The 71,165-nt window shown below is 53.5% G+C and overlaps 1 protein-coding gene across 1 annotated transcript; it reads right to left on the bottom strand.

Annotated features, from left to right (window-relative positions):
* Positions 1–21,907: 21,907 nt before the first annotated feature.
* On the bottom strand, positions 21,908–52,172 carry Tpcn2 (two pore segment channel 2). Its single transcript, XM_052712329.1, has 25 exons — positions 52,061–52,172; positions 48,384–48,448; positions 47,510–47,586; positions 46,978–47,155; positions 46,065–46,181; positions 42,838–42,944; positions 42,111–42,186; positions 38,605–38,704; positions 37,759–37,824; positions 36,826–36,890; positions 36,405–36,487; positions 35,830–35,911; positions 35,610–35,696; positions 30,527–30,646; positions 30,323–30,382; positions 29,303–29,431; positions 28,492–28,541; positions 26,945–27,044; positions 26,296–26,367; positions 25,661–25,734; positions 25,221–25,302; positions 25,007–25,089; positions 24,352–24,433; positions 23,523–23,617; positions 21,908–22,754 (listed from the first exon to the last, which is right to left on the bottom strand). Exons 1-25 carry the CDS (start codon positions 52,119–52,121, stop codon positions 22,676–22,678), a joined length of 2,190 nt encoding a protein of 729 aa, XP_052568289.1. The 5' UTR covers positions 52,122–52,172; the 3' UTR covers positions 21,908–22,675.
* Between the last annotated feature and the right edge of the window lie 18,993 nt (positions 52,173–71,165).

The following is a 71,165-nucleotide window of genomic DNA, read 5'->3' as shown; positions in this document are numbered from 1 at the left end:
GAAGGGCCTGCCCGCCCTCCCCGGGACACACCTTTGATTCGGAGGAATGCGTGTGTGTGCTTTTTATTTCTTGAAGGGGAAAAAGCTCTCTCTCGGCAGAATTCCTCCAGGGTCCCTGGCTGCAGGCTGGTGATGAGGAGTCCTAAGAAGGTCAAGCCTCCACAGGAACCCCAGCCCACCTTCCCACGGCGCTCCCTGAACCCACAAGTGCCCCTGCTCTGCTCCCTTGCTAGGGAAGGCTATGAGGGAGCGCCTTTTATGTCCACTACGGAGACTTCAGGTCCAGGAAACCAAGCAGCCCTCTCCCTAATGACCTTGAGCAAATCCAGGCCTTGCCTGAGCACTGAGCGGCAGTGCACTCTCCTCGACTTCTGGTGTGTGTGCGTGCCAGGGATGATGTGAAATTGACCGGCATCACCATGGGCTTTGTGACCGAGGGACAGAGTGAGGCGCTTGGCCAATTAGGCGAGAGCCGAGCACTAACTTGCACAGTGCCAGCTCTCGTCGAGGAGGTCTAATAAACACCCATGCCTGATGGATGCTGTTTTCTCACACATGGGGCAATGTTAACAGGGGCCTGTCACCTGCTGCTGCAACTTGGTAGCTGATCCAAGCTCCTCTCCCAGCACCCCTCAAAGGCCACACTTCATGGCACGGGAGCTTTTCTCACTGGTGGGAGACCTTCCCTATCTGAGGGCCAGTGTGGATCTCTCCTTCACCTTTTTGTTTCTGGTATTTTCTTTCCTAATCACACTGTGTGCACACAGGACTCTGGAAAAAGGCCAGTTTCTGGGCAGTGTAGGACCCAAGGTCCCCAGGAGCCAGAGGTCATGCACATTTCTTTAAGATTCTGAAGTAGCTACAGGAGGTTTGGTATCACTGCACACAACCCCTTGGGGATGCCAAGAATGTGAAGGCCCCAGACCCAGCCCTGTCCCCAGCCCTCCCACCTGCAAGCAAATCTGGACTTGAACCCGGATCCTGCTTGTCCTTCATGAGAGAGAGGCACTTTCTTTCTGACCCCCCAGCACAGGTCACCTTCCCACAACACTTCAGGATCTCCTCCTGCCTGAGCACCCTAAAGCAGCCAGAAACCTTCTCCCTCCTCTCAACCTGACCCCGATAACATTCAGAATCCATCCATGATGAAGTCCCATGCTCAAGATGGGGCCCAGGCTCCCTGATCCCCTTCCAAGTGCTCCCAGACAACCTGCATTATTGGGTGAAGAAAGCCAGGATCAGAGAGGTTAGAAAGCTTGTTGAAGGCCACACAGCAGCTGGGCTGGAGTCTACCCCAGGTCTGTCTGGCCCCCTTCACCCTTTCCCATCAGCTGAGCAGTAAAACCAGGGCAGATCCCCACGTGCCTCCCTACCCACTCACACACATGCGTACCCTTCCACCCATCAGCAATAGGAAGTGGGGCTGACTCTTCACAGTGCAAAAGGGACCCTGGGCACCCCCACAGGACACAGTGCCATCAGAATAGGCTTTCTAGCAGGTGAGGGGGCAGAAGAGGGAACAGTGAGACCATGACTAAGGAGCCATGAGATGCTTTCCAAGCCATCTGGGTCCAGAAGGGAGGGGAGGGCTGGCTGAGCAGGGCCTTTTAGGACCAAGCCAGGAAAGAGGTCTTTTATGTAGTATCTAGTGATGCCATAGAAGTTCTGAGCCCAGGAAAAGTGATACAACATGCCTATTATTATTTTGAAACAGGGTTTCATGTAGCTCAGGCTAGCTTCAAACTCCCTATGTAGCTGAGGATGACCTTGAACTTCTGATCCTCCTAACACCACATCCCAAGTACTGAGATTACAGGTAGCACCACCACATCTGGCTCATGTGGTGCCGGGGGTTGAAACCTGGAGCTTTATGCACACGAAGCAAGTGCTCTACCAGCTGAGCTCCAGCCCCAGCCTGAAAGCTACCATTTAGAAGTGCTCACTAGGAGACACCTGCCCCAGGAGAGCAGACAGTACAGGAGGAACTGATGGGAGGCAAGGTGGGTGCTTGGGGTAGGAGCAGGACGCCAGGGAAAGACTTTGTACTCAGGGCTGTTAGCAGGACTGAGGAGGGACTAGAAGTCTGTGTATCACAGGTGTACGTGTATTGTTTTATTGCTTTATGATTTTATCAAAAAATGTTTCTGGAAGCCTGACAGAAAAATAGATAAATATAAAAATAAGAGCCTACTTGTATGGGGTGTAGTGGGTTGTGTCTCTAGTCTCAGCTACTTAAAGGGTCTAAGGCAGAAAGATGGCTTGAGCCTATGAGTTCTAGACCAGCCTGGACAATACAGTCACACACACACACACACACACACACACACACACACACACACACACACACAGAGCTCCCGTGGCAGCTGACCCACCTGGCTCTGTGTCTAAGAAGCCAGTGTGGCAGGCTTCAGGCTGGCCAATAACCCTACTCCAATAGGAATCTTTAGTAGCTGAAAATCACAGGAGGTGCTTGTGATGGTCAGACTACATCATGAACTTGACTGGATTTGAAATCACCTAGGAGATACACCTCCTCTTCATGTCTGTGAGAGTGTTTCCAGAGAAGAGGGAAGGGGGAAGACTTATTCTGAATGTTGGCAGCAACATCCCATGTCCTAGATTGATTAAGGAGGCAGTCATCTCCCTGCTTCCTGATCTGCTGAGGTGTGAGCAAGCAGCCATGTGCTCCCGCCACCTCAGAGCCTCCCTGCTGCCATACTTTCCCCACCATGATGGACTGTAACACACACTCCAAACTGTGAACCAAAAGTAAGCCTCTCTTAACTGAAGTTGCTTGTCAGGCATTTGATGACAGCAGTAAGAAACACAACTAAGCAAGTTCCCGGGCCAGGCCCCCAGAACACCAAACCCCCAGGGCCCCTGGCCCCCAGGCCCCCAGACCCCCTGGCCCTCTGGCCCCCAGGTCCCCTGGCCCCCTGGCCTCCAGACCCCCAGGCCCCCTGGCCCCCAGGCCTCCAGGCCCAGTGAGGGTGTGAGGACCCCAGCCCCCCAGACCCTCAGGCCCCCTGGCTCTCTGGCCCCCAGGTACCCCAGGTCCCCAGACCCCAGACCCCCAGACCCCCAGGCCCAGCGAGGGTGTGAGGACCCTAGCCCCAGAGGGATGCTCAGACACCAATGCCTGTGTCATTACCAGGGACCATGCAGACATGAGGCTAGCAAGAATGTAGCTGCCACCCCATCAGGGGTAGGCCCTGGAGGGGTGAAAAGAGGACAGCAGTCCAGGGTCACAGGCAGGCCAGACTTCCAAAAGGTAGAGGTAAGCATATACAGCAGAGCCCGAGGGAGCCCGTGGGCCACCACAAGAGCCCTGTCTCTGGCATCAGGGGAATTTGCACCACCCCTATGGCTCAGCCATGGCCCAATGGGTAGACGGAATCAAGATGCTGGACTGAGCTATCTTGAGCTAGAATTTGAAATGCCACACGTAGCAAACAGTTAATGATCAACTGGTCACCCCTGTCCAGAAGTCCTGGAAGTCACAAGGCTATAAAATGTGTAAAATGCCTGCCCCTGACCATGCCAGACATGACAACTTAGGGTGACGATTATTCCTTGGTTTCTCCTTTGCATAACTTTGCACTCAAAAGCAGGCCATGAGATTTGCTGTGGGAAGATCTTCCCACCACGAGCCACTGCACTGGAGGAGTTTCCCACGTACTCTGCTCCTCCCTGGCCAAGACCTGCTCTCCCCGTGGCCATCATCAAGAGGACATGTACCCTTCTCCAAGCTGCTAGTCTGGGAAAGGAGCAGAGTGTGTATCTTGGAAGCAACAGAAGAGTGTGGGGACCGGACAGGGTTCATCCCACGGCTGCCCCGCCTGACGGCACCAGCTACTGTAAGAGCTGCTGACTTCTGCCAATTTATATGCTAATTCCATAAATGATTCTTCCCACATTCAATCAAAGCTAAGGAATGTTCCAAAGGTCCGAACAGACTGTACCCATGAACGGACAGGGAAAGATGTGCAAAAGCTGCCATGGGAGTTCTAGGGGGTGTTCACACCTGCCTAATTTTAGGCCCACATGTTCCTTCAGCTGACTTGGCCAGAGCCAAGTGCTTGGCATTGAGAGCCTGGAGGTGCCCATCTTGATCGTGAGATCCCATTTCCCTGTAACCTCTGAGAAAACGGAGTGCAGAACAGAATTGGGGTCAGCAAGGGAGAGATGGGGAGGGAGGATGCTTGGAGAGAGGGATGGAAGAGAAAGAAAGGGGAAGAACTAATTTGGTTGATGAGTAGGTGGATGGGTAGATAGAGGAAGCAGGAAGAAGGGAGGAAGGAGGAGAGAAAAAAACTACTTTGGCTGGTAAGTAGTGGGTGAATGGCTGGCTGGCTGGAGGGATAAATGTTGATGGAGAGTTGGTTGTTGGGGACACAGGATGAGTGTTGGAGAGATGAATGTTGGAGAGATGGAGGAGTGGACAAACAAGTGTTGGATAGATGAATGTTGGAGAGATGGAGGAGTGGACAAACAAGTGTTGGATAGATGAATGTTGGGGAGATGGAGGAGTGGACAAACAAGTGTTGGATAGATGAATGTTGGAGAGATGGAGGAGTGGACAAACAAGTGTTGGATAGATGAATGTTGGGGAGATGGAGGAGTGGACAAACAAGTGTTGGATAGATGAATGTTGGAGAGATGGAGGAGTGGACAAACAAGTGTTGGATAGATGAATGTTGGGGAGATGGAGGAGTGGACAAACAAGTGTTGGATAGATGAATGTTGGGGAGATGGATGGATGTTGGATAGATGGATGGGGGAGAGGGGTGGAGGATAGCTGGGAGACAGGCAGGTGGACAGGTAGGTAGAGAAAACTAGTAATCCTCCAGAAAGCTCATTGTCTCCTTAGAACTGGACAAGGATCTCAATCAAGGGACAAGGCCAGGTCTCCCCTCAGCCTTGTGTTTGTCCCCTGGGCACTGTGCACAGAGTTTTCTCCCAGGACACCTGTCCCTCCACATCCTGCATCCAAGCTTCACCTCCAGCTCATGCCCTCTGGCCCTGGTTTCAGACCTATCCACAGATAGGTAGCCATGTGCCTCATACTCTCCTCCATGCAAGGACAGTGCAGAGGACAAATGTACCAAGCAGGTGACAGCACCATCCTGAGTAGTCTGGAGCTGCTCCTGCATGATCAGAAGTGGGTAGAGACCATGACAAAAGCAGAAGGGTGAATTATGTTGAGGCTCTCCAAGGGGCAGGAGTGATCCAGACAGGCACTAGGAAGTGGGTATCAGCTGAGACATCCAAAATGCGCAAGAAAGGCACATCAGGTCCAAAGAGAACATATGAGTTCCCAGTGGCAGCCATGACAAATGATTTCATGCCCAATGGTCAGAAAGCAACTAATTCTTCCATATTCCCAGAGGTAACCAGTCTGAAAACAAGCCACAGCAGAACCATGCTCCCTCCAGATGAAGGATCCCACCACCTGCCTCTTCAGCCTCTGATGGCTGCCTGTGCTCCTTGGCTTGTGATCACATCCCCAGTCTCCACCTGTGTCCTTCTCTTGCCCATGTCTTTTCTTCTGTGTCTTAGAGGACACTTGTCATTGGATCTCAGGCCAACAAGGATGACGCAGAATGTTGGCTTGAAATTCCTGTGTTTTCTGCTTTCTGTTATCAATAAGTAGCACAGGCTGGGTGAGTTGCAAAGACAGGTTTATTTGGGCTCATGGTTCTGATAAACGGCTAGGGGCTGAACCTGGCATTAACACTCTTGTTGGTGGTGTCCCCAGATGGCCCAGGGCATCCTATAAAGAGACGTGTGTGTGTGTGTGTGTGTGTGTGTGTGTGTGTGTGTGTGTGTGTGTCTGTCTGTCTGTCTGTCTGTCTGTCTTTGATAAAGCCATCAAAATTCTCTCTCAGGCCCCTACTCTGGCCTCATCTGACCCTAACCACTCCCTGGAGGTTCCATAAAGCACCAGAAAGGATTAACTCCAGCTCTTGACACCACACAAAGGGAACCATGATCTCAGGGGATGGGCAAAACCCCAACATTGTGTTACCTTCATCACATGATGAAAGAGGGTCATGATCATGGGTCTTGATCTCTTCTATTGGAGACAGGGTCTCAATAGGTACCCCAGATTGGCCTTAACTCTCAATCCTTTGCCTCCACCTCCTGAGTGCTGGGATTATAGGGGTGTGTGACTTCAGGGTCATATCTTTTTTAGACCCCCATCTGGCACAATATAAATGTCCAAGACACTGGCCCTGAGGCAGGGAGGCATACTACAGGACAGTGGTAAGGCAGGACCACAGATGAAGGCATGTGGATGGTGAGTGATACATCCTCATGGTACCTAGGGCTACTGCTGGCAGAAGTCCATGACCGGGTCTGAACTGGAGAGGGACATGATCCACTGGCATAGAAAACTAGAGAGGGCAGGAGAGGAGAGGAATCAGTGTTGGAGGGGGAGGGGTGTGACTGAGGGGTGTCTCAGACCAAGGGGCTCAGGTAGGGAAGGGAGAGGTCTAGCTGCAACAAGTCCTACAGGCTAGGGCATGGAAGGGAGCTGTAGCATTGACACTGGGGTCTGCATGGAAGGCCCTTCTCCTGAAATGAGGGAGTAGGCATGGCCAAGCATGATAGCCCTAACATCCCTGGGTTCCACAGTGCTCTCATCTCCTGGGGCCAGAGCCAAGAGACAGAAGCCAGGGCAAGGAAGGCCCTTCCTCCTTCAGACTTCTCCAACCCTGTAAAGCAGAGCCTTGGCCATTTGGAGAACATACTTGCTTGCCAGAGGTCACAGTGGTCACAGCTCACCAAAGAGGGAGCGCCACCTGGGTGGCCTACCCTTCCCAGGAATCAGGACAATTGCCACAGCTCAGATGTACACAGTCCACCATAGATGTTCCTCCCCAGCCATGGTCCCGGACCTCAAGTGCTCCCTCTTCCCTCCCCATGGTTCCCTGTAGTCAGGAGCTGGGGTCACCAACAACCCTTACACTGCCCCTTGCTGCCCCACCCTGTTCTCTGGGCCTTCCTTAGAGACAGATAGTTCAGCTCTCATCTGCCTGGGACCACACAGTAGGGGAGAGCTGAACCCTGGCGGCACCTAGGCCTGTCCTCACCAGGCCAGTTCATAGAGGACAGGGAGTTGGGACCTGCTCTTTTCTTGGTGCCCACAGGCTCAGAGAATGGCCCAGAGGCATCTTCCCACGGAGGCCTGGGAGACAGGGCCAGCAGGGCTCTGGGCCTGGATGATGTGGTTTTGCACTGTGGATCTGGATAAACTGGAAATGCAAAGGTCTGCACTGGGCACGCGGAGCCGGGCACAGGAAGGGCTTCGGAGAGCTGAGAGCAGGCCCAGGCCAAGTCCTAGCATGGTCACTGGAGCCAATTGTGTGCACCAGCCGCTTCCCACCCACCCCCCTGCGCACAGAGCCCCTCCACAGCAGGATGCTAGGGGGGCTAGCCAAGCACGGCCTGCGTCCACGTGGTAGATTAATCAAACGCACCCTGATCGTGATCAATGAGAGCCCTTGGCAGCGCCCTCCTGGCCGGGCTCCAGACTCACCTTCCAGCTTTGGGAAGGCCGAGGGTGGCAAATGTGATCTTTGGCAAGGGATGGGGCATTGTCTCCTGGCTGTGGGAAAATCATACCGTACAAACATTTCCTTAAAATGAACTTACGAGGAAATGTCCATGGTGGCCTCATTAAAGATAACCACCCTGACTGAACATGACAGAAATAAAGTACCCATCCAGACTCAGATCCGGCTAAGTGGCCTCAGGGGACCACTCTTAAACCATTGAGGGCACAGAAGGGGTGGGGGGAGACACCTTGTTTGGTTGGACCACTCATGGATGTTTCCAGAGGGAAATCCAGAAGCCTTTGTACCCTCCCATCCCAAAGCTCCAAGACAGGGTGAGTTCATGAGGTCCCCCGGCTGGCAGAGACAGGGTGGGTTACATGTGGGAGGCACTTGGGCCTCCAGGGCCCTCACACAGGAATGTCAGGGTCTGGCTTAATTTCTGAACCTGCCATATGGCCCTGCGTCCTGGGACCCAGGCTAGTAGCCAAGGAAGAGCCGAGGGCGAGGTCTGCCGCCCCACAGCTCACTGCCTAGAGCCATTTTTCAAAGGTGTTTCCCAGGAGCTCTGGAAGGAAGCAGGGCTTGGGACGGGGCCAGGCAGTGGTGTCTGGGGCTCTTGGCAAAAGTGCCACCCTCCTAAGATCAAAAGTCCTTCTCTGGGCTCCCACTGGCTTGAGAGCCAGGTGTGTGTGTAGAGGGGTGGGGGTGGCACTCTGCAGGCTGGGCAACACCGGGGTTGTCTTTCTGGGCTATAGGGGGGCTGACCACAGGTGTGCCCCTCTGATCCATGGGAACCCTGGCCCAAGGGGATGTGGCTCATATTACAAAGACCCACCGTGGGGCCCCTTCAAATGGGCACTCACTCCCTGAGGACACTGCCTGACTTGTTTGGGGATCACTAGCTGTGTGACAGAGGGGCCCGGACCTAGGAAATGGGAAAGCTGCAGAGTTCACAGCCCTGCCAGCTGACATGGTACTGTCCATGAAGGCCCAAGGAGACCCAAGGAGAGTGATGGGAACCCGACATACCCCACAGGCAGAAGAGGCCTAGCACAAGGAAATGCCTGCTGTGAGTGCCATAGCCTAAGGGCTGGCTATCATGGTCTTACACTCATTCAGGGTGGTCTCCCCACCACAGACAAACTGGTAGCGACCTCTTGGAATTAACACTGTTGGGTCCCTTGGCCTGCTGGCTAAGAGCAGGGAGAATGGCCCTGGGTGTTGTTGGCATAGGGACCCTACATCTTTTATTGCCAGTTTCATATGCACTGCAGCCAGGACCAGCCTCAAGTACATGATGTAGCAGGAAACCGAGGCAGTGGCCAGCTTCATCTTGGGTACTGATAGGGCATCCCGGAGTGGACCAGGTCTCCAGAGAAAAGAAGGTTGCTTTCAGAAGACCCGGCCTGACGTTCAAAGGAGGGGCAGCCACCATTTGCCATCTACAGATGAAGCATGTGAGCCGCTTGGCAGAGGAACCCCAACATCCACCCTTGGCTACCTCTGAATCAAGCCACTCTTGGCCCCCAGAAGCCGTCCCTGCTATCTCCATCTACTTCATGAACCGGCAACTGGCCGGGGTGGTAGAGAGATCTGTCTGCGCCATCCATGATAGAGGCCAAACATCTGTGAAGCCACAGGCAGGGCTGGGGCTGAGAAGGGATGCCACAGCTACCCTGCCCTGTTTTCTCTTCTCCTATCTGTCCTCTCCACGTCTGCTATATCTAGCACATGTCCGTTCATAACAGTGCCAGGGGCAGGAGTCCTCGTGTGAGGCCAGAGGATGCGCCAGCAGGTAGACGCTGCTGCTTGTCAGGAGAAAATACCTAAGCTGAGCCAAGCATGTCTGCAGATTCCTGGCCGACCTCAATAACACGGTTTTGTTAATCAGGGGTTTGCCCGTGTGGACCAGCCAAGCTGGGGTCAGCCTGGAATGAGATGTGTGCTAAGCCCAGCACTGGCATCCTCGTTAGCGGAGGCGTGCCGGGCAGAGGAGGAGGCCAGGTAACGACACAGAGAGAGGCAGGACTGGCCAGCTGCGTGTCTAATGGGAAGACTCATCCGCCATCATCAATCTGCCTGCGTTCACACTCACCCGGGAGACACACCTCTGGGAGTCTGTGAAGGGGTTTCCAGAGAAGTTTAACTGAGGGGAGACCCACCCTGAATGTGGGGGGCACCACCCCATGGGTGAGGGTCCTAGAGTAAATGAAAAGGAGGAAGCGAACCGGTCACCAGCACTCATCTCTCTGCTTCCTGAGCCAGAGTTGTAAGCAACTGCTCCCACAGTTCCAGAGCTTCCACGCCATCACGCCTTCCCTGCCCTGGGGGGCTGTGGCCCTTCAAACCATGAACCACAGTGACTTCCTCATCTCTTAAGCTGTTCTTGTTGGGTCAGAGCAACAGGGCGAATGATACACCAAGGGACACCAGCAACATCCTAAGCTAGGAAGCCTCTCCCTGGACCGCCAGAGGCCGCAGGCACCACCCCACCTTGACCTTGAACTTCAGGCTTCCAGAATGTGAAGGTGAGTTTCTGTGGTGTCAAGCCACATAGCCTGCTTGGCTTCCAAGGGGCTACCCCAGGAGGTCAGGACAACACCTTATGGGTCAGCTGCTGCCCACCATGTGGACTCCATCCCCGTCACTTTCCTGACCGCTTGGGGATGAGGGAAATAGAAGCAGGTGGTCCACCACGGTGCCCTCGGGGGAGGGTTTCCTTCCCCCACCCCTCGTCAGCTTCACCTCCCCCGCTCCCGCCTGGCCTGGAGTTCCCCTCCATTGGCCACCAGCCACCATCACTGGCAGGAGCAGAGATCACCGCTCTGCATGCCGTGGTCACGAGGAGTCCCTGCCCTTTAGTTATGTGGTAGAATGGCTTGCCAGGGGAAAGCAAGGCCATCCGGTCCCTGGTGCCCCCAAACACATTCCTGGCATCTCACAAAAATGCTGAACGTACCTGACCACAGCAATGCTTTGGACTCTAGGGGCCATGAACCCTGAACCTGAGGAAGGCAGTGACTTCACACCTCCACTACCCCCGCCTCCCCTCCCTCACCCCCCACCCCCCCTCGCCAAGTGTGAGCTGCCTGTCACATCAACACCAGTTCAGTCTCTCTGTTCATGCTCACAGCCAGCGCCAGGCTGATTTCTGGAAGCATCAGATGTGTACAGAAGGGGAGTGGGTGTTAATGTGGGAGAGGTGTCTAGAAAGGCCTTGAGCCCCAGTTCCTTCCTGTCAAACAGAAAGGAGGATATCCATGTGTGCATGTTAAATTGCACGTGACAAGTCACTCCAACACTGGACTAGCCCAAGGTCAACCATTTCCCCTTTCAGGCTCCGGTGCCTTCTGCCTTCTTCGGTGTCCATAGAGAACAGAGGGTATGTCAGAACATGGCCAGATTGGTACCCCAAACTGGACCCCTTTACCCTCTGGCAGCTCAGAGGCACAGTGGAACCCATGTGGCTGGCCCGGCAGCAGACACCTACTCATTTCTCTGTCAATCTGCCCACTGGCTTGGTCAATAGATACTTACTGGGCATCTTTCTATATGCTAGGACCTCACTGGGCATCAGGGACTTGACCAGAAGCAAAACATAGCCCTATCCTGGTGGGGTTCACATTCTAGCCAAAGAAAGCCCATGATAGAGAACCCCCAAATACATACCCCATCAACCAAGAGGAACATGGAGGCACAAGCCAGGCCAGGAGGGGAGGAAGGAAGGCCTGTATATTCACTGAGGCCAGCTGCAGGACACTCAGAAAATGCTGACTGTGGCCCCAGGACAGCCCTGGAGACACACTCCTGCCTCCACACAGGTCCTGGCGGGGTGGGGGGTGGGGGGGTGTCTCTTAGGCAAGAAGATGGACAAGTATATGCAAATGGGGAAGAAGGACAGCAGAGAGGACAATGTACATGGGCCTTGGGGTCAAGGAAAGCTGCCCAGAGGAGAAGGCCTTTATGAAAACTGTAAGGAAGACCACGTGGGTAATCACCAGCCTAGCATGGGACGGGATCCATCATTGCCACTGGAGCTCTGCTGCCCTCTGCTGGCCAGACCAGGGATTTCAGGTGCCCTGATCTGGGCCTCTTTATACCTTGGCCCATCTCCTGGACAACCCGGGGCCTGCCACAGGCCCTCACCTGTATGCAAATCACCTCTGGGCACCAGTTCATACTGCCAGCCGGACCCTATGAAGGGCACATATCCCATTACCCAAGCCAATGCTGGACATCTTGTGTATTTACAAGGTACTGGTGATGCCAGCCCACCCCAGGCCCCACTGGGATGAACTCAGACACCAAGGGCCTCTAGGTCTGCACACAGGTGCCTGCTACCCCAGTGGACACTTCATCTGGGGGAGGGACATCGCTCAGAACACTCACGGGGACAGCTGAACACAAGACCAAGCACCGGCGTACAGACCCAGAGGGGAAGGAGGTGCTGCCAGAAGCCCCAAACTGCTGTGACAAGCAGAGAGCCAGGTCTCCACTGGCCAAGAGCCCACGAGAAATGAAGTCCCTTCCCTGTTCCACTGCCACACCAGACTTCTGACAGCCATTCCCCAGTGATGCTACACACCATACAAAAGCTTTCTTAAGAGCTGTAGTCTCCAGAGTGCTTACAGCCCCAGAGACCATGCCCATCCTAACATGTACACTAGGAAACAGAGGCAGTAGGAGAAGGTCTCAGAACAGAGCCCTAGTCTGGAGAAACCCCCAGCTTTTCTCTCCCAAGAGCCACTGGTAAATAGACCCAGCTTCTGAGGTCCACTGATAGAGCCATGTCCGGAGGTGACTGACCGACCCATGGTGGCCAGAGCAATCCCCACCTGGGAAGGCAGTGGTGAGTACCAGCCAGCACATGCCTGCTTGGGGACCACTCCAGCTCAGGACAACATGCTTTCCCTATGACACAGCCTCATGACAAGTCACCGCAGAGCAGACCTCTGTCCCACGGGTGGTCCTGCTCAGACAGCTTCCAATGCTACCACCTCAGAACAAAGTGACGAGCCAATGTGGACAGAACCTGTTTCCCTGGATCACTACGCAGAGACACAGCCAGAAGACAGCACTTAAGCCACTCCGTCCCCGCTGGCTTCCAACTCCAGTCCAACTCTAGGAGTCTCGGTGGCCTGGGGTCCATCAGCAGCAGGAAATGCTGGTGAGGGGCACTCGAAGAGAGCTGTGCTGCCTCAAGCCTCTGTGACAGGCCACTACAAACTGGAGACTCAGACCAGAGACTGTGTCCCTTCACAGCTCACAAGGCCAGGCATCCAAGCTTGCTAGTATCTGGGCCCTGTCCTTCCCAAGGGCCCGAGGGAGGAGCCTTCTCTGGCTCTGGCTTCTAGACTCCCAAACCTTCCTTGAGATAGTTACATCACTTGATGTCCACCTCCATTTCCACAGGACTCTTCTGTCTCCCTCACAAGGACAGCGGTCGTTCTATGAGGCAGACCCTACACCCACTGTGACTCCATCTCAAGATCTTTAATTACTTCTGCAGATTCTATCCCCAGGTAAGGTCACACAGTGCTTAGGGATTAGGACTTGGCCACTTTTGGAGGTCACTGGGGGTGGGGAGGAGAGACATGGCCGTTCTGAGTGCATCGGCCAGGCTTGTGCACCATGGGGAGCAGTTTAGCATGGGATTCCCTGCCCAGGCTTATGAGCCAGATATTGGGGGTAGGGCCTAGCAAACTGTCCAGCAAGTTATCCAGGGGTTCTGATGGATACTAAAGCTTAGGGAACCAAGACAACTCCCATGTTCCCAGCTGCCACAGGGGGAGTGGCAGTGGGGTGAGTGCCTTAGACCATGGGTTTCTTTCCTGGGGCTGAAGCACCTGGGACAGGTGGCATACTTGACCATGCCTGCCACCCCCAGCTGTGCTAGAAGGAGAAAGCGGCTGCCCAGGAGGCGTCTAAGTGTTACTAGTGTGGGGCTCCTGCAGTGGCTGGGTCACCTCCCCTCAAGTCCACTACTAAGCAAGGAGGCTAAGGCCTAGCTAAGAACTGGACAGGAGCTCATCCAACACCACAGTCCAGCAGACAGGCCAGAACCCTGCTGGCACATTCTTGTAGTCCCTGGAACCCTGGACAAAAAAAAAAATGGTATCACCAACACCCCTCAATCACACAGCAGTCCCAGCCCCAGCTGTGGCCTTGGGCCCACTGAGATACCATATAACCACCATTGCCAGCTCTTAAAACATTATCCTTACTTTTATTTAATGATAATGACAATTATTCATCATTATTATTATTGAGTCAGGGTCTCATGTTGCCCAGACTGGCTTGGAACTCACCCTTGAAATCCCACCCTCATGTTTCCACCTTCCAAGTCTGGGGTGACAGATGTGACCACACCTGGCTACGACTTGGAAATCACACATATGCCAGTGTATCAGGCTGCCAGGTACTCCCATCATTCAGAACCCTCTCTAGTACACACACTCCTCATCTCTATCCTATCCAGAATGTTCTATCTAAAGCAGCTCGTAAATAGTCACAGTTGGGATAGGATTTGGGGGAGGTGATTATTTCTTCAAACACCTTTGTTTTCCAGGTACTTGGAGTGTGCTGTGGAATGGATTAGAACACTGAGAAGCACAAGTCCAGGCCCAGGGGCCTGCAGATCCACCCTCAGGGGAAGCCTGCAGATCCACCCTCAGGGGAAGCCTGCAGATCCACCCTCAGGGGAAGCCTGGCAGATTCACCTGAGCAGACGCCTCGGTGGGTAAAAGTACTTGCCACCTAACCTGATGATCTGAGTTCCATCCTGGAACCCACGCTAAAAACAATAAAGAAAAAAAAAAAAAGCAAGCCAGATGTGGCAGTGGACATCTGTGATACCAGACTCCTACTGAGAGATGGGTGGCCAAGAGAGGAGAATCAGCAAGAAGTTGGTGGGCTGGCCAGCCTAGAGTGTGCTTCCAGATGCTCCAAACAAGAGACCTGGCCTCAATGAAGTAGAGGCTGAGAACTGACTCCCCAAGTTGTCTCTGATCTCCACACACATGCTGTGGCAAGCACATGCTCCCACCTTACTCCACTACACACACACACACACACACACACACACACACACACACACACACACACACACACACACACCTCAATAAAACACATTTAAAATAGAGCATTTCCATCAGAACATGAGATGTGGCTCTTCCAGGCAGGGGCCTTCTGACATCTAAAGATCTGGGCCTGGAGAGATGGCTCAGCAGTTAAGAGCGCTGGTTTAAATCCAGTGAGCCTAGGTTAGATCCTCAGCACCAAATGGTGGCTAACAACTGTCTGTAACTCCAGTTCCAGGGAATCCAATGTCCTCTTCTGGTCTCCAAGGACACTGTATGCAAATGGTATAGATATATTCAGGCAAAACACCTATACACACAAAATACAAATTTAAAGAGAGAGAGAGAGAGAGAGAGAGAGAGAGAGAGAGAGAGAGAGAGAGAGAGAGGAGAGGGAGAGAGAGAGAGAGAGAGAGAGAGAGAGAGAGAGAGAGAGAGGAGAGAGATTGAACAGGATAAATGGACCAACACCAGATCCCTGATTCTCCTGTCCCTTGTCACCAGAGAATGCTAAGGGAGGGGGAGGTGTGTCCTCCAGCACTAAGCCCAAGGACAACAGGGATGCCACAGTGGCAGCAGAGTGGGGTGTGGGCTGGGCTAGGGGAGGGGGTGCTGCCAGCCAATGTGGCGAGGGCAGATTTGGGGAGGTGAGAGCAAGGATGCAGAGGTGAATTATCCTAAGAACTGACAAAGGTACCAGGAGAGAACACGGGTGTCCAGTAGGTCTGGAGACAGACAGATTCTATGTCAGCGTCCAGTCAGGCATGATGAGAAGCCCAGGGTCCCAAAGGCAGCTGTCAACACCTGCCATCTTCTTCCCCAGGGAAGCAAAGCCTCTGACCCAGACCACCTTCCACCAGTTCCACTGCCGCTGCCCTAGAGGATGCCCTGAGGGGGTGGTGGTTCCAGGAGGTTCGAGGGAAAAGGCAAAGGCCTCAGGTCCTGCTAAGAGCCTTGCAGGGCTGAGGAGACAGCTTAGGCAGCACAGTGCTCACCCACATTAAAATAAGTAAATAATAAGGCACGGTAGCATGCACTTGTAATCCCAGTGCCATTGTGTGTGTGTGTGTGTGTGTGTGTGTGTGTGTGTGTGTGTGCGCGTGCGTGCGTGTGGTGGCGGGAAGCCACTTGTTGAGTTCCAGGCTAGTGAGAGATCCTGTCTTAAAAACAAGGTGGAGGGGCTGGAGAGATGGCTCAGCGGTTAAGATCTCTGACTGCTCTTCCAAAGGTCCTGAGTTCAATTCCCAGCAACCACATGGTGGCTCGCAACCATCTATAATGAGATCTGGTGCCCTCTTCTGGCCTGCAGGCAGAACACTGTATACATAATAGATAAATAAATCTTTAAAACAACAACAAAAAATAAAACAAAACAAGGTAGATTAAGTCCTGAGGAATGGACATCTGACGTCATCTTCTGGCCCCCACATGCATGTACACACACGTACATGTACACACATGCACCCGCACACATGAGCCACACAAATCCTTTCCAGGACTGATATCAAGACACTGGAGTCCCATTCTTTTAGTAACCAGAAATGGCTAGAGTCCACACTGACCATGTCCTTGGGTATGTATGAAGCCCTGGGTTTAATCCCAAGCATTGAAGAATATGATAAAAATAATGTGATAGGATTAAAAACTGGTATTTCACACAGAGCTGAGGCCCTCAGAGGCAGGTTGACCACCATCACAAGCCACCATGCTTGTCTCCAGGGGAGGAGGGAAGGGAAGGGGAGCTTCTCCCATTCTGCATCCAGCATGAGTCTAGTGAGGCCATCATGAACCAGCCCCTACAAGAGCGAGGGCCCACCTGCTCTGGGCTACACAGCATCAGCAGCCCCTCTTCTCTCTGGCCTCAGTTTCCCTATCTGGAAAACAAGGGTCCTGACCTTGGTTTCCTGGGTGCCTCCATACAAAAGGATGCTCTAGGTCTGAGGAAGCTGTTGGTCCAGATTACCATCCCTAAGTACACCAGTCCCCTCCCCCAGCCCTGTACAGGATTGGCCCTTGTTCTCTTCAATGGGAAGCAGAGCTCATACAAGACCACCAGGCGGAGTGGGGTAACCCCTGCTGCAGAGTCCATGAGTCTGGCCGGTCCTGGGCTCTAAGCACACGTGAACAGTTGGGCACTGATGGCGCCCAGCCCAGGGTAGGAGGTGGGAAGACAGTGGACCCCAGAAGAGAGTGTAGTCATTCCAGAGCCTTCTCACCCATCCCCTACCAACATCAGGGAAGGTGAAAGTCTACTCATCCATTACCAAGGCCTGGAAACCCAGTGTGCCCTGCAGGAAGTCCCTGGTTGAGGTTGGGCTTCCTCACCACCTCATCCAGAAGAGGGACAGATGGAAGACATGCTTCGCATATCTAGGACCAAGCAAGGCAGGAAGCAAGTGGGCCCAGACCCTGACCACCTCACGCACACAGCTTCAGGTAGCGGCTAAGCTGTGGGATTCAATCTCTGCCCAGAAACTCTAAGTCCCTCTCTGCCCCTGCACAGGACATGCTCCAACCAGGTTCTCCATCACCAACCAAGAGGCTTGAACACAGATCCTCAGGCAAAGTGATGGAGAGGAGGGTTTCCTGCTAGGACCCCACTGGCCAAGGCACACATCCCAACCTCAGTGAGGAGGGGACCACGGCAGCACCAAGCCAGAGCTCTTCCCTGAATCCACTGCCCACGGGGACCACTGCATCATGTGACCCTGGAGAAGGGCCTGGGTTAACTGTGCCTCTCCAAGGCTGCCTTGAGAATAAAACCAACAGCAACTGTGGATGTTCCTCCTGTTTGCTGGAAATAAGAAAGAGGCAAGGGAGGAGGAGGAGGAGGAGGAGGGAGGCCAGTCACGCTCCAGGAATGGTCCCTTGGCCACCACCTCAGTCAGAAGTTCTGTGGCAGGGCCCTAAACTGTGCCCACACAGTCCTCCTCTTGGTGAGTGCCAGGGCTTGGACCTGGGTTCAGCTAGATAGTGTCCTGGGCCTATCCGCTGTGGAAGGCAATGCATCTGTCAGCTGTGCTCCAACAGCAGGGGCCACAGCTGGGGCTGGGGCTCAACCGGTGGACTGCTTGTCTAGCGCACATGAAGCTCCGGATTTGATCCCGGCACTACATAAGCTGGGCCTGGTGGTACAGGACTGTAATACCCACATTAGGGAGGCAAAGAAAGGAGGGCCAGAAGTTCAAGGTGAGTACAAGCCCGGCCCAGGCTATATGAGAACCCCACTTCCCGTTACAGGCCAAAGGCTCAGGCCAAGGAGGGGAGAAGGAAGGCCCGGATCACTCAGAGACAGGTGCTGCTGGGGCCCCAGTCCCTGCATGGATTAGCCAACTGCTGTAGGGCAGGTGCCCCACAGGTGTGTGCCCCTCTCCTGCCTGGTGAGGCTTTGACTGAATGACCCAGAAGAAAAGCTCAGGCCCCAAAGTGTGATTAGAGGGCAGGGTGATGCCCGCCTGCTGCCCCCGGCGTCTGCTGGCCACTTTGATGTGAGGCGCGTCACCCGAGCCCCACGCCTCCTCTAACTTTTAAGAGCAGTGGTGTGCCCAAGACCCACAGGCTTTCTTTCTGAAGCAAGGTGCTGTTCTAACCTGTGAATAAAAACCACCAATTATCTCCAAGGCTGGAAACTCAATCTGCGCTGTTCTAGGGAGAAGAGGCTGCGTCTAGGAGGAGCGGACCAAGACCACATCAAACGCCCTGCTCCGGGGGCCCAGCAACAGATCAGGCATCAGTCCTGGATCCCAGCCAGCCACCGAGAGGAGGCTATCAGGAGGCAACGGGAAGATGCCCGCTGGCCACCATCTGCTCCCACAGGTGATACTGATGGAGAGGACGGCAGGATTCCTGCTCCAACTAACACTGCTCTGACCCCCAGGTGCAGTGGATTACATACCTACCCCACCCCACCAGGCCACCCTGACCCCGTGCAGCTGCTGCCCCAACCCTTTCTCCTGCTATCACCTCCGTCCCACAGCCCTGTTCAACCACACACCACCACCCCTCCCCAGGGTGACCAGGTCACCCCCTCTGCCTCAGCAGTGAGCTCAGTAGCATGCACATGGTCTGTCCACACAGCAATCCCATGTGGAAAACAGAGAACTTCCTCCCACCTCTGAAGCAAAAACTGCCTGAGGACCCAACCTCGACCCCTGCCCAGCACCTCTCTTGTTCCCCTTCCTTCACATGTTAATGTTCAGCACGGCACAACACGTGTAAGAAAGCCAAACACATGACTGTGCACCAGGCCCCGAACCCGAGGCCCCCACACCCCTTCTCTCCAGTCCCGTCTCCCCAAGAGATGAGTACATCCTTTGGTCACCTCCTATGGTACCTGGACCCAGAAATACTGGCATCTCAGTAGCCTCAGGGAATGGCTCCGGTTTGGCCCTGGCCCCACCCAAGGATACCAACATCCACGTGAAGTGATTTGGTGTTCTCATCCTGCACACTTTAAACCACACCTAGAAGACACTGCATCTCACTATGGTGCTACTCAGTGTCTACCATACATCACTGAGCAGCAGCAAGCCCCGGGCACATTCACAGTCTTCAAATACTTTTGACTGTGATTCAACACCGTGGCCGAGCGCCGAGTCACAGAGGCCAACAGCACCGTTAACACAGTCAGGCTGAACTTCTACCAAGAGCTCTTTGAAAACTCAGACCAGGGCCGGTGGCTCACAGTATCTCAGCAAGTGGGGTGCTGAGTTCTACACTGAGTAATGATAATGAGGAAATGATAAAACATGTAAGTCTAGTCTTCTCCAAACGTGGAGTTGGCCTTGTTTTGTTTCACACAGAGTTGCAATATGCAGCCCTGGCTGTCCTAGAACTTACTATGTAGACCAAGATGGCAACTCACAGGGATCCACCTGCCTCTGCCTCCTGGATGTTGGGATTAAAGGTGTGAGCCACCACACCCATCTGGCCAGAGTTTAGAAAAGCAAGTGATTTGCATGCAATCTCACAGCAACAAAGCAGCTGAAACCTCACTGCAGTAAGCAGTGGTGGTGTTTCTAGCCAGACAATAAAGCCCTGGAGCAGCGGTTCCCAACCTTCCGAACGCTGCCACCCTTTAACGCAGTTCCTCGTGCTGTGCTGACCCCAACCATAAAATTACTTCGTTGTTACTTCATGACTGTAATTCTGCTACTGTTAGGAATCATATAGGCTGGAGGGATAGCTCAGCCGTTAAAGGCTAGGCTCACAACCAAAAATATAAGAATCCTAACGTAAATATCTGATGTGCGGGATATCTGACACTCAACCCGCAAAGGGGTCACGAACCACACGTTGAGAACTACTTATCTAGACAAATAAAGGTTCCCAAGGCCACTTTTAGAGACTAATAGAGCCCTGGGGATGAGACTTGAGCTCTACAAGTGGGGTGGTAACTGTCCTGGAAATGGTTCAAAGGCACCCATTAAGGAGACTGGCAATCTGGAGAAAAAAGACACCAGAAGGTTCCCTGTGTAGGGCTGAACCCGGAAGTGCTAGGCTGGAGAGGTGGCTCAGCAGTAAAGAGCACTGCCCGCTCTTCCAAGGACCTAGGCAGGTCCCAGGTCTGGCCTGGAGGGCTCACAAAAACCAGGGAGGCAGAGCCACATAGCCACTCAAGTGCGGGCAATGCTCACAATATGACCCGGGATTGAGTGTCCGGGACTTACAGGAGCCCCTGGTGACAGCTGCTGCCCAAGGCGTCCATTGTAGAAAGTGAAAATGTCTCAGTGTTCAGGGCAGGCTAAGACCTCCAGGTGGATGTGGTTGGTCTCCATGCATCCTCAGGTCCCTCATCGATTCCCAGTGTGCACTGGACGTGTCTAAAATCTCAAACACAGTGCTCTGCTGAAGTGTGGGCAGCCCAAGCTCAGGGTTGAGGCTAAGGGTGCCCACCCCACCCCACCATGAGCTCACTGTTGCTCTGACAGGCTCAGCCTCCCATGCCACCAGAGCCAGGTGTCTTCTTCAAACATGCCTCCTGCTGACCCCAGAACTCCCTGGGCCATAGGGACCAAAGGCCCCCTCATGGGACCCAGACCCTGGCACCAGGATCTTCAGCCTCGGCCACCTCTCACCCCCACCTTCTCTTCAGACAGCTCTGTCCCACGCTGCGTGTTTCAGGCTCCAGCCTTTGTACCCAGTACCAAGAGGTGACGACAGGAAACAGGGAAGCCCGCAGAGCAACCATGAAGGCCCCCTGAGAAGCGCAAGCCCACACTCCTCCAAGAGGTTGTCCCCACGGCAGTCCCACGGCCACCTGTGCCGCACAAAGCCCCCACCAGGGCCACTGGGGACTCACAGCATTTGAAATGGACAGGACAGTGAGCTGAGGAAGCCCCCAGAATACCGCTGTGGTTCCTCTGGTCCCTCCACACACACTCCGGTGGTTATCATCTCAGGTACCCTCGCTGAGGGCAGCACAAACTGAGTGGAAATCATCTCGCCGCACCCAGAGCTGCCTGATTAAAATGCCCTGCAGGGTAGATTTCTACACAAAAGCTAGGGTGGGTGATACTGGGAGGGCTGGGCAACACTGCTTCAGCAGAGGCAGAACCAGGGCTGACATCCACCCAACAGGCACCGGATCAGGCTCCCTATGAGGGGAGAACAGGGGACCTGAGATTTGTGAACTGGCCTGGAAAACCAAGGAGCAGCTTCTGGGGAGTCCTAGAGGCCACCAGGCCTCAGTAGTAGCCGCAGAGCCCATCCTACCAGTAGGTGGCAGTCAAGGCTTAGCATCGGGATCGGGGAACAGAGACAATAATGCTACTGCAGCCAGTCTGGTCCAGCCACGGGTCCAGAGACCAGCCCAGCTCCGGACAACTGGGTGTGTCCTCCAATCCAGCCTCCAGGGAGGCAGCTTGCAGAAGGGCAGGTCTCAGACTGTCTTCAGGAGTCTCAAAGGCCCCACAATGAGGATGTCAGGGAAATGACCGGGATTCCCAGGCCACTCCTGAGCTTGGGTGTCCTGTGCCTCCTGTGGGGAGTCGGTACCTCCCCAGCACCCGCAGCCTGAGCACTGTGCTTTCCTGGCTTTCTTGAAGATTCCTCGATGACACTTCCCTCAGATTCCTCTCCCAAACCGTGGGAAAGTCCAAGAGCTTGCAGCCCCAAGACAGCGTTACCCAAGCCCCCATTCCTTGTCAATGCCCACGGCAAACATCACTTGGAGCCAGCCCACAGCCTAGAAGACCCCAAGAAACTCTAGCACCAACCCCCAGAGTTGGCATCTGAAACGAGAAAAGCAAAGGCCAGTCTAGTGCCTGGAGTCAATGGATTCTCCTACTTTCTTGCCCTAGCTCCCACTGCCACAAACCTTGAGGACACACAAAACAGCCACCTCTGGCTTAGCCTTTGTGGTCCACAACCGACACAACCCTACCCAACAACCCTGGGGCAGAGAGAGAGAAGCAAGGGCAGGGTAAGAACAAGCTCATTCTTTACAAAACAGAAAAATGATTGGCACTGTGACCCCCAGGCATACCTGATCACATTCAACGACACTGTGAAACAAAAAGGTGACATTCTCGACACGTGAAACCAACCCTGATGCCCCAGAAACCTGCCGGCTACCCTCCACAGACCCTGTGCAGGCTTGGGTTCCCAAAGGCCACCAACGCTGAAGGCACAGATAAGCTGTGGGTCACCAGGGGAGCTGGAGCTGAGGCCTTCTCACTTCCTGGGCTCTGAGGGCCCTGCAAAAATCACTCTTTCTCCTTCCAAAGTCTCACCCAAGCAGCTTGGAAGAGCAGCAAATGGAGGGATGCAGCCCTGCAGTGTCGACCACCGGTCTGCCGAGGCCACAGAGACTGCATGGTGGCCACTGCTGAGCAGCCACGGTCCTTGTCCCAGCCTCTGTCTGTCCCTGAGTGGTCTGTCCCACGGTCCTTGTCCCAGCCTCTGTCTGTCCCTGAGTGGTCTGTCCCGGGCACCGTCTCTTCTTGCTTGGTCTCTACCAGCTGCTGCCTCCACAGCATGGGCCGCAGGTCAGCATCTCTGTCCTGCCAGCCCGGCTGGGAGGCCACTCTGACGTCACCTACACAGCTTCAAGTACGGGTGCTTATGCAGCTTCTCCATCAGCTCCTCCTCCTTGGGCTCTTCTAGGATATCCCTGCAGGGTAGGGACAGTCACACAAACGCTTCAGAGAGAGATAGGCCTGGGTCTCTCAGAGACAGCAAGCAAAGCCAGCAGGCAAGGTCTGCAAGTGCCCAGACTCAGTGCCCAACCAGGAGGTGCTTTCAAAACAGGCTGTGACAGGGCATGGGGACGTGGGCATGGAGGTCCTGCCTGAGGAAGATACAGATGCGGTTGTGGGCAATGATGAGCACACTACAGGGGGCTAAGGAGGGGGTCCACGTAGAGCATAGCATGCACACAGCCTGGCCTCCACCCCCGCACCAAAAGGAATTAAGTGAAAAGCCTGGAAGCCTAGAGAGCCTTCTCACACCAACTGGCATGACTGTAGCTGGCTGGTCACAGCACACAGCCAACACTGGTGAAAGGAAATGGGGCCCATGACAGATGGCCCTGGGATGACAGTCACTCTTCTATACAAGCGGAGGACAATCTCCATGATGCCACAAGAGGAGAAGGTGTGGCTCCTTCAGGCCACCTGGCTGTGTCCCACGGCATCAACCAGATGCTACAAGACACTGGAGGGTAGATGGTCCCTTCCATATGCTGGACCACAAGTGGAGAAGAGTCTCTGTCCCTGGTGGAAGCAGAAGTGTCCACTATTGTGCGGTGAGCATCTCTGGCCAGCTCAGTGGCAGCACAGATGACTGGGTGGAAGAGGAACCCTGCCAGAAGGCCTTCCTCACTCTCCCTCCCCTCAGCTCTCAGCTCCATGCCCCAGAGACACACTCTCAAGGCCCACACCTGAACATGAGCTCCACAGACATCTGATAGGTGATCTGGCGGGTACCAACAAGGAGCTGCTTATGATTTTGGGGGTCCCATCTGTGGAGAAAGTTCTGGAACAAGAGGAAGGGTGTAAGTACCCATGTGGCACCAGCTTCAGAGCTCGCCCCCATCGCTCAGTCTGCAGTCACAGTAGTCACTGCGGGGAGCAGCTCACCCTGGACTACTGGATGCAGAGCCTGTGAGATACACACCCATGGAACAGCAAGATGCCCGACTCCAACCTCAAGTCAGCTTGGGGTCCTAAGAACCCCACAGACCCTACACTAGCTGGTTTTGTGTGTCAACTTGACACAAGGTAGAGTCATCAGAGAGGAAGGAGCCTCAGTGGAGGAAACGCCTTCACAAAATCCAGCTGGAAGGCATTTTCTCAATTAGTGATCAATGGGGGAGGGCCCAGCCCATGGTGGGTGGTGCCATCCCTAGGCTGGCAGTCCTGGGTTCTATAAGAAAGCAGGCTGAGCAAGCCAGTAAGCAGCACCCCTCCATGGCCTCTGCATCAGCTCCTGCCTCCAGGGTCCTTACCCTGTTTGAGTTCCTGTCCTGATGTGATGAACAATGATTTGGAAGCATAAACCAAATAAACCCTCTCCTCCCCAACTTGCTTTTTGGTGTTTCATTGCAACAATAGAAACCCTAACTAAGACAGACTAGCCAGGGCAAGCATCTCAGGGGCCCCCAGCCAGGCTCCCTTCAGCCTATAGCCTTGGTGTTTAGCAGGGATCACCCACCAAAACTCTAGACAGCTCAGGAGGCAATCTCAGGCCCAGACAGGGATATCTGATACCTCCAGAAGCACAGCCAGAGACAGGTTGATCCAGATGACAGAGGACACCAACCACCATAGCACAAAATACACCACTGACCACCTGTGAAGGACAAGGAGGCCAGGACCCATTGTGAGTGGGATGAGATCATTCCAGAAAGTCAAAACAGCTCCCAAAGCACATCTGTGAGGGCCTCAGCAGACCCTGCTGCTAACTCCACAGTGTATACTGTAGTAATGTCCCCATAATACCAGGACTTGGAGGTGCCAGAGACACCAGAGGAAGCCTAGCATGAGGTGCAAGTTGGATTTGAACCCAGGCCCCTCTGCTGAGCTGGTCAAAGCTATCCAAGCTTTGGGCTAACTAAATGAGCCACCTGACTGTTCCCCTAGGACTCCACGCCATGGAAACCCCCAGAAGCCCCAGGCAATCATATACACCACTTATTTCTCCCACACTGGCACCCCCAGAGTGCATAAGCCCAGGGCCCTGGCTATCTCCCAGTGTAGTGTAGTGTGGATGAAGGTTGAAGCCTGCCAGGACACAGCTTGGTCAGTATTCCAAGGTCAGGGATTAATTCCCTTCTCAGTCCAGGTCCTGCTTCTCTGATGTCCAACTGAGAGCCGGGGGGGGGGGGGGGGGGGGGGGGGGGGGGGGACGGACAAACAGACTTACGGGCCTGAGTAGCGCTGATAGGCGTCCAGGATCACCTGCCAATTGTTCACCACCATCACGTTCCACAGCGTGATCAGAGCAGCCTGTGGGGCAGCAGAGGTAGAGTCCAGGAGGGCCCAGGACAAGGCAGAGGAGGAACCCAGGGAACAGGGAACAGGGGCAAGGCAGAGGCAGGGTGGGGGTCCCAGGTGAGAGGACAAGGCAGAGGACTCACAGCAAAGTCATCAAAGTTGTTGGACCAGTAATCTAGCTGCTCGAAGCTTCCACACGGTGCTGAGCTGTTATTGGGCACCAGGCTGGAGACACAATGTCCCTTGGTTAGTAGCTGTAGCCAGGGGCCTGAGCAGTTGAACACTGCCCAACTCCTCAGCCCAGCCTGGACTCTTAGGCCCCAGGAGAAAGGGCAAAGGAAGATGCCACTTCCCGGCCACACAGGGAGAGTATATGACATGACCCAAGAGGCCCCCCATCCCCAGAATCCTCCAGGTTCTGAGGACAGCACTCTACCCCCAATCCCACCCCAGCACTGCCATAGCCTAGACCCCGTGGGGGTGGGGGTGTTGTGCTCAGGAGACCCAAGTCAGGACACCTACAAGAGACGTTTAGGGGAAGGGCCCACTGAGGTTTCGCCCCCGGGCACGGACAGCTCCTCACCTGCTGTTTCCAGGAGGTACAATGATGCCTCTGAATAGGTTGATCCCGATGATGGCAAACACGTAGTACACCACCTGGGGGAGGAGCCACTGTCAGTGCAGCCACAGGGCCAGGCTGAGGCCAAAGGAGGGGAGTCAGGGGGGCACAGAGACGACCCCGCCCTAAAGATGGCAGCTGGAGAGATCGGAAGCACCAGGCTAGCTCTCCAGGAGGTCTGTGCGCTTCTCAGGTTCCACAGAGGACGACCAGGCCATCTGGCCCCAGCGGAGGCCCAGGCATATCTCAGCTTCTGTCTAGAACACATGGCTACAAGAGCATCTTCCAGAACCTCAAGCTTGGGCCCACGGGGGCAGTGGGGACCCTGGAAAGGCCGTCCGTGATTTCCTCACTATTTCTCACTGTGGTACATGACCCAGGGGTCAGGAGGGACTGGACAGTTTACTACAAGGACCCTGGCATAGAGTGGGGATAGTAACCCCAGGTCCTCTCTGGAAGGAAGGAAGGGACCAACCAAGTCTGGCATCTGACACTGCTGTGGGCCTCCTCACCAAAGCAGAACCAGGCCAGCCACATGTGACTTGGACTCCACAGAGCCAGCCCACCCAGGCCACCACCAGAGGAGCCCCAAGACTTACCAGCAGGATCCCACCAAATGCCCTCAAGTTCTGGATCAGGCCCAGGATGGTGCTGGCTACCACAGCCATTGGCTGTGGGTAAGAAGAAGGTTTAGCCTGACTTTTCCTGCCCCAGGGACAACAGCGTACCCCTCAACACACACCCTTACCCTGACAGGAGAGCAGGATGGATCAGCAAGCCATTCCATAGCCATCCACACACATCTACACACACTTGGACACCCACCTCAAGGCCATCTACACACCTACATACATCACACTCCCATAGCCACCCATACACTACATACATCCTGTACACATCCACCATATATAGAAACCCTACACACCCACACACATGCTCACATACTCCCCAAATAGCCCGGCCTCCTGTGGGTGCTGAGTCACAGGTCCCTTTGAGATCCTGGCATCCAGACCCTGTGGCCACCCTCTACCTGCCAGTCCACTAAGACCTGATTTGCATCTCTGTGACCCAGAAGCTAAAAGAAATGGAAGCATGGGCTCTTGATCCAGTGACCCCACCCTAGCAGCTCAAGAACTCTAAGGGGGCTGGAAGGTGTGCTCCTAAGGGGCTCTGGTGATGAGCGTCCCTACCCCAACCATGGCGGGGGGGGGGGGGGGGGCGGGGGGGGCGGGGGAGATACGATAATACCTTCACGTTGGGGATGATGCGCAAGAAGCGAAACACAATCAGTGTGTTCACCAGCCGCGTCATGTCCCAAAGCGACAGTGGGCCATACTGCTTGGGCATCCTAGGAAGACACAGGAGCCATGTTAGGAGCTCCAGGGGAGCAGAGGGGCTAGGCAGCAGGGATGAACAGACAGCAAGAGTTACCGTAGGGACACCAGGCAGGAAAAGCTCCCAAGAGGTGGGAGACTGAGTTTAGCCATACCCTACTCATACCCAGGTATCCATAACCACAGCCACAGCCACACCTCCCAGCACAGCCACACCTCCCAAAGCAGCTCCATAGCATGAAGGCAGAGATAGTTTTCAACGCCCAGGTCCCAGATCTGCTGTGCTCAGTTCCTGAAGAACTGATAGGAAGCTTGTCTCAACCTCAACCTATTACCTGACCTTTGGCCCTGTCCCATCACCGACCCTGTCCCATCTGGGTCTATGACTTCTGACCCTCTCCTGACCCAACCCGCTCTCCTATGATCCAGTCCTGACCCCCAGCCCTGCGGCTACCACTCCACTCCAGTATCCCCAGGGCTTCTCTGTACTCAGATTCCTATCTAAACACAAGCCCTTCACGCCAAATGTCACTCTCACAGTTCTCAAGGTGATGGGACAAAGCTTGAGAAGGGCTCGGCTCACACCAGAAACAGATCACTGCTCTCATATGGCTCCTGCCTGGCACGTGGGCAGACTGTCCCTGCCCATCTCCAAGCTATCCCAGCAGACACCCCAGAGGCAACTCTGCAGATCCATGCTGGACCCCCAGCCCTCAGAAGCCTCTCCCAACTGTGTCACTGTCTAAGACAAGGCAGGGCAGGGATCCAAAGTGGACATTGGTGGCCCCAGGCCTGTGTTAGCCAAGTCTTGGCTCACAGGAGCCTCTCTCATAGCAACCTAATGTGTCATTCTGGCACAGGGTGGCCTCACCAACAAAGGTCCTGGTACAAGCCTAGCACCCACTAGCTATGCCAAAAGTCCTGGGACCCTACTCACGAGTCTCTCAGTACAGTAAGAGTAGGGGTCAGTGGACTCACACAGTGCCCTAACACCTCAGGAAAGCCAGGGACACCATTTACAAAAAGCAAACAGACACCAAGCACAGGGATAAGCCAAGGCCACATGCTGGGCAGGCACTAGCAAGGGGATCTTCCCACACTCCAGCGGAGGGACCCAGCCCAATCAGTCTGTGACTCCAGATCCCCTAGACCTGAACTGGGCCTCATTTCCCACACTGGAGACGGTGGGAGAGAAGAGACACGGCCACTTGGTAGAATACCTTACAGGGAACACCTCTGTCTACCAGGCCACTGCAAAGGGGACTGCCTGAACAAGGAGTAGTGTCCATTTCTGCATGTCCCCCATGCAGGGCAGACTCAGGTCACAGTCCAACAGCCCTACTGGTAGAACAGTGCATGCCAGTGGCCAGGGCCCCCGTGTGGTACCGGAATCTGTCGCCTGGGTGCAGTGAGACAGGTCACTGCTCAGGTGGTGTCCCCAGGTTCTCTGCAATCACATACCATCCTGAGTGCGGCAATCGGTATACAGCCAGAGTAGAAATCTCCAAAACCTGAACCACAGAGAGAAGGGGGCATCGTCCAGCAGTGCCAACCCAGGCGGTACCTCCAACAGTGCCATCCCAGGCAGCTTGCAACAGAATCCCAAAACTTAAGTCCATCACTTGGGCATGCAGTGGGACTCAGAGCTCAGGCCTAGCCCCATACATCCAGATGTTGGACTTCTGTCAGCAAGAATACTCTGGCTTCCGGAATCAGGACTTCGGAAGCCACTTAATCATGGATGGACCAAAAGTCCTGGTTCAAGTAACTCTTTCTATGCATGTCCCCAGGGGCCCACTGGCTCTCAAAATGTCACCTGAGGTCACGGCTGTGACACCCAGACCAAATGTGAGCTCCTCACTCCCAGCAAGTGGGAAGAAGAAAGTTCATGGATTCCCAAAGGTACCCTGGGTAGCTGAGACCCCTGACACTCACTTGCCCACACCAAGGCTGCACTGTGAACCAGAGGCACTGAAGGGCTTTGCCAGGGGCAGCATTATGCTGATAGCTCTGGGTCCTACTGGACCTCCCTCAGGATAAGAAGTGGTAGCCCAGCCCCTGCAGCACTCCTATACAATGGAGACCAAGTTCCTGCATCCCGTCATGCACTTCACCCCAGGTCCCTCGAGCCAGGAGCCCTACCTCCTCCCGGGCAGTCCATTATACTGCCTGAAAGATCTATACTATACTGTAACCCAAAGGGCCCGGGCAAAGCTGCCAGCCAGGCTCACACAGCTGCCAGGAGAGGTACCCCCGCTTTCGTGGACTTTACCAGGAGGATAATGGTGAGGACGCCATCAAACACGTTGCTAGGGTAGGACAGGTAGCCCCGCAGGCCCAGCGCAAACACCTTGAGCAGCAGCTCCAGCAGGTAGTACAAGATGAAGACGTAGTTAAGAATCTGAAGAGGCAGAAGAGGCCAGCCTTAGCCTCACCCACTGTATCCCCAGAGCTGTTCCTAGGCCTGTGGCCATGGCATTCCCCCCACCTCCTCTGCTACCCTTCTGGGACACCGCCCCCCTTCCCTGGTATTTCTGCTTCTTGCTCTGTCCTATCTCTGAGGTCCACAGAGACCCCAAGGATGCACATCTTCCTCTGACCCAGGCCTCCCCAGCCAAGAGGCAATGAAAGGGAACATTCTAGGCTAGCCCTTTGCAGGGGAACCTGAGCTTGCAGAAGCTTCTCCCCAACAGGACAGAGAGCTTGGGATGTGAGCTCATCAAGAAGATGGCCTCTGAAGGAAACACAGTAGCTCTTCCTCTAAAGGGGTCATGGAGACTCCCCCCCCCACCACAGGACAGACCACAGGAGGTTCACTCCCCAGGTGTAAAGACAGTTCTTTTCATTGAGCTGTTAGCCTCTGAGAAGCCACTCACAGAATCTAACATGAGAACAGGCTTCTGCTCAAAGTTCAAAGCGAAAAGCTTCAATTCCCAAGGAATTTGACAGAACCTTTTAACATCAGAAACGATCACGTTTACTTCTCAGAGGTAAAGCTCAAAGCCTGAAGCCACACAGCCAGCCCACAGGACCCAGTCAACACTGCAGCCCAGCTGGTCTGTTCTCTCCACAGGACCCAGGACCCTCAGCCTCCCACTCCCCTAAGCAGGGGCCCATGGGAGTTACTCTGTCCCCACCCAGAAACTCTCTGCCCATATAACCAGAGCCTCTAGCCCCGTGAGGGATCACTGCTCTGGGCTCAGCCACCATGTCTGTCTCCACCCTGCTCCTCCTCACTGCTCAGTCCCTGGCAGAGCTGACCCCTTCACAGGCCAGCAGCCCCTGAACTCACTCCCAGGACAAAGTCATCACGTTGCCCGGGCATCAAGTCTGAGTCCAGCACCAGGAACACCTGCAAAGTCACAGGGGTGGATGGCTTACCATTGTGGCCAGCCACAGTGTGCATGTGTGTGTGTGTGGGGGGGGGGGGGTGACAAGGGGAGGCTAGCTGCAGGAGGGGGCCTCCCACACCACCACAGGGAAAGCCCCCACTCACACAGATACACACGAGGTTTCCCAGAGCGATGAGGCTCCCCAGGTAGTCGAAGTAGCAGTGACTGAAGAGGAACTGGGCGCTCTGTAGAAACGGAGACTGGTACTGGGGCTTCGGCGGGCGCTACAAAGGGAACCCACACTCTCAGAGCTGTGGTGAGGCAGGCGACCTGCCTCTTGTTCTGGGACGACATCCTCCTGCCTTGCCCTATCTAGCCTCAGAAGTAATCCCAGACACATGAGAGCCTAATCCCAGGGACCTTATATAGCTAGAATGATCTAAATGTCTAATGACTTGTATGTAAACCATGTCACATTAGTCATTTGACATTTGAAATGTATGCTGCCGGGGCAGGGAGCACTGGAAAGATGGCTTAGTGGTTAAGAGGACAGGCTGCTTCTCTAGAGGACCCAGGTTCAATTCCCAGTACACATAAGGTGACTCACAACAATCTCTAACTCCAGTCCCAGGAGATAGAACACCCTCTTCTGCCCTCTGCGGGCGTCAGCACACATGTGGTGCACAGATATACACACAGACAAAAACACCCATACATATAAAATAAGTAAAATAGTTAAAAAAAAAATAAAATAAAATGCAGCTGGGTGGGGGTGGCGCACGCCTTTAATCCCAGTGCTCGAGAGGCAGAGGCAGGCGGATCTCTGTGAGTTCGAGGCCACTTTGGTCTACAGTGTGAGATCCAGGACAGGTACCAAAAACTACACAGAGAAACCCTGTCTCGAAAAATCAAATAAACAAACAAACAAACATATAAATAAATAAAATGCATGGGAGCTAGAGAGATGGTTCAGCAGTTAAGAACACTTTCTGTTCTTGCAAAGGATCTGGGCTCAGTTCCCGGCACCCACATGGTATGTCACAGCCATCTATAACTCCAGTTCCAGGTGATCCAATGCCCTCTTCTGACCTCCACAGGGACCAGGCACGCATGTGGTATACACACATACGTGTAGACAAGCCACTCACATACATAAAATATGTGTGAGTAAAGGCCTTGTCGCCAAGCCTGATGACCTGAGTTCTACCCTGGGGCCTACGTGGACAAAGAGAATGCTGTCCTCTGACCTACACATGCACTGTGGCATGCATGCATGCACATACATACACACAAAAAGGTCATAAAATACAATAAAAATTAAAATTGCACTGGGTAGTGGTGATGCACACCTTTGATCCCAGCACTCGAGAGGCAAAGGCAGGTGGATCTCTGAGTTCTGAATTCGAGGCCAGTGTGGTCTATAGAGCGAGTTCCAGGACAGCCAGGGCTACACAGAGAAACCCTGTCTTGAAAAAACAAAAATAAATAAACAAATAAATAATTAAGATTGTAAAAGCATACCAAATGAACAACACTTTGTGAAACATCCCTAAAACTGCCTCACCAAGGTCGAGGACAACATAACAACAAAGTCAGGTACACTGTGGCCATGCAGAATGGATAGCCGTGGGGGACAGCCTCACAAGACCCAGTGTTTTCTGAGGTCCGTGCCTTCCTGTGATACCTCTCCACCATGTCCAAGGACAGCATGGAATGGTGGCTGCAGCAGATTGATGCGGCGGCGGCGAGCCACAGAGGCAGCCTGATGTGCTGTGAGTCCACGTGGAGGAGGCAGAGAGAATGCTCCTGCTGCCCCCAGGGTGGGAGCACCACCACACATGCACAGTAAGTTTCAAGGATGAAACGGAACCACTGACTTCTTCAGTGACTAGCAAAGGCCACATTTCAGGTAACAGCTCCAAGTGAAGAATGGTCAAGGCCACCAGTGGGGTGCAGGGAAGAGAGATGCATCACCAAGAGTGGAGAGATCCCAAACTTCATGAACTCCGTGTCAGGGACAAACACACCTAGGACTGCATGGGATGGTGTCCACAGGAAAATGTCGACACACCATGCTGAACAGAATAACTCCTCTGGGAAGGGTCTCGGCTCTGATTCACTGTCAACACCAGCCCCACTGTGAACACAGTTCCCGTCAGCATCCCTTACCTACAGCAGGCATGGGATGGTTCTCAACAGACAGTGCGGGACAAGACCGGAGTGTGCAGCCCCTGCAGTTTTAGGTATCATGCAGTGGTGTGGCATCAGGACATGTGGTGACTCTCCAGACATGCAGTCCTCCTGGCACCCTAGAGCTTCAGCCTGACCTGCTGACATGTGAGCTAGTGTGCAGGGGCTGCCTGCCTGCCCAGAGGTCCTTCAGCGCTCTGCACTCCCTGGCCTCTCCTGCAGATAGCGTGGCCCCCCACGCCATCCAGTACAGTTGTTCGCACTTGCCAATGGCCCACAGACCAGCACTGGCTCAGGCAGGCCAGAGGTCTGTTCCCCAGAGGTTCTGTTCCTGTTCCCCAGATTCCTTCTGCACAGGAATCTCAGTCACATTCTCCACAGATGTCTGGAAACCTTCTCCAGAGGTCTGGGCCGCCTTCTCTCTAGAAGCATAAGCCACACTTCTCCACAGAGGCCTGAGTCCGGCTGGGGAAGGTCCCCTTTTAAGGTCACCCTTCCTCGGGCACTGTCCCTCACCCCAGAGCTCTTCCTTCTCTACAGCAGGTCTTTCATCACACCTGAGACTTCCTGGTAGGGAGGGGGCCTTGTTTGCAGTCCCTCTGTGGTTTCTGCCTGACTGGAAGCACACTAACACCTTGCTGAGAGGTTCAGCATCTCCATCACATTCGGACTTAGCAGGACATAGCCACACACGCCTGTGCAACTGAGAGAAAAACCAATCAGTGTCCACGTGACAGAGGCTGCCTCTGGGGAGGGCAGTGATCGGGGTTTTCTATTCTGTCACCGTTTACAATGGTGACTACACTCACTGAAGGACTTTTTGGAAGCTGCACAGTGCCTGCTCTGCACCTACCAACATACACTCAGCCCCCTGACGACAGACAAGCAGGTCATGTAAGCGGCCACAACGCCAACCTATCCCAGGGTGCCTCTCTGAAGGGGCCGATCCAAAACCACAGCCTGCCCCTCAAGTTAGCAACCCCCAAGTAACTGAACCTCAAAATTGAAATACAGTCCCCACTGCACTCCGTTTTGGAGGAAAGAGTGACATACCACCAGGGCAAGGATCTGACTCTCAAAACTTTCAGATTCGAACACATGTCTCAAGACCCAGTCCTAGGCTTCAGATCTCAGACCATCAGAAAGAGCATGGCCCACAGAGCAGATATGTAACTGGAAAAGCCACGTCTGGTCATGCATACCTTTAACCCCAGCGTTCTTGAGCAAAGACAGAGAGTTTCTGTGAGTTTGAGGCCAGCCAAGACTACATAGTGAGTTCAAGGATAGCTATGGCTACATAGGGAGACCCTGTCTCAGAGAATCCAAAATGTAGCTGGGAAAGGGGGCCAGAGGAGGGATATGGCTCAAATGCTAGGCTCACCCCAGCCTGAGCCTGCTCTCCTGGGCCTCAGTTGATAGACAGTCTGTGTGTCCTTCCTCTGCAGAACCTCTGCAGGAAGCACCTCTTCGAGGACAGAGATCATAATGTCCTGGCAGTGGGAGAGGGTGGAGTCAAGTTTGACGGCTACTATGCCCCCCAGAGGCTGGCAAGCACCAGTATAGGGAGAAGCGGGGCACCCCAGCAGGCACTACCGGGCAAGACCAAGGAACAGAACCCAGATGGAGACTGCTCTCTTGCCCAGGTTTGACTGTACCCAGAAAAGACGGAGTGACAACCAACTCAGCCCATGTGGCTTCTAAGAGCTGCGTCCTGAGGCAGCAGACCTCCACCCAGGCTGGGAATCGCCACCTGAGCCTCCCAGGCTCCGGTCCTGTGAGGCCCATCCCTAACCACTGCAAGCTGCATTCAACAGCATCTGCTTCCCACACCCCAAGTCACGGGGCCCTCAACGCCCACCTGGTCCAAGCAGAGGTCTGATGGCAGACTATATACACAGTACCCCCTGCTGATACATCACTATCATCAGACTCCTGTGTCCCAAGGTGGGGGCAGAAGCGACACCCCAAAGGACACCAGCAACAAATACATGCCTCCAGAAGGCCTGGGGGGGGGGGGGGCTGAGAAAACCATCATTTTAAGACAACCACCTGGGATGGGAACCTGAGGCCACAGAAGCTGAAAACCCTCCTGGAGCAGCTAACAAGATGGGTTGACCCTTCATGCTCCACAGAATTCTCCATCCATTCAAGCCCAGCCCCACCCCTAGAGAATATTATGCCTTTGTAGATAATGCCTTTCCAGAGGTGATTGTGTGAATGTGGGGTGCTGGGGAGGGTCTTATTCCACATGACTATGTGCTTGTAAGAAGATGATTTGGGGACACACACACAGAGGATGACCATATACAGACACCAGGAAAAGACACCATCGGCCAGTCATATCGAGAGGCCTTGAGAGGGGCTGGGCCTGTGATGTCTCCATCTCAGGCTTTCCAGCTTCTAGGACATGAGACATCAGAGTCAGTTCCTGTGGCTATGGTGTGTCCTAAGGCCGGCAGAGCAGCCGGGTCACACAGCACTGGAACTGTCAAAGCTTCACGCAGCAGGACACATCCGACCCCACCTTAGCCTGTCCTGGTTCCAGACCTTTCTTGGTCCTCTCAGGGCTGGTTGGCAGGAACAGCAGTTCCTCTGCCTGCCTGGGATCCCTGAGCTATGCCTGGCAAGGTTGCTCACCCCAGAAACCTACACTGGAACATGCAGGCATTCTTGTCCTCTGACCGGAGCTGAAGAGGACGCCAAGATCCCCAAGGGACTGTGCACAAGCTGTATGAGCGTCAATAGCGAGAGGCAAGGGCCGTGGAGGGGGCTAGCATCTAGACCTCCCAGAGGAACGGCCAGGGGACTTGGTTTCAGACAGAAAAATGCTGCGGAATGTTCCTCTGTGTCAGGCTTCCCTGGGCCGTTTTCCCAAATAGTAAATGTCTCCTGCCAACAAATTCACCCCAAATTGCCAAGAGCCGAAGGATTCCCACTGCCAACCCCAGGGACTGGGGATCCAGGGCAGGCAAGTCCCGGCTGTGGACATTGGAAACAATGGGAAACAGAACCCCACTAGCCCAAGCTGGACAGGTGGCACAGGGCAGGCCTAGTTACCTCTTTGATCACACCTTTGTCAACCTCATCGAAGAGTTTCTGGAACTCATCAGCCAGCATCGGACGGCCTTCATAGGAGCGCACCTTCTGTAGAAGGAAGGCCAGGTGGGCCACTGGCAATGGGGAGCGAGGCCTGGGCCCCTCTCAACCCAGGGGCAGTAAGCGCTGGGCTGACGACCCACCCAACAGGAGCTGGGGCAGACCCAGGAAGAGCAGCAACCTGCATGATGGCCTGTTTGTGGATTTCGCTCAGCTGGGTTTTCTGGAGTACTCGGAGGAAGTCCTCAGGATTTACCCCAACTCTGTGGCAAAGAAACCCCGCCCCAGTGAGCATGTCCAGTGCCAGCTCCTCCGGCCTGAAGTTGGCTAGGAATCCACCCTGCTAAATGGAAATGGAGCCCTGGTGAGCTTCCACCACGGGGTGAGCTGTAGGGTCCTACAGGCCCCATCTGAGATCCCCCAGAGACGCCCCCATAAAGAGGGACAGCAGACTCTGCTGCCACTGAGAGGTCAAGCCCAGAACTTTCTCAGTGGCACACCAGAGCCTGCCTGCCTCCTTTCTCTGCCCACCTGGCAGTGTGGAAGCCTGCCTTAGGCACAAGTGGACTCACAGGCAAAAGTAAACAGGATATCGCAAGCACTGAGGGCTTGGCAGTTTACACAGCTCCAAATGGAATATCCAGCCTGGCGCCAGCCAGCAGGGGCCACTCAGGAAACCCCTAAGGAGCACCCAGCTCCCCTTCCCAGAAGCAAAAGAGCATACTGCCCTCGGGGAGGACCCCACCCAGCACTCACGCCTCAGGGGTGTCTCTAGCAAGGACTTCATAGGCCGCACGGGCCCCCAGCCGCCGGCGGAACAACGAGGTCTGTAGAGACTTCTGTAAAGAGCACGGCTCTGAGCACCCAGCTCCGGCAGTTCCCACACACATCTCTATCCTTGTCCCGCCCTGCCCTGGGGAGTGGGCTAAGGGGGAGCCTAGGGAGCCAGCCCCTCACTCCTTGGGCACCACTCCAAGGGAGAGTCCTCAAAGCGGGGAGGCCAGCCAAGGCAAGGCAGGGCAGGGATGGCTGCCGACCGCGGCTCACTATGTCTCTGAGCTGGTCCACAAGAGCAACCGGCTCCCCATCCCATCAGGGTCAGCTGACTCGGGGCCCACTCTGCCTGGCCTCTGGGGCCAGCTCTGGCACAGCTCAGCGGGGGCTCAGGGCGGCTCACCATCAGGTAGCCACGGAACTGACTGTAGATGATGGCTGTCAGCAGATTCATCAGAAACAAGCTTCCTGTGAAGGGAAACACACCACCCTCCTGACCCGAGGCCAGCGAAGCAGAGCCTGCAGCAGCCAGTGACCAAAACCGTCCTCGGGCTCAAAGGTCTCAGCCAGCCTAGGCATGGTGGCCAGGAGCACAGGATGACCAACCACAGTCACATTCACAGAGTTCCCTTCTGTCTCCTAACAGGGGACACACACAACCCCCAGACTCCTGCATCCTTGTCCATCAATGGGCTGAGGCCAAGCATTCCTAGCCATGGATAGGAAGACAGACAGGGACATCAACTGTCACATACCACCAGGGGGAAGAGTGGAGCAGGCATGCTAAGATGAAGCTGGGGTGGGGAGCAGACTGAGGTGAGTTCCCGGCGGTGTGGGGGCCACACACAGGTACAGGATGGGAAACTGGAGTGAAGCGATAGAGGTGGGATAGGCTGAGACGAAGAATGGGTCAGCAGTATACAGAGGGACCGTGCTGAGGAGATGACACAGAGCAGTGAGGCTGTATGGGGAGCACGGTGAGGTAAAGACACAGGGTGGGGAGCAGAGGCGAAGCTGTAAGTTGGGAGCAAGCTGAGGGAGCAGGCTGAGGTGAAATTACAGGGTGGGGACACACTGAGAGGTCAGTTGAAGGTGAAGGTCTAGGGGATGAGCTGAGGTAAAGCCATAAGGTGAAAGCAGGCTAAGGTCGAGTTAAGGGGTGTGGGGGAGGGGAAGTTACAGGGTGAGGGCAGACTAAGGTAAAGTTACGGGAAGAAGCAAGCTGAGGAGAGTTAGAAAAGTAGAGGCCAGTTTACAGCCACTCCTGAGCATGGGGGATCCTGTCACACGTGGGTGAACATCTGCCTGGTGTCCACGCAGACCCACCAGCACTTACCTATCAAGGTGAAGGTTATGAAGAAGAGGGCGTAGGCCCGGTTCTTGATATATGCAGGAATCATCACTGAGACAAAGGAAGAGTCAGAGGCTGAGCACACATTGCAGCACCTGGCCCCATGTCCATCCTGACCCCGCATGATCTGCCTTGACAGGGGGGCTGAGGACTTCATGTTCCACTACTGGTACCCCCTGGGATGGAAGTTCTTTGATGGGCCTGCCTGTGACCACACCCCAAGCCACACAGCAGCTCTCCCACAGTGGCAGGCTTGGGGTCAAGCTGCACAGCACTTCTGGGATGGGAATCCCAGGCTGCCCTCAGGGGAGGTCTCCAAGGTCTTGAAACCCGAGACCAGGATAAATGGCACTAGCCACAGTGGCCAGGCCACAGCAGATATGGGGACTGCAGCTTTCCTATCCTGGCACGGCCCACACTGGAGTAGTTGGAGGACCTGGCGGCACCTGACCATGGCCAGGTAGGACCTGAGGTCTCTCACACTCGATGATCCTGAATGGCATGCACCTCACAACAGGCCTGGGTGGTGAGAGGGAGCGTGGCCAGGCCCCAAAGAGGTCACTGTAGAGGAACCACTGACCAACGCCACATCACCACAGACCACCACACACTTTCAGTTTCTCCAAGGAATAAAATGACAAGACAAAGTGAGCCAAGAAAAGGAAGAAGGGACTGGAAGGGACCAAGAACACAATGGGTGAGAGGTAGAGAGAGGGACCCAGTATCATATCCCCATGCTAACGCAAAGGGCAAGCTCCAGAACTCAGCATCCCAACCGGCCCTCCCAAGCCAGGCTCTCTGCCCCTCCCAGCTCCCACACCCCACACCTACCATCTGGGTTGTTGGAAGTCGTCAGCAGCAGTAGGAGTGACATCAGTGCCTGTGGAAGGTTCTGGAAATAGGCCAGCCTCTCCTTGTCCTGTGCTTCATCCTGAGAGTAGATGAGGTAGCCACCTGGACCTCTGTCTCCCAGCTGAGGTCTTAGTCAGCACCCCTGACCTGCATCTGCCCATCACTTGCCAGCAGGTTCTGAACTCAGGGCCTACAGGCACGTAAGCAGACTTCTGACCACAGTGGACTATCCAGAACCTCGACGGAAACCCTGAGCCAGTCTAGCTAAGCATAGCAGCCTGGCAGCCAAGCAACAACATGAAGGACCTGCCAGTCTCCTTGGAGCCAGGGGTGGGATGGGCAAAGACCTAGACTGGTAAGTGTGGCCTCAAGGAAGCTGCCACAGGGTGGCAGGTAGTGGGGTGTCTCCAGTGATTTGGGATGGGACCCTCCCCCCACAAAAGAGACTCACTGTTCTAGAAGCAGAGGCCCCAGGCCACTCATGGCGCTCCTTATCCACACAGCAGTGGCTTACCACAGCTGTCAGCAGGGGTAGCCATGCATGGCCTCCCAGCCTCTGCCCTCCCTGACATGGAGGGCAGCAAATATGGGCAGTGCATCTGCCTCAAAGTAGCCTCAACTCCATACTCCTGAACTCTAGGATGTCCCCTAGAGCTACCCTGTGCCTACCAAGCTGCGGACTCTAGCCAGAAAATGGGTGGCAATGTAAACAGGGCAAGTGATCTACAGGAAGCAGATGGCATGCACACAGAACCAACTTTCTCCTCAAACAGCTTCCAAGGTGCCGCTGCCATCCAAAGGCCAAGCTCTGCCAACAGCCCAGCAAGCAGCCACCTGATGCAGCCTCCCCACCGCACAGGATCCAGGACAAGCATCAACCTCAGAACCCACTTGTCTCGTCTACAAAAGAGCACTGTCACCTGTCTGCCGCACATGGGGCCTGACAACAGATCAGTGGTAACAGATGCCACAAATGATGACTAGGGGTGGGGGACATGAATGCCACAAGAAGCAACAAGGTTGAGAGACATGCTAGGCATGGGAGAGGCAAGGTGCTGCTACTGGAGGACCAGGTAGCCCCACCTGGGTTCGGGTTCAGGACATCAAACTCCTTCAAAGACACTGCTCAGCTAAGGGGCCCAGAGGACAAGCCATCCCCCAAGGACATGTCCAGGGACAGTATCAGAGGACTGAAGGTAGCCCTCTAGGGCTCATTGAGAGAGCTCAGGGAGGGTTTCGTGTTGGTCAAGGAAGGGTCTAGCACCTGCATCCACTTCCAGACTGAGGATGCGGAGCAGGGGAATGAGACGCGTCCAAGGCAGGAGGCCCTGGCCTGGCCCATCTCCCCGCAGGCCTCTTGCAGCACCCTCCAAAAATCTACTCCTTCCACGAGCTGTGTAGGCTTTTCTGAGCCATGGGCCCGAGGCAGCGGAGGGAACCCTGGCTGTAAGAACCTGGGTTCCCACCCAGCCCACCGCCAACACACGGCCACGGCCTGATGCGGCACACAGCCTGTGAGGTGTAATGACAGTGCTGCAGCTAGGGACACCCCATGCCCCAAATGCCAGCACCATGTGGTGAGGAGGATGTGGGGAGCAAGTGGAGCAGCTACAGACAAAGCCTATGGAAGGGGCTCAGACAAGGTGAGCTGCTGCGTTCTCAGCTAATACAAGCCTGGACACACCAGGCTGGACCATGGGGACATGCAGCAGGCTCTCAACCTGTTCCCCACACCAGGCTGGCAAGGTTGGAGATGGCCAAGGACAAGGAACTCAGCAAGGGTCAGTCCTCACACCCTCCCAACTACAACAGAGGACAGGGAATAAGAAGGCCATGACAGGAAGTCACCCTCAATTACACAACCTTCATCCTGCTGAGCCTAGTTCCCCTTCACGGGGCAGAAACCCAGTCTGTAGGAGGAATCTTCTGGTAGCTCCAGATATAGCACTCCTGGGGAGAGGCCCCCACACTCTCTATAGTCACTGCCAGCTGCCACACTCCCTAACCCAGGCTCTGAGAAACAAGAGCGATCATAGTCATGGGGCAGTCACACAGAGGTCTTTAGGGTGTGGAAGGCAGTCCAGCCCCTGCCCCTGCCCACACAGACCCAGGAACTCACCAGACACATCATGGAGATGCCTACAAACACAGAGAAGATACACTACACAAAGACATGGAAATAAAGACACAGAGAAACAGACATGGAGACACATCCAGACATGCACACAGACACACCCATAGTCACACAGAAACACACTCATACATAGACATGGAGACACACCCAGACATGCACAAAGACACACCCATATTTACACAGAAACACACTCATACATAGACATGGAGACACACCCAGACATGCACACAGACACACCCATAGTCACACAGAAACACACTCATACACAGACATGGAGACACACCCAGACATGCACACAGACACACCCATAGTCACACAGAAACACACTCATACACAGACATGGAGACACACCCGGACACAGACAAATACACAGACACTCACAGACACGTTCACGGAGAGACACCAACAGACACGCAACACATGGGACACAGACAGGCATTGAAACAAATGGCCAAACACAGACTCACAGACATGCACATGTCACAAATGACTAGCGGAGGAGGACATGAGTGTCACAAGAAATGACAGGGTTGGAAAACCTGCTGGGCACAGGGGAGGCAGGGAACATCCACGGTCACACACTACACATCCCGAGACACCCGCAGACAAGAGTTATCTAGAGAGTCACACAGAGATGACGACCGGCACACAGATACAGAGGTACTCACATGTAGGTGCACCAGGTACACACGGGACCACCCTAGCACCCCAAGGTTGGAAGGCACCATCTTGTCTTCTCCCACCCTGGCAGCACAGCTCCATTATGTCACCTCAATGTCATGAGGTGACCGGCTGTGACCATATCAGCCATACCCCACAACAGATGCAGAGATGCAGGATGGCCCAGGCCGGAGGACCGTGACCTGGCTGGGACCTAACCCCTGCTAGATGTGAGGAGAGACACACAGAACCTAAAGTTGAGCAACCAAGGCAGATGTCCCCACAGACAGACAGGTGGACACCTTCCCATGACAACAAGTTACAGGAGCCAAAGCCTCAACTGCAGCTGGGCAGGCCAGGGGCCCAGAGTGAGAGGCCAGGAACTTAGCCAAGCATTGCTGGGGCTTGGAGCAGGCGCCAGCAAGGGCAGCCCTGGCTGAGGCATGGTCAGACTGGAGGGGAACCTTCAAGGCACCCTCAGTGGAGAGCCTGTCATACAGGGACATGGAGAAGGTCGCCAACACAAAGGACATGGGTGGACAAAGGCTTCGGTGATGAGAATACTGGCCATGCAGAGGTGTCATGACCCACTTCCTGGTCTGTCACCCTCAGCCACCCTGGCTGCTACAAAGCAGGCAGGCTCTGCAGGACAGGGCCTATGAGCCCCACCTATGGCCAAGGCCATACTCACCGTCTCACCAATGGTGAACACCAGCATCCCAATGATGGTGAAGAGGCACAGGTGGATGGTCAGCAGCAGCCCGACACTGGGAGAAAGAATGGTGCTCAGCCTGGTCCAGCACAGGCCACACACCCGAAGAGGCGCAACCCCATCCTGCCCGTGGTCTCAGGTATGGGCACAGCGTTCCCTCCTCTCCTTGGAGACACTGAGGATTTTCAGCCCTGGGACACAACGTCAGGGGCATGCTAGCCAGGGACCAGGACACAGAGGACAGAGGTCACTTTCATCTTTTTGGGCTGGACAGGCACACGGTCTACCAGGGAAGTCACTGGAGGCAGAGGGAGGACATAGGTAACATTTTTTTCTGGCAGGAGCCAAGAGGGCTGAGAGAAGTCTGGAGAGCTGAAGTTCCGCAGAGCTGGACCCTGAGAGCTACAGGGCTTCCAGGCCAGCATAGCTGCACACAGTGGAAGAGACAGCCGGCCTGAAGTAGCAGGTGCAGACAACCAACGGGAGACCCCAGAGACAAGAAAAGAGGCATCTGCTCAACTCAGCAATTGAGTGTAGGGGATGTGAGTCTATAGCGTCTGCCCAGGTCAGACCAGGACCCCAAACAGGTCCTGCAGGATGCTGGGCTGGGAGTACCCAGGGGGCTGCCCCAACCATACCCACATAGGAGCAGGCCTCCCCTCTGGTCCCTCTGGCCGAGCCTGCAGCTTCCAGCCACAGGGCTCACCTGGCCATTTCTGGCAGCGACCACCGTATGCACTTCAGGGTCTTCTTCATCATGGAGGAATTCTGCATCAGGAAGAAGGGACGGAGTGACCGACGCACCCGCAGGGGCTGGAAGACAAGAAGCCAGCCACTGAACCAGGACCACATACATCTTCCTTCTAGGGATCCCAGGGCCTGGAGAAGGGAGTAGTCCTTGCCAACCACTCCAGCCATCCTAGGCCTGCTGGCCACAGCGCTGACAGCTCACAGCATTCCTTGTATCTTGGCCTGAGGTCTCCTGCCCTCTACTCACTGTCCTGAGTTCCTCTCCATCACAGCACCTGTCACATTGCAATAATTTATCAGCAGCCTCTCTTTCTAGCACCTGGTAACACAGGACAATGGCCCACCAGCACCAACACATGACAGGCTCCCACGGGACCTTGGGCTTGTTGGTCCCACTAGGCTGTGCTCACACAGAAGAGCCCCAGAGCCTGAACAGAATGAGAGGGCAACAGGAACCATGACAACCAGAAAACTGCCCAGGGCTCTGGCCCAACCCGGATGCCCTGCCTGGCTCCGATGACTGAGAGATCAGTGCCCTCAGCTCTCCGGACCACCACATAGCACCCACAGTGGCAGCCAGAACCCCAGTGTTGTCCAGCCCTCTGGACACTCATCACCCTCCAGGAATCTGGACCACCTCCAGTCACACAGGGACACAATGGCTACTTACGGTCCTGCTGGCTGTGTGGGCCTAGCAATGCCACAGACTGAGGATGAGAGAAGGTGCATCCAGGTGACCATCTCCAAGGATGACATTGAGGATCAGAACCCAGATCCCAGAGTGGAAGCAAGCACCCAGAGATAGAGGGTGTGTGTGGTCACAACCACCAGTGCTCGCAGACCTTGTCACCCAACCCATCCACCAGGAGCACTTAATTGGGCAGAAGCCGAACCTGGTCTGGCAGAGCAGGTCAGGTCCCTGGCCCTATCAAGCCACCCAGCATCTGGGGGAGGGATGCAAGAGGGCCCTGATAGCCACAGAGGTTCTGAGTCATACAGCCACCTAACCAGAGATGGACCTCGTGTGGCATGACAGCCTTAGGTGAGAGAGTCCCTCAGAGAGAGGCGGCAGGCAAGGGTCCTGCTAACTGGACATGATTCCCAAGAGCAGAGAATGTCATGAAAAGAACTGAAGGATTGGAAACAAAGAGTTTAGCGGACACACGTGGACCGGTCCCTCCAAACAGGCACAGGGTGCCCGGGTCCCAGGCTCCAGAAGTGTCTAACCAGCATTTCAACTCAGTAGCTCTGACAAATACCCTGAGCCTCTGACCTCAGCTACACATGAAGAAGCCACCAGGATACGGGTGAAGGTTCTACCTGGGGCCAATGAATGACACACCCACTCTGCAGAAGCAGAGCCCAGCACAAGGTCCTACGTGGCCCCTGGTGACAGATGGCACTGTGCCCTTCCCCATGTGGGACACTGACCCATCCCTGGACAAACAGCTATATCAGTCATGCTCTGCCCTCCCGTCCACGGTGTCTCACCAAGCACCCCCATCCTAGAGCTTGAAAATGACCCAGTGAGCAGTTCCCACTACCTCCTGCAATGTGGCTGCCAGATCCATGGCCTGCAGGAAGGATCCAGAGTCTCAGAGGACTCGGGCTCAGCTGGACAGGAAGCTGGGTATTGGCATCAGTGACCACATCTCTAGTGTTCATCTTGCCATTCTGGGCCCTATTAGTCTGCAAGTGCCCACTTCCAAAGGCAGAAGCCACCAAGGACACACACTGGTCCTACCACATGGGAACCTAACTTGTCCAAAGGGTCAACTCCAGAGGACAGCACAGGACACTGCCACTCAAGAGTGATAAGGAGGCGCCACGTCCTCCAGGGAAAACTCCAGCTGTGGGGCCAGGGAGTGACTCAGTGGTAAAGCGTTTGCTCGGCACCATGCACGAGGCCCTGGAAGGAGCTGACACAACACTCCAGCTATTTGAAGAAAGAGGCAGAATTTGAGAATCCACCTCTAGGAATGAAGGTCTCGGTGTCCATGACAAACCTGGCCAGCTAACAAGTATGAGGCACAGGGACAGCAGCAGGCTTCAGAGCGACATTATAAAGACCTCTTAGACGGCCAGGGCCGCTCGGTGCCTGTGCATCCCAGTCTTGGCTCATGTACTGGGTGGACTCTTTTGTGCGTCACGAGGAGCTTCTTTGCCTCATCTCCCCGCCTCCTGGCAGACATAAGCATCCTTGGCGGAGGTACGGCTGGGAACTTGGCTTGCCAGGTGCAGAGACCCATGGGAAGCTTCGGTGAGAAATGGTGGCTATAGGGCCATGTCCCTCCTGTTCCGGGAAGGCATGGGCACCTCTTCCTCAATCAGAAAAGGAGCTGCATCTTACAAGGGAGGGCGAAATCCTGTCCTGAGTGGACATAGGAAGTAGAAGGTACCAAATAGCTGTGGAACTGTGCCTCCGTGGCCCCCTCAGTCTCTGCTGGGTACAGGGGCAGGGACCCACCACCTACCACTCTCTCCCATCAGCTCCCTGTAGGGCCTGGGGAAGGCTGCAGGCTGGTGATGACAGACAAGCTTCCCTCCTTCCCTTCACTGGCTGTCCTTACCAGGCACGACCCACCCAAAGAGCAGAGGACAAGCCAGCTCTGCAGCTGGGATTCCCCCAGGATTCCAAGCACTGTTTCCCATCAGCCCCTCGGCTCCACTAAGTCCTCAGCACCAGTCTTAGTCCTTCTATTCAATTCCCACCGATGTACCCATCTTCCCGTCACATGCTAACAGATCCATGAAGGCCAAACCAACCTGCCCCTGCCTTGCTGCCCAGACCACCTCCCAGGGTCCTGGGTGCTGCTGAGGAAGCATCAGCCTGTGGTCAGAGTGGATGAGGCTTATTAGTGCCGAGTTCAAACAGCTCTGGGTGTGAAACTGTGGGCACAGTGATACCCTGGGGTGGCTCTCTTATAAGGGACCTAACCAGGAGAGTTCACTGCAACCTGAAGGATCAGGAGTCACAGCAACTCGGACCCTGCTCCCAGGTCCTCTCACCAATGGGGCACGACAGGGGAAACCTTGGCCTTCAAGCCACAGTCCCTTCCCTGCCGTGGGGGAAACCAAAGCCCTCCAGGATGCGGGCAGACAGACATATGACCCAGGGCTCAGCTGCACCCGCACACCACACCCACAGCGCTGCCTCAGTCTCAGAGTTGACGCACCACCTACCTCCTCACAAGCGAGGCTCAGCGAGACAGTCCAGTCCACCACAGACACAACCAGCACCACAAGGTAGGCCAGCAGCCACCGGTGCTCCTGTAACTGGGCCCGCCCCACCAGGTAGCCCTGCAAGAGATGGGGAGCGGTGAAGAGCAAGCCAGGCCGACACGGGCCTGCAGCCAGGCAGAGGGCATCCGTGCACACCCAAGGACATGGGCAACAGATGAGCAGGGACTTCAACAGTCCAGTCTCTGTGCACTACTGGTGAGGAGTGAGGTGCTGAGCAGGGGTCGGGAAGTGTGCATTCCTGCCAAGGCTGCAAGTGACTCACTGTGCGACCTCAGAGGTGGCACTTAGCCTCTCTGGCTGGGTTCCTCACTGGTGACAGGAGTCCCACCAATTTCGTCTATCTAAGTCACCAGTGCATGCTGAGCAAACGGGAGAGCACTCCAAGACAGGAGGACAAACAGGACATGCACTGGGTGGGCTTGACAGCCACTCCAGAAAGGTGATCCAGGAGGTAGGGTCCTGCCCATCCTGCCCTCTTGATGGTCCTCCATCACACCTGCCTCCAGAGGATTAAAAACCTCTGTTCTCTTTCACCTTGAGAATACACTCATGCACCAGCCACAGACCAGTGAATGCCAAATTCTCACCAGTTAAAACCTAGAGCTGCCCATCACATCATGGGCAAAGACAGAAAAAATGAGAAACCACCTTGAGCACACCAATCTCACACACACACACACACACACACACACACACACACACACACACACACACACATACATACACACACACACACACACACACACCAGGCCTTCATTCAGGTGCCAAGGCTCACCAGCAACCACACGATAGCTCAGAGAATCTGGACAACACCAGGAGCATTATGGGTAGACCCATGTATCACCCATCTCACCTTCACAGAGAGGTCAACCAGGAAGACCAGCATGCAGAATGCCTCGATGGTCTCAGTCAGGCCACAGGGCGGCTGCCAGGGCTGGGAGCGGTAACGCAAATCTGCGGTTCTCGTGAATGATGATGGGAACTCCACAAAAGCCAAGGCCAGGATCAAGAAAATGGTGAAGCCCAGCCCTCTGGAAAGGAGACAAACACTGTCAGTGGGTGAGCGTTGGGCCAGGAAGCCAACTGGGAGGTGCACTGGGGTCTAGGGGGTAGAAGGCCGAAGCTGGCATTTTTTGGCTGTGACCACCAGGCTTGGCCAAGTAACACAGCCTTGCCCAAGACTCCGTGACTAGGCTGACCCAGCATTCTGAGGAGGAAGCCCTTACCACCTTCTGACCACAGCTGGCTCCTCTGTGGAGGAGGGGCCAAGGATCATCTCTATGTCCATGAGGATTGGGAGCATGCTTAGCCCAAGACAGTGTAGGGTCGGCCCAAGCCCACCAAGCAGGTCTGCACAGCCTGGTTCCACTGGGGTGCAGTCTCACCGTTGGTACAGTTTCGAGTAATACCAGCGGTAAAGCCACAGCGATCCGGCATCCATGCGGTGGTAGATGGAACGGTACTGGGAACAAAGGGCACATGAGCATGAGACAGATCCTCCCACGATACTGAGCCACACACACCGCAAAATGAGCAGGGTCCCTCCAGTGCTACACAACACAGGGAAGTGACCAGGGTCCCTGGGCCCAGTGCCGCGCACGAACGGGCTTTAGCACTGTCCCCAAGTGCCATACACAAAGAGAGCTGAGTTGGGTCTCTCCAGCACCGCACACACAGGGATGTGAGTGGGCTCACCCAGTACCGCCACACACTGGGCTTGAGCGGGGTCCCCTCAGTGGCACGCACATATGGATGTGGGAGGGGTTCCCCTTAATGCCACATATGTGTATGCCCTGACTGCGCCCAATACCACACATGTAGTGATCCAGTCTCCGCAGAGGCAGGCCTAATCCAGGTGTGCTAGAGCGAGTCTGTGTCAGCAGGGGCACAAAACAAGCCCCTCACTGGGCCTCGGGCTTAGACCAGCACAAGCTACAGAGCTTGCCCAGTGGAGAGAGCTCCCTTAGTACAGGCTAAGGCTGCACATGGAAGGCCAGCTCCACTCTCCAATACAACTGTATCCACCCTGCAGATGTCTCCCGGGCCTAGCACAGGGTGGCCCGAGGCAGGCTTCAGTACATACTAAATCACTGACACCATGATTCCAACACTAAGGAGATGGCCTCCATCAGAGGACAAGGGAGAGCCAGGTCCGGGTACCTGCCATTGTATCTATCCTAAATGAAGGCCCCTGCCCCAGGACAGTAAGGAACAAAGGGACAGGGTCGACTCCTGATCAGCAGGACAGCCACTACACACCTTTATGGCATCTTCAACGAAGACCACGGCCTGGTCTATGCAGAGCTCCTGACTGGCTGTGGCATCTGCAGGCAGAGGGAACACACCATGTGAGCAAATGGTACATTTGCAGCCTCATCTCCACAGGATGAGCACATGCAGGAAGGAAGCCGGCTGCGGCTGACTGCAGCCAGAGGACCCCCACTCTGAAGCAGGTACCTGTCCAAGCCAGAGTGCCCAACAGGTAAAAACACATGGCATGGGTGGAGGACATCAGGCCCAGAGCAAAGGCAGCTCTACCCCAGGACCACCACTGCCCAGGACACAGCATGCACAAGGATACAGAGGCAGTAGCGACCTGCAGAACCCTGGTACTGCACTCAGGGCTCAAGCCCGGCCCCATCCACTAACATGGAAAGAGCAGGAATGGTTGCCCTCGTCAAGTGGGTGCCATGTGGTGCAGGAGCCCCTGGTGCTGAGGGAAGGGGCTCCCATCACCACTCGGCCATCATCACCCCTGCCACCTCCACCAGTATCACCAGTTCAGCCAGTATCGCCCACTGTGAGACGGGGTAACCTCTATCCAAGGAACACAAGATTTCACACCAACATGAGCAAAGGTATCGTTCTCACTCTTCAGCCAGTACTAACAACCACAGAGCTCTCCCTCCCTCCCCACCTTCAGGACCAGGTGGTCCCCAAATATAACCCTGAGCAGAGGAACTAGGGGACTGCACAGCCCCAACAACTCACATCTCATCATGCTGGGAACAAAATGAGCAATGGAGCTATCTCAGTTTGCAGTTCTGGTTTTTATAAAGTCCAGCCTCTTGGGACCCACAGGAGCCATGCCCTGCTAAGAACAGAGCCTCCATAGCAAGAAGCCCTGAGGCCCGCACACAACCATGGCCAGAGCCCCAGCGGCTGCCTACACAGTGTGCCCTCTGTCTCTGAAGAGCAACCTGCTCTAGTTCTTGGGAATCACGTCTAGGGTCACAGAATAGAGGCAGCAAACCCCAGAGGATAACCAGAGATGTACCTCACTCCTGGCTTTACCCTGACCATGCTACACCTTATCAACCAGGACCTCGGTTTCCCCACGTGTATGTCCGTGAGGCTTATCTTAAAGGCACCCTGTTTCTCAGAGAGGCTCTGAGAGTTGTGGGTGCTGGCACTCCTGAAGGTTTCCTGGGATGGCTATGAAAAGAAGCCATATTGCTGTGTTCCCAGCATGGCAGAACCGAAAACCAACTGGCCCAAGGAGAAAGGCAGCTGAGGGCATCCTGGGAGAGCCCAGAAGCCCGGTCATACCCTAGAGAGTGTAGCCTGGGTCTGGAGCCATGAACCACAAAAGCCGCTTAGACGGGAAACTAGCTGAGGCTCAGAACCGGCTACAAGAACTCATGTCCACCCAGACAAGCCATCACAGGTGTGGGTCAGCACCCCAGGGCTCTGTAACGACAGGGGCCTCTCATCCAGCTCCCGGCTGTTGGTATGTAAGATTCTGGATCCTGCTACCCGAGCTCACCCAGGCATCAGGTGCTTGAAGAAGCCCCTCCGACTCCCACTCCAACTTCACCATCCTTCACACCCTGCAGCTCTAAGAAGCTTGTCACAAGTTGTAGGAAGCATGTCATGGGTTCCTGGGGGTCCCCGATGCTTCAGGTCCACACTCCACCCCATCCTGGCACTTGGGAACCCATTCTGGCCACCCACTCCATCTACTGCTGCCCCAGCCATGCCACACATTCTGAACTTGAATCTATCAACGCCTGGCTCTCCAGAGTCTCTAAGCCCATGCCCAGGTTGCCATCTTTGCCAGAGAATCCTCCTCTAACTTGAGGGTCCAGAGACTCCCTCAGGGCTACTTGCCCTGCCCTGAGCTCATCACCTTAGGTAAGCAACCACCTGTTGATACCTCTAACTCCAACCATGAGGGCCAGGGGACTTCTCCTGGGCACACGGGGTCAGAACGAGGTAGAGTGAGGGCCAATAACAGGGGCTCAGACACTGTGTCCCCCACGATACCTACGGACAAGCCTCCCTACCACTACTTCCTGACAGTCAGGTCTAGGCTTGCTCTGCCTCTCACTCTAGACTCTACACAACCAACCTAGATCCCCGCCCAGCATGCTGTGTGACCCTGGGCAAGCCCTTCACCTTTCTCACAGTTTCCTCCACGACCCTTGCCAGATGAGCCTCAGCTTTGCAGGTAGCCCACAAAGCCTGTAAGCCCCCCGCATCCTGTTTCATACCAGCCAGAAACAAGTAAAACTACTCTCTGAAACATTTGGCAGGGGTCAGTCAGGTAGGCCTGATTCAGCAGGACACAACAGCAGGAACCCCTGGGGTCCTGGGGAGACCTGCAGCGACAGCTACCCACTCTGAGAGTCTGGTCACAGGGCAGCCAAACCCGGAGCCTGGAGACCATCTCTCACCCACAGGACGCTAGTGTGGAGACTGAAAGATGCATTCTCGTGGTGAGCCCAGCCCAGGAGATGCAAACACAAAGAGTGTTGTCTGGGTTCTCAACATCCCTAGCCAAGGCCACAGTGTTTGGACAAAGAGCCCCCAGAGTCTCTCATGCGACACTGCCCAGCCTTAAGTCTTGCCTCAACAGAGAAGACTGAATCTGTCACTTGTCCATTCTGGAGGGCCAGGACTTATAAGCATTATGACACTGCTACCTCAGACATCTGTCAGGACCCACACACCAGACTCTGCAGAATCTCTCTTTGGATCCCCCAAATGTGTCCCCCACCCCGCCAGTCCATTACTGCCCCTTTTATTGAGACTCAAGATAAGCAATCTGCCAAAGTCCCACAGCCAGCAACTGGGAGCCCCAGAAAGGTCCCCCAGATGCCCCAACATAAAGCATGTGTCCCCTGAACCACATGCCTCAACTTGACTCAGGAGAGGAGGGTAGGGGTGAGGGGGTGGACATGTGATCATCTCGGCCTCTAGCTTCTGCATCTCCTATTAGGTAGGGACCTCCGTGGCCTCATTATTCATGGAAAGGCATGAGCTATGGGCAGAGAGGGACCACTGTGCCAATCCGGTCTGCTCCCACACAGAAGAGGAAAGGAGGCCGAGAAAGGGAAGTTTGAGTGGCCAGGCCTGCACACACAGGGCAGTACATACTGGCAGTGGCCACACCACAAGGTGGGCTGTGACCTGAGGTAGGTCAGAGGTGTGGGGGGGGGGGGGCTCCTCTCCTCTCTCTCTCTCTTGGCCTCAGTTTCCTTACCTGGAAAACGAGAACCAGAACCCTCTGCCTCTCGGTCACTACCTAAGCCTCTGCAGATGGCTGGGAAGATGACTCCACTCTCCCTGAGTTCAGCAGTTTCCCTGACCACAGGAAGAGGAGAGAAGGAGAGAACGGATAAGGGGCCCCCAGCACTTAAGGGCACAGGGAAGGAAGCCACCCTGGCCTCGGGACACCAGCTTCAGCCCCTAGCAGCCAGAGCAAAGTCACTCCCAGCAGGATGGTCAGCCACTTACGCCTGGGGACCCTGGGTTGGAAAACTCTTCTCTCTCTAAGCCTCAGTTTCCCCCATGAGGAAGAAGTTGAAGTGACAGTGCAGTAACCCTAGCGCTTGAGAAGGAACCCCAGGACAAGAGGATCTGGAGTTCAAAGCCAGCCTGGCTACTTGAGACCCTGTCTCAAAAAGTTAGGAGAAAAAAGGAAAGTCACTCACCAGAGCGGGCCTGGCCACCGCCTCGGTCCCTGCCTAGAAGGGGCTGCGCCTCTGCCGCCATCCCACCACCAGCACAAGCCGGACTTGGGACTACAGCGAGAGCCCGCGTTCCGGAGGAGGAGCGACCGCGCTGTGATGACGTCCAGCGACAGCCAATGAGAACGGAGGGATCGTGCTGGGAGGCGGAAGCAACAAGCCCCGCCTCCAATGGGTGGAGCTCCGCTTCCTTCCAGCAGGGAGGGGCAGAGGGGAGGGAAAGCTGAGCGCCGAGGAAGTTTTTCACCAATGCTGATTACTGCCATCTCCTTCCAGCTCTAGGAATGTCAAGGTCCCGGGGCTGGACCCAGGAATCTCTTGTTTTGTTTTTGGGATTTTGCTTGTTTGTTTGTTTTTTATTTCCAGGTCCTTATAACACGCCCAGCAAGCTCTCTCCCTCTAGCTACACCCGGAACCCAGAAGTGTTTAAGCAAGCATTTTGCGTGACTCTGACACATGCAAGGATTGTGTACAAGAGATTGACCACAAAGGTCACCCCCTCCCCCGCCCCATGGAGCTTGAGTTTTTCCTCTGAAATTAAGAAAACTTAAACATAGTTAAGGGTAAGATTTTCAACCATGAAGCTAGACATGTTGCTGCACACGCCGAGAATTCAAACACTCCAGCAGCAGAGACAAGAGGATTGATGCCAGTTCGAGAACAGTCTGCTGCTAGCTAGTTCCAGCGGGAGGGAGGGAGGGAAGGAGAGAGACACAGACACTGCCGTCCTCTGCTGCCTGTCAGTCTTGGAGGTCTGAAGTCCAAAGACGGGACAGAAGTCTTCTCTATCTCTTGGGGCCTCAGAAGGCTGAAACCAAGTGTGGCCACTATGCTGGGATCTTTTCAATTTTTTTCTTTTATTATTATTATTATTATTATTATTATTATTATTATTTGTTGTTGTTGTTGTTGTGTGTATGTGTGGTATATGTGTGTGATGTATAGTATATGTGTGTGATATGTATGTATGATGTATTGTATATATGTGTGATGTATGGTATATATGTGTGATGTGTGTGTGTGTGTGATATGTGTGTGTGATGTATGGTATATATGTGTTTATGGTATGTATGTGTATGTGTGTGATGTGTGTGTATGTGTGTGTGATGTATGGTGTATGTATGTGTATGATGTGTATTCACAAGTTCACAGTAGCAGTATAGAGCCATTCACAATACTGTACAGGGGTCATCTCGCTCTCAAACCTCATCCATTTTGAGATATTGAAACGCTACCCTGTTCTCAAACTGATTTTATAGTTTAATGGTGTTATGCACAGATCACGGGGACCCCCAAAAGATCACCACGGAGACTGAATCCCACATGTAAAAGCAAAGAGCCTTTATTTTCAAGCTCCATGGCTTGGTCTGTCCCACGTAGTGGAGAGAGCAGAGAGCCCTGAGCCCAGGCAAAGTGAGATTTTTATCATAGCAGAGGTTGGGGTGAGGGGATTTCAGGGTCCAGGACCCTGATTGGCTGACAATTGTCTAGGGGTATCTGTAAAACAAAAATAGGTATGTGCTAGACTCAAGGACATCTGGCCACCTTATCTAATGGTTGGAATGTTTGGGATGCCAGGTACTTCCCCATCCCTGGGTGGTGTCACCTTAAAGCTTTCCCTGGATCTGGGTGTTGCCTGCCAGTAAGCCTGTCACAGAAGCTGTGTCTAGGCCCCTAAGCCTGTCATGGCAGCTGTGTGGTCAAGCTGTTTTGGGGCCCCTCCACAAATTATATTTATTTCAAAAACATCTTGCTGAGTGGCCCAGACTGTCCTCAAACTTATAATTTGCCTGTCTAGATCCAGATAATCTCTGTTTCTTTAAAATTTATTATTTATTCATGTTGACAGTGTGTGTATATGTAATATTTTATTGTTGTTTTTGTTTTTCCAGACAGGGTTTCTCTGTGTAGCCCTGACTGTTCTGGAACTCACTTTGTAGACCAGGCTGGCCTCTAACTCATAGAGATCTGCCTGCCTCTGCCTCCTGAGTGCTGGGATTAAAGGAGGGCACCACCACCTTATTGTAGGTTGTTTTTACTTTTTAATCTTGAGGGCCCACAAAGCTCCCAAATAATTCACACAGGGAGGCTTATTCTTAATTATAAATACCCGCCTTAGCTTGGCTTGTTTCTAGCCAGCTTTTCTTAAATTATGCCATCTACCTTTTGCCTCTGGGCTTTTTCTTTTTCTTATTTCTGTATATTTTACTTTCACTCTTGCTCCATGGCTGGCTGTGTGGCTTTATGGCTGGCCCCTGGTGTCCTCTCTCTTCTTTTCTTGTTCCTTCCTCGATCCTCTCTTCCCAGAGTTCTCTTCCTATTCTCTCTGCCTGCCAGCCCCTCCTATCCTTTCTCTGCCTTTGCAATTGGCTGTTCAGCTCTTCATTAGACCAATCAGATGGTTTGGGCAGGCAAAGTAACACAGCTTCACAGAGTTAAACAAATGCAACGTAAAAGAATGCAACACATATTTGCATCATTAAACAAATGTTCCACAGAATAAACAAATGTAACACATCTTAAGATAATATTCTACAACACCACCTGTTAGTTTTTCGGCTGCGTTGTGTTCTTACCCTGCAAGGAAATGCCACGAAACACGACAGAATCTGCTAACAAGAGTTTTATTAAAGGTAAAGGGACAGAGAGTGAACAGGCCTGCGGGAAACACGTGTGTGGAGAAGAAGGAGGAAGAAGAAGAAGAAGGAACCGGGAACAGGGCGCCGGATTTTAAAGGCTGGGCGTGGACAGATCAGCGTCACTACTACACGCAAGCGCGTAGATCACATGGCCACATTGCGCGCCTATGTAGCCAATGGAACGTCACGGATCTTGGTCACGCGAGATGCCCTGACCGGGAAATGGCTATCCTGACCTGGAACTGGCTAGGTGGAAGTGTCTGTTGGGCATATGCAAACACGCCCGACCATGGGGGCGTGTTGTAAACCTTTCACCACCCAGCTCTTTAATTTTTTTTTTAAACTGTCTAACCTAATGTAAGCAGGGTCGTAAAGAGTGAAAGTCTTATGTAGTCCAGGCTAGTGAGATGGTTCAGCATGTGAAGGCACTTGCCACCAAGCATGACAACCTAAATTTGATCCCCAGGACCCATATCCCATGTGGAAGAAGGAGAGAACCAACTCCTGAAAATTAACTTTTGACCTCTACACACACACACACACACACACACACACACACACACACACACACACACGGCACACATGTGCACACACATGTGCACGCAAAATAAATCTAATACAGTTTTAGAGATAAAATTTTCTGGGACCTGGAGAGATGGCTGAGTGGCTAAGAGTATTTGTTCTTTCAGATCCAAGCATCCAACTGTGTGTTCACAACCATTTGTAACTCCAGTTCCAAGGGATCCAACACCCTTCTCTGATCTGAAAGCACCAGGCATGTGGTGCACACACATGCAGGCAAAACACTCAGACACAGAAAATAAAATAAAGTTTAAAGATGAGACCGTCCTCAGATAGGACGGACCAATGAAGCTAAAAGAAAATGTTGACATCAACAAGAGCATCTGCCCAGCACAAATAAGCCCCAAATGTCAAGAGGCTGGACTGTAGTTCAGTGGTAGAGCATTTGCCCAGCATGAATAAGCCCCAACACACACACACACACCCCTGGAGACAGTCCTACCTCATTAGAATACACACAGCAAACAGATGCAAATGAACCCCACAGAGCCCATCAGTCAGCAGACATCAGAGCATCAGTTCTAGAGGGCAGGGCTATGCTTACCCCAGGGCAGGTGGAAAGAAACCATGATTTCAAGGTTATTCGTTGGCTTTGGTTTGTTGAAACAAAAGTTAAATTTTTATTTATGATTTGTTTGGTTTAAGACAGGTCTCCCATAGCTCAGGCTGCCCTCAGACTCACTGTGTGTCTAGTTCTCCCTACACTGAGCCTCCTGCCTCCACCTCTGAAGTGCTGGGGTCACAGGTGTGTACCACCACACCGGTTTTTTCAGTGCTGGGGGTGGAACCCGGGACTTAGTCCATGCTGGGCAAGTACTGTACCCACTGAGCACCTCCCCACCCCAGCCCTTTTTTTTTTTTTTTTTTTTTGAGGAAAAGGAAATGAGTTCATGTAGCCTCAGGGGAATGTCTATTGCAACTAAAGAATTTCCTAGATACTTCTAGAACTCCCAGAGGCTCGAATGGAAAATAGCTGCCATTAAGTAGTCAGTCTCCTTTAGAGGTAGACAGGGTCCTCAGAGGGCCTTGTCACAAATGGGGTACAGAAATAAACCACAAGAACAGTATAGCACCACAAGAGGGCTCTGAGTCTCAGACACAGTGTGGCCTACTCCTAGTTCAGCCAGAATGTCCCTGGTGTGCAGACGGGTAGCATCCAGGAAGTCACTCATGGAGTTCTCACAGGTGGTAGCAGATTCTGAGCAGCCCTGCCATCACGGGGACCTGACCATTCCTGTGTGACTCTGCCAGCCATGGCTTAGGACACAGCATCAGTGGGGCAGTGCTGGCCACAAGGTTTGACCAGGGACTAGTCTATTCCCTGGATGCCCAGTGGTGTCCTAAAACACAATTCAATTCTGACACCATTTGCCTAGAGCTAGCATAGAACCCACCACAGTCACACAAGACTGGACCACTCACATGCTAAGAGCAAGCCTCCCTAGACTTCAAGGCAATTAGTTATAAACAGAGGGTGCCTACTACCCACTCTCAAGTTAAAAAAAAAGCTAGAATGGCTCACAGAATCCAGGAAGACATTTAACTACTGCTAGTTTAAGTTATTTAACCACATGTACGTGGGGGAGTGGTAGATGTGCACCTGAGTGCAATGCCTGAGGAGGCCAGGAGAGGGCACCAGGTCACCAGAGGAGAACATCAGATCCCCTCAGCCTGGAGTTTCACTAGTGAGCCACCTGATATGCGTGCTGGGAACTGAACTCAGGTCCTCTGCAAGAGCCGGGAAGTGCTCCTAATCACTGAGCCATCTCTCCAACTCCTACCATTGGTTATTATAAAGTACAGGGCTCTGGCACAGCTCGAAGGAAGAGGCCCATAAGACAAGGTCTGACAGGGGGCTGTGCTTTCTTAAGACACGTCACCTTTTTGACGCTTCCAAGCCGGGCGGTGGTGGCGCACGCCTTTAATCCCAGCACTCGGGAGGCAGAGGCAGGTGGATCTCTGTGAGTTCGAGGCCAGCCTGGGCTACAGAGTGAGTTCCAGGACAGGTGCCAAGGCTACACAGAGAAACCCTGTCTTGAAAAAAAAAAAAAAAAAAAAAAGCAAAAAACAAACAAAAAAAAAAAGAGCAGCCTTGGGCCCCTTTTAAGGAGTAAAATCAAGAGTAGTTTTACAGAAGGGAGACAATGGGGCAATAAAGAAATATAAAAAAAGTCTTTAAGAAAATTATGTGGTCACCCACCATGTGATTAGGGAAGGGTCAGGGAGGGTCAGGGTAGTCTCAAAAACAAATCCAGGTCATGGGTTGTAGAAGGTCAGATTCCAGGAATAGAGAACGGAGCAACTCGGTTCTCACGGTAAATAAGCACTTATTTTTTTAAAACACAGCACAATTGATCCTGCTTTCAAAATGGAGTCAGGCAGGTTCCTCAATGTAGCCCTGGCTATCCTAGAACTTGCTCTGTAGACCAGGCTGGCCTGGAGCTCAGAGATCCACCTGCCTCTTCTCCCCAAGTGCTGGGATAAAGTGTGCATCACCACGCCCAGCCCGTGAACACATTTCTGACATGGAAGTTCTTGGGAATTGTCTTAGTCTGTGTTACTATAACTGAGTGAGGCTGAGTAGATAAAAAAAGGTTTCACTGGGCACAGAGGCACACAATGCAAGCACTCTGGAGGCAGAGGCAGGGGAATTGCTCATCCACACTGGAGGCCAAGAGGCCTGTCACTCCTGAGTGCGGGTAGGGAAACTGAGGCTGGAGGGGCTCTACAGGGTTCCCTCCCAAGGCTGGGTCTTTCAGTGGACTGGAACAGTGTCCCACAACAGCCCCAGCCTGCCTCCCACTCAGTCCACGGCCACAAGCACAGCATATGAGCTGCCCGCGGCTCAACCGGAAAGGCTATCCAGAGCCACAGCAGGATCCTTCCTGTTGTCAGTGTGCAGGACCAGATGAGGCGTTCAGACAGCCAGAGCCAGGAGTTTGGGGTGCAGATAAGAAAGGGGGCCTTGCTGGAAACTCCCTTCCCTGCCCCCAGACATGCAAACAGATGAGATTCACATTGGGACCCAGCGCACCACCCCCACCCCCTCAGTGGGCACCACACAGTGCACCCTGTCACACCCACTGCCCACAGTGGCACTACCCTGAGGTGCTTTTGAGGTCTTGGATCCTGCAGTGAAGAGAAACAACCTCTTGGTGGAGACACTGGCTTGGACTCAGGTCCTCGGACATGCCTACCTCCCAGAGTCACTGCAAGAGTCTTGCCCCGCCAGTGCTAGGCTTCTCTCCCAAGAGCCCCGGAGACCGTGCCAAATGTGGCTCTAAGTCAGAAACACGCACTCAGGCTCCCAACACTGTTGGGATGTTACTAGGAGCGTTTTAAAAGAACCCTCCAGAAATGGAACCAAATCCCGAACCCCAACTCACTCCCACCCAGCTTCACAAGTATTCCTAGAGATAGAGAAAGCTTGCCCTCAAGGGAGGCTGCACCCTGCACCCTTCCAAAGAGACCCAGCCATCCTCATGATCTGGCTTGACAGGCTGAGGTCTAAACTGCACCTGCTCCGGATGCTTCCTCCCCCAGGGGAACGGGGGCCTCCTGCACACTGAAGCTGGGTTACATGGGTAGCCTGAGCAGCTAGCATGTACCTGCATGGATTTGAACAGGTAGCTTTCTGGATTTTGTTCCTCCATTCACTCATTTACATGTGCATTTATGGAGCATCTACTGCACACCAAGAACTCTCCCTACACACTGTTGAATAATGTTTCAAGCAGAGCAGAACAGCGTCAAGTGTTTCCAAAAACATTTGAGAGAAAGCGCACATCACCACTCGCTGTCAAGTGGACAAGGGATGGGCCTTCACCACCCCCAGCCTGATACTGTGTGGGCCCTCAGGTCTATATCCGTCAACTGGGGATCGCAGTGATAGAGGCCTCGGTCTCCGAGTCTGTTCTCCCGGCCTTCTTCCCTTCACATCCAGCTTGGGGCAAACAGTAACAAGGAGTTCTAAAATCATACTCTCAAGCCACATTGCTGTACAAGCCGGTAATCCCAGCACTCTGGAGGCGGAGGCAGGAGGATTACCATGAGTTCCAGGCATGGTCTACAGACCAAGACTCTGTATCAAAGAAACAAAACAGAGGCCGGGGATAGAGTTGGTAGAGTGCTTAGTTAACACGCATGGTGCCCTGGCTTCCCGTTCCCCAAACCACATAAACCAGGTAGGGAGTGCACACCTATAATCCCTATGCTAAGAGGTGGAGGCAGGAGGATCAGGAGTTCCAGGTCATCCTCAGCTACACAGGGAGTTAAAGGCCAAGCGGGACTACCTGAGATCTACCTCAAAAACAAAACAAACAAACAAACAAACACATTCCCTTCTCTACTGCCCATCTCATTTGAGCCTTTAAACACCCCCATAAACCGCCAGAGTCTGCTGCATTTGGGGAGACCGAGACTCAAATGTCCCCACACTTCACATAGAGAGTGAGGGCTCAGCAGACACACAGCCTAGCCTATGCCTGGGGAGAGCGTGTAGACTGGGCACAGAACCCAAAGCAGGCTGTTGGTGAGCAATCCATACATCCCTAAGCCAAGGACTGGCCCTTGCCCCTGGGGACTGCCCCCTGGGAAAGCCAAACCCTTCCCAGGCCAGGCTTGGGCATTGCTTGCTATTTTGGGCTCCTTTACCCGTGACACTAGCAATGGGAATCTGGGGAGACACCCAAATGGCTTGTTTGGTTGGGAACTCGCTGATGTGGTGGCAGCTGAGGGGGAACTGAAGGGTCAGGAGTCTCCAGGGTGGGGGCAGGAGTGTCCTGGGCTGCAAGGCAGCCCTGGGAGGACACTGAAGGGGACATGGGAAAAATAAGCATGTTAGGCTGTCTTGGAAGCTGACAGGGGGAGTGTTGTAAAATGGCATGCGCAGCAGCCTTGAGCTGAGGTGAAAGGACAGAGAAAGTTCTATTATTAAAGGGGTGGGGAGGAGGGAGGGAGGGAGAGAGAGAGAGAGAGAGAGAGAGAGAGAGAGAGGAGGCATGCACAGCCTCATGGAAGGAGAGCGAGGGAGAGAGGAAGGAAGAGAGAGAGAAGGGGAAGGGGTTTTCTCTTAAAGGGGACTTTACCTAAGATGACATCAGGACACTGGGCAGGTCCCCAAGAGGCAGGCCAGAATGCTAACAGGGAGAGGGTTTGTATCATCCAGTCAGACCCCCTCCCTTCACACAAGCATGGGTCTTAGGTCAGAAGTCCTGCACACAGCAGGGACACCAGTGGTTAGGGGCAGAGGGGATCAGGGAACTGTGGCCGGCCCCAGAGCTGTGTGTTCCTGACTACTGGCACAGGGTGAGCGCAGCAGGAGCTGTGGAGGAGACAGAGACCCCTGAGAAAAGTCTGAGCTTGAGACCATCTCCTAGAGCGGTGGTTCTCAACCTTCCTAATGCTGTAGCCCTTTAAAACAGTTCCCCATGGTGTGCTGACCTCAACCATAACATTATTTCATTGCTACTCCATAACTGTAATCCTGCTACTCTTATGGATCGTAGTATAAACTTCTGTCTTTTCCGATGGTCTTAGGTGACCCCTGTGAAAGGGTCGTTTGACGCCAAAAGGGGTCCCTACCCTTGGGTTGAGGGTGGGACAGGGGGTGGTAGATGTTAGCAGACAGGAAAAGAGAACGATATAGACTCAAGACCCTGAGAGGGTGACAGAGACGAGGTGCAGAGGGCTCAAACATTATGCCAGGCTTATTAGGGGGGCAAAGGTGTTTGAGGGCACTGACCTCAGTACTGGGCAGGAACTGAAATGGAGACCATGGAGGAACACTGCTTACTAGCTTGCTCCCTCTGGCTTGCTCAGCTACCTTTTAAAAACATCCCAGGCCGGGTGGTGGTTGCGCACGCCTTTAATCCCAGCACTCAGGAGGCAGGGGCAGGCGGATCTCTGTGAGTTCAAGGTCAGCTTGAGCTATAGAGTGAGTTCCAGGAAAGGTGCAAAGCTATACAGAGGAACCCTGTCTCAAAAAAAAAAAAAAACCCACAAAAAAACAAACAAACAAAAACAAAACACATCCCAGGCCCACCTACCTAGGGATGACACCACCCACAGTGGGCTGGCCCTCCCTCCATTAACTGATCAACTATTAATCAAGAAAATGGGCCGGGCGGTGGTGGTGCACGCCTTTAATCCCAGCACTCGGGAGGCAGAGCCAGGCGGATCTCTGTGAGTTCGAGGCCAGCCTGGGCTACCAAGTGAGTTCCAGGAGGGGCGCAAAGCTACACAGAGAAACCCTGTCTCGAAAAAAAAAAAAAAAAAGAAAAAAAAGAAAAAAAAAAAGAAAATGACCCACAGACTTGGCCACAGCCCAATCCAATGAAGTCCGTTCCTCAGTTGAGGGTCCTTCTTCCCCAGTGACTCTTGTTTACATCAAGTTGACAAAAACCGACCCAGCACGGGACTCATCCCTCACACCTGAAACAACTGAAGGTGTCTATGAGCTTTGCTGAATTTCATTTTGGAACAAAACCTTCAAAATTGTAGAGAAGGGCGCTCACAAACCACAAGAGGAACAGAAGTGGATCGTTATGTGACTCACTCGTGTCCAGCTAAGTGCCCAGGAGGGTTCTTCTCCAAAGCTGGCCAAGGGGGCTGTTGGGTTTCAGTGTAAAATGTTCATGTGTCTGAACATTTTGGCCCCAGGTGGTGGCGCTGTTTGGGAGGTGTTTGGAACCTTTGAGATACCAGCCATGAGGGGCAGGCATTAAGAGGTTCAGCCTCGCCACCGTCAGCCCCAGCTCTCTGCTTCCTGTCCCCAGCCACGATGGAAGCAGCTGCTGCAAGCGCTCGGCACCCCAAATCAAGCCACTGCTCCAGCCACCATGCCTGCCCTCCCCTCCATCAGATGCGTGCCACCCACAGGGAGCTATGGATGTAGCCCAACACAAAATGATAAACTTTGTGCAAGATGTTGTTAACTCAGTGTATGGGCCTCCATCGTGAACCTTGTAGACAGCGTGAGACCCTGCTTGTAAGCCTAAACAACTTCTCTCTTCTCAGGTGCCTCTCTCAGGTCCTCCTTCACAGCAATAAGAAAAGCAATAAATACAGAGGTCCTAGGTCCAATCTCCAGACAGACACACACACAGAGGCATGCAAGCACACACACACACACACACACACACACACACACACACACACACACACACACACTACATTTTAAAAGGAAATAACCAAAACAATCCTTTTAGAAGCCTTGCTAACACATGGGCATGTCGGGGGTGGGGGGCGCTGGAGAGATGACTCAGAGGTTAAGAGCACTGGCTGATCTTCCAGAGGGACCCAGGTTCAATTGCCAGTACCAACATAGCAGCTCACAACTGTCTTTAACTCCAGTTCCAGGGATCCGGTACCCTCATGCAGGCATACATGTAGGCAAAACACCAATGCATATTAAATAAGTAAGTAAGTAAATGAATGAATGAATGAATGAATAAATAAATAAATAAATAAATAAATAAATAAATAAATAAATAAATAAATAAATAAATAAATAAAACAGGCATGTCAGAGGGTGAACATAATGCCTGGTCCTTAGTGACATGTGCAGGGATGCAGGGGTACCAGGCTGGGGCAGCTTTTCCAAGAGGAGGCTGCAGGGGCTGCATCAGGCCCCTCCTGCCCACAGGCAGAAGCACTCAGACCCCCTCAGATCTGAATGCTTCACGGAGCTCATCAGGGTGTGCTCTCCCACACCCCTGTTTTCCATAAGGCTGCCAGAGCTGAGCAGACTACAGAACAAGAGTAGCCCCCTTGCCCCAGTCACAGCCTCTGTGTGCTTGAGTTCTCTGATCATGCAGATCCTACAGGCGGTGAGGGCCCGGGCATCTGGGGACCCTGCGTGGGTCTTCGTCAGATGCCCATGGCTGTTTTCTACATTCATTAATTTTGTGCTTAGGGGTGGGGTATGTGCACCCCACTGCACTTGTAGAGGACAGCTTTCAGGAGTCATTCTCTTCTTCTACCATGTGGTCTTAGGGACTGAACGCAGGTCATCAGCCTTGGCAGCAAGCATTTCATTCACTAAACCATCTCTTTTGCCTTTCTGTTGGGCCCTGTGTGTGGCCCAGTGTGACCATGGAGCATAAAGCTGCCACAAGACTCTAGTGCCCTTTTTGACTGGGGGATGCAGCTCAGTGGTGGGACACTTGTCTGGCATGTGCAAGGCCCTGAGTTCCATTCCATTCCATGATGACAATAAATTGAAGAAGAGGAGGAGGAGGAGGAGGAGGAGGAGGAGGAGGAGGAGGAGATGGCTCCTGCAGACAGGAAAGTTGGGCTCCCCTCTGACATGGTGAAGGTGTAGGGAGCCAGGGAATTTGGGGAGGAGACAGGCACGTGTTCTTGGGATCACGGGACCAAAGCTGGGAAGGATGGGTGAATCTTACAGCGTGAGAGGGTCCAGTCTATCATTCAAGCCATTGTCTCAGAAGGAAAATCATCACGCCAGAGAGCTGGCTCAGTGAGTAAAACGCTTGCTGCCAAGGCACGGCAGCAGGGGTGGGAGGCTGCTTGCTCACATCTGAGTGGACCAGGATGGAGAGAGAAATGAGTGTTGGTGCTTAGCTGGTGTGGTGGCTTGAAGGAGAAATGTCCCCTCATAGTCTTGGGTATTTGAACGCCTGGTGCCCAGTTTGTGGCGCTGTTTGTGAAGGCTTAGGAGGTGTGGCCTTGTTGGAGGAAGTGAGTCAATGGAGGTGGGCCTTGAGAGCCATTTCTGGTTCGCTCTTTAGCACTGTGTTTGTGGTTCAAGATGTGAGCTCTCTGCTCCCTGCTCCTGCCACCCCGCTGCCTCTGTTCCAGCATCATGGACTGTATCCCTCTGCGACAGTAAGCCCAAATGAACTTTCTTCCGTAAGTTGCCCGGGTCATGGTGTTTCATTACAGTGCGGAACAGTGACAGACAGCTGTCTTTCTTCTTCTCCCTTTCGTCTGGCCCTGAGCTCTAGCCCATGCACAGTGCTGTAGTTCAGAGTGGGTCTTCCCTCCTCCGTCTCCTCAGGGAATGCCCTCGCAGACACAACCCCTGGCAGACTTGGGAAGTGCCGCTGTATACAGACAGTGCAAGGCTAACTGAAGAGGGGGCTCCATCTGTGGGGTTACAGAGCAGGTACCATCTGCACTGAGTGAGACTCCCGGGACAGCTGCTGTGGGTCCCCTACAATCCTGTAGCTAACCCCTCACCCATGCTCTTTTGTTTTGCTTGGTCCTCTTTGTTGTTTTTGCTTGTTTGTTTTTGAGACAGGTTCTCTCTATGCAGCCCTGGCTGTCCTGGAACTCACTCTGTAGACCAGGCTGGCCTTGAACTCAAAGATCCACCTGCCTCTGCCTCCAAAGTGCTGGGATTAAAGGCGTGCGCCATGTCTAGCCCTCACTCATGCCCTTTTAAGTAAGGCATTAGTCTCACTGGTTTACCAAGTTAGACTTAGGTGGTGTAGTGCTTTGGTTTGTCCCTGGAGTCTTAAAAGGATGGAGTAGGCATTTGCTTATGTCTTCTTGGGGAAGGAATTCTGGAAAAACCCACCCACATCCCCAAATAAAACCCTATTGGAGGGGAAAGACTAGAAAAGAGAAGTAGAGGAAAGGGAAGAGAAGAAAGTGTTTGAGAAGGAAGAGGAAGAGAAGGGAGGAAAGAATGGATGAATGAAGAAGGGAGAGAGGCAGGAGACAAGGGGAAGAAGAGAGGAAGGTGGAGGCATGGATGCAGTAGGAGACCCCCTGTGGTTAAAAGGAGTGTTTCCACCAGTAGACCTGTTTGGATCCCACAAAAATAAATGGATAAGGATAGTGGCCAGGCACGTCATAGTTTTAGGAATTAAAAATTATTAAAACTCAAGTTCCATTTGCTTATGGGATACCACCTTACAAGGACTCCAATTTGCAGTAAGGCTTGTTAAGGAAGGGAATGGCTCAGTTGCCTTTAGCCTCCTGGCTATGGGTGGGTTAGGACTTCTGTTGGTCTTTTCTGTGTCGCACAGATTGCAAGCCCAGCGCCACTTTGAGATCTTTGGCAGCAGTCACTCTACAGCTCACGTGGTTGAGTCTGTATGATAATGAGTATTCAGAGACGGGTAATGCTTGGGGGGCGGTCATCAACCTAAGACAGAGCACTTGTGTGGCCTGGGCAGGTGTCTCTATGACGGGTAAGGTGACCTGCTGACGTCCCACGCAACCTAAGTCAGAAGCTCATTTTTAGTAAAAAGGGGGGACCTGTGGGCCCTGGCCCCCCACTGTGAGTGGATGCTGCCTTGCTTGCCGACCTTGACCAGATGTCCTCCCTATTCAGATTCTCTGCCGGTTTCCTTCTCACCTAACGTTCTACCGGAGGTTCTTTGTTCCTGTATCCTGCATTTGGTGTAAACAGCTTAGATGCAAGAATGTAGAACATTCAGTAGCAAACTTCTGCCCTCCAGGGATCCGCCATTGTGCTGTAAGCCTGTATTTAAGGTTTCTTCCCTCTTTCAATAAACGGCATTCGGCTGGCACTCGGCTTTCAGCTGTGGCGAATGACTCGCTGTCTCTTGTCCCTTATTTTTTAATCCACAGCCCCTCGCTCGGACATGGTGAATGGGTGGTGGTTGTGCGGGCGCTATCCCTACAAGGAATGACTGGTTGTCATTAGTAGGAATACTAAAGCTTCTGTGGGCTTTTCATATGTGGTTCACTGCTGGATGTGTGCCAGAATGGCCACAGATCCAACCAAGAGAATACTAGTAGTACATGGTACATGGGCAGAACAGGGTTGGTGCTCCTGTCTTCTCACAGGGACTTTGGTGACCTGCCTGGACAATCTGTGATGACACTCCTCCTCAAGACTCTTAACCTCAGCATATCTGCAGTGTCCTTTTATCTATGTGTCAGGCCACTTAGTCTCAGGATCTGATTAGGACATCAGCATCACCAGGGAACCATTATTTAGCTTACCTCCCTCTCCCTCTTCTTCCACAAATTTTCATCATCAAGCTTGATTTCCTCATGGCGCAGACCCCTGGTTAGAACTGTTGGTTCATTTGCCTTCTGTTCAAGCTCCTGATTACATTTCTTCATTTCTGGGTTTTCCACAGTTCTGTCCCCAGAACCAACATTGTTGGTGTTCATTGAGTCAAATGTAGTTGATAATGAATCCATGGGCAGATGGGCAGATGGATGGATGAATTTGTGCACAAGCAAATGGATTGATGCATGGATGTATGAATTCAGCCATTGATGGGCTGTTAGAGAATGAATGGGCAAAGGATGAACGTGTTAGTATGTGGATGGATGGATGGATGGATGGACAGATGGATGATGGGCAGGTGGAGAGACAGAGGGATAAGTGGATGAGTGTGTGGGTGGGTGGATGGGCAAGAGATGTGTGTGTGTGTGTGTGTGTGTGTGTGTGTGTGTGTGTGTGTGTGTATGTGTGTGTGTGTGTGTGTGTGTGTGTGTGTGTGTGTGTGTGTGTGTGTACAGATGATAGATTTGGTGGTTTGAATAAGAAATGTCCCGTTATTTGAACAGCTGGTTCCAGTTGGTGGCACTGTTTGGGGAGGTTTGGGAGGTGCATATTGCTGGAGGAAGCAAATCATAGGACAGGTTTTGAGAGTTCAAGGTTTCATATCATGCCCAGTTTCACTTTCTGCTTTGCACTTGTGTTTAGTGGTGTGAGGTCTGGCTTCCTGCTCCTGCCATCATGACTTCCGATTGTTGCCATGCCTTCCCTTCCCCCAGGATGGATCTAACCTTCGGGAACTGGAAGTCCAAATAAACTCCTTCTTCTTGTCTTAGTTAGGGTTTCTATTGCTGTGAAGAGACACCATGACATGGCAGCTCTTATAAAGGAAAACATTTAATTGGGGTGGCAGCTTACAGTTTCAGAGGTTCAATCCATTACCATCATGGTGGGACATGGCAGCATGCAGGCAGACACGGTGCTGGAGAAGGAGCTGAGAGTCCTACATCTTGCAGGCAACAAGAAGTGGTCTGAGACACTGGGATATATCTTGAGCATATATGAGACCTCAAAGCCCACCCCCACAGTGACACACCTCCTCCAACAAGATCACACCTGCTTCAACAAGGCCACACTTCCTAATTGTGCCAGTCCCTATAATATTATGGGAGCCAATTACATTCAAACTACCACACTTCTATAAGTTGCCTTGATCATGGTGTTTTATCAAAGCAACAAAAAAATTAACAAATGCAATAGTGTACAGATGGACAGAAGGGTGAGTAGATAAATGTGTGGGTAGAAGGATGGGTGAGTCTGTGAATACAAGAAGCAATGGATGGGAGGAAGGACAGGTGAAAGAGTGAATATGTTAGTGGATGGATGATGGATGGATGGACGGATGGATGGATGGATGGATAGATGGATGGATGGATGGATGGATGGGTGGGTGAATGGATGGATGGATAAATGGATGAATGGACGGGCGGGTGGATGGATAGACAGACAAATGAACAAGTGAAATAATGGTCTCTCACATGGAGGACAGAAGGGAACAGAGGCTTCTGGATTTCCTAAGCTGCACTTTTCTTCACTGGACAGCCAACCTCACTGCAGAAGGACATCCCACACCCTCTCAAAACCAGGAAAGCCAGAGTGACCTGGGAGAGGACTTTCAATCTTAAGGCTTGAAAACAAAGGGCTTCAAGGGCCGTGCTAGGAGACAGAGGAGGGGGCTCTCCCCAGGAGAACCTTAGCTCTTCCAGGGTTAAGTCAAGAGAAGAGGGCATTCAACACAGACCCCACCTGAACCAGCCCATCACCATCAAAAGGGATGTAGCACAAATACGCTCAACTTTCCCTGGTCCCAGTACTGTGCCTCAAAAGACCATCCACGTCCCGAGGGCCTTGCCCCATTGCTTCTGTATGGCACATTCACATTCCTGGGTATCCGGCTGTGACCAGCCTCCATACCCACTCAGCTCATTCTAAGGGCAGGGGTCTCAGCTATCTTGTTCAGCGGGGGGGGGGGGGGGGGGGGGGGGGGGGTGTTTCAAGACAGGGTTTCTCTGTGTAACAGTCCTGGCTGTCCTGGAACTCACTTTGTAGATCAAGCTGGCCTCAAACTCACTGAGATCTGCCAGCTCTGCCTCCTAAGTGCTGGGACTAAAGGCGTGTGCCACCACTGCTGGGCTACAATAATTTTTTTAAATAATATCTTTTTTTTTTAAAGATTTATTTATTTATTTTGTATACAGCATGTATGACTGCAGGCCAGAAGAGGGCACCAGATCTCATTACAGATGGTTGTGAGCCACCATGTGGTTGCTGGGAATTGAACTCAGGACCTCTGGAAGAGCAGTCAGTGCTCTTAACCTCTGAGCCATCTCCCCAGCCCTACAATAAATTTTTACAAAGAACTGTAACATGAATTGCTAAATGATCTTATTAATAACATAAATAACTGGAGCCGGATATTGGGGTGAAAGCTGAAAGACGAGAGAAACAGAACAAGCCAGCCTCGTTCTTCTACAAAATCCTCAGCCTCAAGAGTGAGTTCCTGTCTCCTCACGCCTTATATACCTTTCTCTGACCAGACATCACTTCCTGGGACTAAAGGCATGTGTGCTTCCCAGCACTGGAATTAAAGGTGTGTGCCACCACTGCCTGGCTCTGTTTCCACTGTGGCCTTGAACTCACAGAGATCCAAATGGATCTCTATCTCCTGAGTGATAGGTTAAGGGTGTGTGCCATCACTGTCTGGCCTCTATGTCTAATCTGGTGGCTGGCTCTGTCCTCTGATCCCCAACTAAGTTTTATTGAGGTGCACAATGTATCACCACAAAGAGCAAAAACCATGTCTGCCAGCCCCATTCTGTTTACCTCAAGTCTGTGCCCTGAGCCCTGATGAGTGAGCAAATGATGTCAGTCACACCTAAGCCCAGGGCACAGAATTTCTTTTTTTTATAATAAAGCAGGGGAAGGGAGTGAGGAGAGAGAGAGAGAATGAATGAATTTGTTTTAAACACTATGACCAAAGGCAACTTTTTAAAAAGGTTTATTTATTATGTATACAGTGTTCTGCTTTCATGTATGCCTGCACTCCAGAAGAGGACGCCAGATCTCATTATAGGTGGTTGAGAGCCACCATGTGGTTGCTGGGAATTGAACTCAGGACCTCTGGAAGAACAGCCAGTGCCCTTAACTTCTGAGCCGTCTCTCCAGTCCAGGCACAGAATGTTTGAGGTCCAATGAGGGTGGTCCTCCCAGGTATCCAACCCCTCACTGCCACCCCAGAAGAAAACAAAGTTCCAAAGTAAGATGTGACGTTCCCAGGGTCTTTCATGACTGGAAGCAGCCATGGGACTCCCACATGAGGCAAGGTCCTCTCTACTGTCCCCATTGGAACTCAGCCTCTGGGTCTCCTCCCCACACAGCCTCACACTCATTTCTACAGGGAGACACAAGTGATTGCTGTAGACTGCTTGTCTGTGTCCCCCTCAAAACTCATGCTAAAATGGTCACCCCAAGGGAGGTGGTGATAGGACTTGGGGTCTTTTGGAGGTAACTAGGTTATAAACATGGAACCTTCCTGAAGGGGATGGATGTCCTCATGGAAAGGATCCCAGAGAGCTGACGGTCCCTCGTAACATGAGGCAGAAGGTATATATGTGATCCTGGGATGATGTGAGCAACGCCAGTCTGCAATGCTCTTGCCAGACTGTCCAGCCTGCAGCACTTGAAGAAGGAACTCCAGGAGCTCATGAACGGGGGTCACGGCTTCTGTGGGTCCACAGCAGCCCCAGTGGACAGGGTCAGTGGCTCGGGGACTCTGCAAACTCAGGGTAAGACAAGCTCCCTCTAGCAAGCACCTCTTCTCTTGTTTGTCAAAGAAACATATTTCCATACCAAATAAGGCCGCGGACTCCACAGCCTCTGCCCACTTCACACAATTCCTTTTAAGTGTCCAAGCGCAATTATACTTGGACGGTGCTGGGATTCAGCCTCCCCCAGCCTCTCAGTGTAAACAAGTAGCCCAGCTGGGACACAGCTGCCTGCCCTGGAGGAGGAGGCTGGGTCACCATCCTCCCTGCTGCCTGCCCAGCCTCTCTCGGCCTCCAGAATCCCAGAAGATCCCTGCTCCCCCCACCAAGTCCCAGGAAGCCAGCTGGCCCCAAGCGGGCCACCCTCCAAGGCTCCCTGCTCTCAGGCTTGTTTGGTCCAAGGGACAGAGTGACTTCTCCATGGGCAGGAGGAGGAGGCTCCAGTGCAGGTGCAGAGAGAGGTCTATTTCTGGGCTCACTGCAAGATGCCCACAAGGCACACTTCGCCCAGTCTCAGCGCTGCTCACTCCCATAGGAAAGTGTGGCACTCATTCCTCAGGCTTCTTGGGTCATGAGAAAGTTGGCCCAGGGCAGAAGGAGGCCTCAGCACCCCACCCTCATGGTCAACCCTCTGTTCCCTCCATACCCACCCAGGCTTGGGCTCCGTGCCCTGGCCACTAACTTTTTCCAGGACCCCCTCTCTGGGGGAGGCTGACTCATCTTCACTGAGGAGCGCACGCACCAGGCAGGGTAGCTTGCCAACTTCCCTGCTCAGCCCAAGTGAGCAAGGGCTGTGATTTTCCATTTGCGACATCTGATTGTTGTTAGGGCTAGAGAGAAGGGAATTCCTGGTTCCATAGGCCCCAGGAGGCCCCCAGGAAGACTCTGGGGTAGCAAGGGGGGAGTTGGTGCCATCTGGGTTGTGTGACCTTCTCTCTGCCAATTCTCCACCACTCTCCATGGGGGTCCCTCGCTTGCTGCTTCCTGGCTTCTCAGTGCCAGGCTTTGAGTCAGTTCAAACAAGGGAGTGGACATTCCCCTACACCCCCCACCCCCACCACTACATGCCCTGAAAT

This window comes from Peromyscus californicus, unplaced genomic scaffold (genome assembly GCF_007827085.1).
Source record: "Peromyscus californicus insignis strain IS unplaced genomic scaffold, ASM782708v3 Scaffold_4__1_contigs__length_199733344, whole genome shotgun sequence".
NCBI lineage: Eukaryota > Metazoa > Chordata > Mammalia > Rodentia > Cricetidae > Peromyscus > Peromyscus californicus.
This window is presented reverse-complemented; position numbering and strand designations above follow the sequence as displayed.

Excerpts from the sequence above, each read along its gene's own strand:
- Tpcn2 (XM_052712329.1), bottom strand. The coding sequence starts at position 52,121 with ATGGCGGCAGAGGCGCAGCCCCTTCTAGGCAGGGACCGAGGCGGTGGC. Across the intron at positions 42,187-42,837 it reads TCGCTGCCAGAAATGGCCAG|TGTCGGGCTGCTGCTGACCA; the intron begins GTGAGCCCTGTG and ends TCTTTCTCCCAG. Across the intron at positions 30,647-35,609 it reads ACAAAGGTGTGATCAAAGAG|CGCCCGCCGAAGCCCCAGTA; the intron begins GTAACTAGGCCT and ends TTCCCTTTGTAG.